The following is a 67434-nucleotide window of genomic DNA, read 5'->3' as shown; positions in this document are numbered from 1 at the left end:
CTGATCGCCATATTTGGGGTCGGGAAGGAATTTTCCTCCAGGGCAGATTGGAAGAGGCCCTGGAGGTTTTTCGCCTTCCTCTGTAGCATGGGGCACGGGTCACTTGCTGGAGGATTCTCTGCTCCTTGAAGTCTTTAAACCACTATTTGAGGAGTTCAATAGCTTAGACATAGGTGAGAGGTTTTTTGCAGGAGTGGGTGGGTGAAGTTCTGTGGCCTGCGTTGTGCAGGAGGTCAGACTAGATGATCATAGTGGTCCCTTCTGACCTAAATATCTATGAATCTATGAATCTATGAATCTCCAGTCGTGATTTAGAGACTTCAAGTGATGGAGAAACCACCGTGTCTCTTTAGAAGATGCCCCAATGGTTCATTACCCTCACTGTCAAGAAATTGCATCTTATTTCCTGTTTGAATTTGTCTAGCTTCAACATCCAGCCATTGGATCTTGCTATGCTTTTGTCTGCTAAAGCAAAAATGACCTCTAGTATCAGACATCTTTTCCCTAGGTAGATACTTATAGACCATGATCAAGTCACCTCTTAACCTAGTTTTGATAAACTAAACAGATTGGACGTCTCAAGTCTTTCAAGCAGGTTTCCCAGTCTTCTAAAAACATCATTCTTGTGTCTCTCTTCTGAACCCTCCCCAATTAAGGTTAATTAAGGGCTTTCGCTCCCCTACACCTCACTTCTCTTTCTATAACATCTGTCTATAGTCACTCGCCAAAACCAAGCCATTGCTAGAATGGTGCTAAATTGACTTCCTGTGTAGATAGGTTTTTACTGATGGTATAAACCTGTCTACCAGTAATGCTATAGACTAAATCATGAATTCTCAACCTCCAGAGGTCTCAAATCGGCTTCAAGGAGGTCATGGCCACCCTCTCTTCCTTTATGACTAGATGGGCAGAGGGGTTGACTGTTTCTGTTGTAATGATGCAAAAAGGTGGTAGCCTTGTTTGCTATGGCTGGTTCTGTTTCATTAAGTTCTCTATAGTTTTTGGGGGGTTCTCTTAGGTTCCTGGAGATTGTTCACGATTGGAAAAATTATTATTAGTTATTTGGATTGCAGTAGCCCTGAGGATCCACAGCCCGGGACCAGGCCCCCATTGTGCTAAGGGCTGTACAAAGCCAGAACCAAAAAGATGATTTGGAGGAGAGACATAGCTTGTTCCATTCCTCCAGGCTTCCTGGCCTGTAGCACAGAATATAGGGCTTAGGAATGTCACAATTGCATAAGCATCTATGCTGAGATTCTGGAAAAAGAAAACAAGGGATGTTGTGAAGACAAAGGCCTCACTTAATACCTTACATTTCAAAGGTTTTTCCTTCTTTTCTGTATCTTTAATACGAGGTTTAAAAGATGCCTATTGGCGGGCGTGCCCTGGTATTCAGCAGGTGTCGTCTCTGGATACCAAACCCCAAACCTCGGTTCAAGCTGTTTAAGGTTGGACAGTTTCAGGGTCACGTTTACATCTTTGGTTCTTTAGGCCCCTGTATCCATTTATATTAATACAACAGTCCCAGTCTAGTGCATTTGCCTCTGGACCATGCTGTCTCCCTAATAAACCAGAGTAAGAATCCAGATCTTTTCACTGTTAATAGAAATGAAGTCACCATAACTTTGGTGACCCACTGACATGAATGATTAAGTTCAGCTTCGTTTCGGTGTAAAAGAACAAGTGAGCCAGATTCCAGGGGATCCGGTTTCAATACACCATCTTGGGCTGTAACAAGGAAACTCGTTTGGATTTAGGACTAATAGCCTTTTGTGCCTTCCTTGGCTACTAAGATCATTTAAAACTTGATCACTGCAGTTCTGTCTATTGCAAAACACAAGCAAATAGATTAGGTAAATTAATAAAATGAGTAAGGCTGAATTTCTCCAGTTCCAGGAACCTTTTGACTTAATGAGCAGAGGGGGACACACCTAATGCCTTCAAACAATAAACTGAGATAAACGGATGAACACAAGACACCTTTGTTTTACAACCCTGAGCCTAATACGCTTGAATTCGTTGTCTGAGTGCTTAGGGGCCTGGATCAGCAAAGCCCATGGTTAAGTACCGCGGGCTTTGTTTGATACAGGCCCATCACTGGCCTGGTTCTGATCTCACATAGCAGCAGTTTCACAGCAGCAAAGTTACTCCTGGTTTACATCAGTGTAATTAACAGCAGAACTCGGCTCCCTGTCTTTGATTCTTAGGGCTTGTCTACACTACCAAGTTAAGTTGACAAAACTTATATCGACACTCAAAAGTCAACAAAACAAAAATCACCAAAGGGTGTTCCCCCGTGCTCCCTCTGTCGACAGATCATGTCCACACTGGGGACACCGTCATCGACAGGGTGAGCAATGCACCGGGAGTATGTATCCCAGAGTGCCGTGTTGCGGGAAGGAAGAGCTGATGACTGCGCATCTTGGGATTCTCTCCGAGTTCGCCCACAGCCTCGAGCAGCATCGTGAGTAGCTCCGCGAGCTCTCCCTGCTGAGGAATGGCAAAGCAGCCCAGCAGTCTGTCCCGCTGCCCCTGCATCGGCTGTCCCTAGCGCAGGGCAGAACAGGAGCATGCCAATGATTTGCTCTTGGTTTGTTCCCCAAAGGAACAGCGCACAGATACTTCCCGGAGCTTTGAAAGGGGAGGGGCGCAAGCCTGCAGGGCGGCGGAGATCAAAACACTGAGCAGAGCACGCAGGGCAGGCATCGTGGGATACCGGCGGAAGCAGCGTCTACACTGGCTCTTTCTCGACAATAAAGGGAGGGAAAAAGACAAAAGTCTCTCGCAGGGGTGGAAGTTTTTTGTTGCCAAAACTGCACGTTTTTCGCGACAAAAGTCCCATTGTAGTGCGTACGCTCTTGCTGTTTCGTCGCCAAAAGGCCGGTTTTGGAGACAAAACTTGCAGTGTAGACAAGCCCTGAGTCTTGATCGACACAGCTTTTCTGTACCCCTGTAGCTATGTGAGTTTGGGCGGGGCAGGGAGGGTTGGTTTTTTTTTACCAACATATACCGATACCGCCCGTAATGTGGCTGCAGTTACACCAGTATGAAGGCTGCTTTGACTAGTACACAGATGCTCCCCAGGTTACGCGAGACCCGACGGACACATATCCGCACTTATGGAAAAAGTTCCGTAAACTAGCAATAGAAGGTGGTTGGGGGTTTTTTGTTTGTTTGTTTTTTGCGTAATGGTCGGGTATACGTTTCCGACCTACGCAAAATGCGAGTTATGCAAGGTGTTCCGGAACTGAACGATTTTGTAAGTCAGGGAGCGTCTGTACCTGATTCCCCTTCCCTTCCAGGAAGTATAAGCGCCATTGTACCAGTATAACGCCACCTACACATAGGGAGTGATACTGCTTTAATCATACCACAGGGGTTAATGTATGACACCTTCTGTGTGTAGACCGGACCTTACGTGGACTGCAGGACACGGCTGATGGTAACAAATGACAAATGGGTTTATCCCAATCTCCTGACTCCCCGCCCAGTGCCTTATCCTATGCTGCCTCTCAGCACGTGTGATTTCCCCATGTCTCAGGGTTTGGGTTTTCCCTCTTCCGTTGTTTTAATAACAGCAGCAATAGTTAATGTGGCAACCAGGCACCAGCCTGCCCTGCAAAATGTCCTCTTCCCTTTCGCGTTTCCATAACAGTGGGATGACGTGCACAGCACGTTTACTGGGTGTCTGAAAAAACCACACGTGGACGTCCCCCCAAGGCGGCGCTCCAGCGTGTGGCCGTGACCCCACCCCTGCCCTCAGGATGGGCAGGTTCCCTTCTCCTCTCACAGCAGGCATCAGAGAAGAGCCGATTTCAAACCACGGCACCTTGTGCTGCTGCCCACTTGCATCCCACCCGGCCAAATGAGACGCATGAGGGAGGAAAGCTATGGACCCAGGCCTGCCCCGGGCTCCAGCCTCTCCCTGCTCCCTCCTCTTCAACCCCTGGCCTTGCCGGCCCTGTTGGCTCAGTGCAGCTGGCAAGAGAAGATCTGCCATGCCGTTGGCTCTGCGCACAGCGCGGTGCCCTCTGGAGCGGGATCTGCCAGCGGATCTCAAAACCGCCCTTTGCTCAGTTCCCCGAGGCGCGGCAAAAGGAAGGCACGCTGTGGTTGGGATCTCAGCTAACTAGCTAAAGCAAGAGCGGACGGCAGCCGCCCGGGAGAGGAGCCCTCAGCCTCCGCGGCAAAGAATCCTCGACGTGGGGTGCCGGGCATGGCGCCCGGCTTGCAAATGGCCCATTGTGGTGCAGGTCGAAAACAGAACCTGGCGGCTCCGGTCAGCGCCGATGACTGTCCGGTTGGTGGCGCCGCACCGCAGGGCAGGCAGGCTCCGTGCTAGCCTCCACACCACGCGGCTCCCAGGAAGCAGCTGGCATGTCCCCGCTCTGGCTCTTAGGCGTAGGGGCAGCCAGGGGGCTCCACATGCTGCCCCCGCCCCAAGCGCTGCCACTGCAGCTCCCATTGGCCGGGAACTGCGGCAGCAGTGCCTGAAGATGGGGCAGCACACAGTGCCACCTGGCCGCACCTCCGTGTAGGAGCCGGAGAGGGGACATGCCTACTGCTTTCAGGAGCTGCTTGAGGCCTGCACCCTTGAGACCCCCCCACACACACCCCAACCCCCTGCCCCAGACCTGATCCCCCTCCTGCCCTCCAAACCCCTCAATCCCAGCCCGGAGCCTCCTCCTGCACCTCAAACCTCTCATACCCATCCCCATCCCCACCCCAGAGCCTGCACCCCCAAACAGAGCCCTCACACACACACCCGCATTGCAACCCCCTGCCTCAGCGCAGAGCTCCCTCCCACACCCTGAACCCCTCATTCTGGCACCCCAAATTCCTCATCCCTGGCCCCACCCCAGAGCCCTCACTCACAGCTGGAGCCCTCACCCCCTCCAATACCCCAGCCCCCTGAGTCAGCCCGGTGACAATGAGCGAGTGAGTGAGGGTGAGGAGAGCGAGCGACGGGGGGGAGGGGACGGAGTGAGCAGGGGCGGTGCCTGAGAGAAGGGGCGGGGCACGGGAGGGGCCTCAGAGGAGGGGGCGGGGCAGGGCAGAGGCGTTCGGTTTTGTGTGAGTAGAAAGTTGGCAACCCTAGGGGCAGGCCAGACAGTCAGATTGCTACTGCTTATAGAGTGCCTGCGGTTTGCTAGCCAAGAAGGCAGGACCCCACCCAGGGAGCTCACAGCCTAGGGAGACAAGGGACCGACAGAAGAGAGGACGCAGTCAAGTCGAGACGGCTGCACAGATGCGTCTCGCGCCCTCCTGGTGAATTCCAGGGGCCGGGCGAGGAAAATCCTCCTTCAGCGGAGGGCAGCGTGGCAGGACAGAGGCGACGCCGGGAGCAGTGGATCCTAGGGGCTGAGTGGGAGAAGGGACCTATGGGAAGGGAAGAAAGACCTGCTTGTGGGCAAAGCCTCGGGAGAGCTGGCTTCAATCCCTGCTCCGCCACAGACCCTTGCGTGACCTGGACCAGTCACTTAGTTCCCCACCTGTAAAATGGGATCATCCTTCCTTTGTCTGCCTGGTCCACCTAGGCCGGGAGCTCTCTGAGGCAGGGGCTGTCTCCTGCCACGTGTCTGTGCAGTCAGGGGAGACGGGCCCCAGCCCACCTGCGACCAGCCTCACTCACCTCTCCAGGTGGGGAGAATGCAGAGCGTGTGACCGGCGCGAAGCCACAGCTGGCTTGAGGAGGGCTTGGATGATAACCCAGCTCCAGGAAGGAGGGCGGGGGTCTCCTGCTTCAATGCTGAGAGAACTATTCAAACCATGGAACTGGTGCTTGAAGGGGCCTGGAAGATCAATGTTTGTAAGGACTAAATAAATTGGATCCTCTTCCCGAAGGGGAATGTTTTAAAATGAGACAGGCTGGGTGAAGTTTTGAAAGATCCCCACAAGCGCGGGGAAACTGAGGCAGGGCCCTGCAGCGCCACCCCAGGCCACAAAGGGGTGCTCAGGAGGCAGCTGATCATTTACAACACCTCTCTCTCCTTCCTGCTTACCCCTTCCAAAGACGTATAGACCATCATCCACCCACTCCTGGGCCTTGTCTACACTAGGGAATTACCAAGCACCCAGCACTTGACACGCACTGACTCCTTTTGGGGTTTCAGGACCTTGCTGCTTCTAAAAACAATGAGGCCTTAATTAGCTCCTTTATCTCCCCTCATTAGGCGATCCCTCGGGTACTTTGCTTCTCTCCCCACTGAGGTGCCGGGATCCAGAGGTCAGCTCCTTCCACCTCCCGTGGGTCTTAATTATTTTTCCCGGCCGGCGGCGTCTGGCTTGGCCCCGGCAACGCTGCAGCCTATTTACGTGAGTTGGGCATTAGGACGCTGGTGATCGCTCCCTGGAGCGGCTACGGAAGCAAAACCCAGAGCCACCCCGCCACACGGAACCAAGGGAGAATCATTTACCCTGCCGGCTAGTGCCGTGGAGCCCGCCAGCTTCTGGGACGCTGTCGGTGCCTCTTCTGGGGGCCCAGAAGCCATGCCCCCACTCGGAGACCGGCAGGGTTCAGAGGGTTACACCGGCCCAACACGGGATGCGACCTGGAGCAAAGAAACCAGTCCCCCCATCAGCCCTAACACACAAGAGCATGTGAATCTCCATCGACCTGGTAAAGGCCAAGCGCACACCGTCCATAGCTTCGCTGCCATCTCGCGGCTTGTCCCGTAAACACACCCCACGGCTAACACAACCCGCTCCCCACACATGCCTGTAGACACGGGGAGCTCGGTCTCCCGCCTGCCACCTGGTGGCACTTCAAGTTGTTGCTCTTCTTTAAATGCAGCAGGCCGGGTTTAATGAATTTCAATAATTCGGCCTGCTTTTTTACACACGGGCCAGGCTGTACGATCCCCCATGCAGCTGTGCTCTGCCTGCAGCGTGGAATCCCTCTCCACTTCAACAAGCATGTCTCCCCCGAAGCCTGTATCCCTCTGAGCCTGCCGTTTCTGAGCCCTGGTTGTGCTGGGGTAGCTGATTTATTGCAGAGAAAGGACGTATTGCAGGTGGTGAGGAGATGGATGGATGGACGCGGGGTGTCTATGGAGGGAGAGAGAGAGATTGCAGGAAGAAGGAAGGATAGATGGATGGATAGATAGATAAGGATCTAGGAGGATGGATGGATAATTTGTTTACAATATTGCCAACCCCAAACATTTAAAATCATGAATGAGGCACTCAAAATATCACACTGGCTTCAAAACCATGAGATTTTAAAAAACAACTTGGGGGGGTGCCTTTGGATTTTGAGCTTTCAAGTGAACTTGGGTCATGTTTTCAGGCTTTTCTCTGAAACAATAAGGACTAGAAACCTCTTTCTTTTTAATTAAATCTGAGGTTCTCATGTAATTAGGCCTGCCTTTTGTGTGGCTCTGAACTCTGGGCACTGAGGAAGAGAGACGAACAGAGCACGAAAGGAAAATGTTAAGAGGGATGCTTGGAGTTACAAGGCTGGACCATGTTCAGAGCAAAAGAATCCAGGGAAGGGGGAAGGTGGCCCCATTTATAGAAAAGCTCCAGGAATCCAGGCTTCGATGGTCTGGGCCTGTGACAAGAAGGGTGGAAAAACATATAGAAAACAGGGTGTTACCCTCCACTTCTAAGTGTAAGAGAAGGGTTGGAAGACCCAAAACTAGATGTGTGGATGTCATATAAAAAAATGTGATTAACTACAGAATTTACGAGGGACCACTTCAAGACCAACTGAAATGGCAAAGAAGGGCCGTATAGTTGGGCTCCCATATAGTTGGGACTAGGGCTAGAAGAAGAAGACGGTTCTCATGTAATCACAGGACTCCAGGAGCTGCTGCTTTAAAAGAAAAACACCAAATATCACAAAACTTGGCAACAGTGTAACATTTTATGGGATGCCGGTTGGGGTTAGCAGAGCTACTGGACCAGATCCTCAGCAACAGCCTAGCTCTATCTCTCTGCCCCAGTGGTGCTTGTCACTTTTGGGGCCAAGTCTCCTGTTTCAGAGGCCCGGCTCTTCAGCTGGGGGGAGCTCCATGGACTTCAGCTGAGGCTCTAGCCGAGAGTACTATGTGTGCATCACTTAAACGCCCGAGTTATCACGCTGGCCTGAGTTAGCGTCAGTGTGTTTCATGCATTCCTACTCCGGTTAGCTGGTCTGACCACGCTGCTCTTCCCTGTGCATGGCGCCGGGTCCGGGAGCAATCGGCTCTGCTGGCCGATTTCAACCCTGGTGTGTGCTGAACGTGTCACTCTGGGATCTCCGACCCTGGCTGGCTGATTGGTAACGCTGAGTGCCTGGAACCCCTGGGTCTGATGTCAGCGAAGGAGGCTTCCCGCTGGAAAAACAATCCCAGAGAGGCCCATTTGGGTCACTGCTGAAGCCCTAACTGTGCAAATGAGTGGTGAGAGAGGCTGAGAACCTGCTTGATCACCGTCCTGGATATTTGGCTGAGGGATTCCAGGGATCATTTAGCAGGGCCCACACCCTCACAAGGAGGACAGTCCTGCAAGAATGCGTGTTGTGCTCTTGGCTTTCATTGCTATGCGGCACATCTGAGCGCGGCAATGCTGGCCTTCTCCTAACCACATCCTGAGATGTTGGCAAGGCTTGGCACAAGGCTGGTTCGCATGGCAACCGGGCATTCACGCAGCGACCTTGAGAATTCGCTGCCAATAGAGCTGCCTTGATTCACACCGGCAGGGCAGCTGGCCCCAGATGTTTAGCGGTCACCTTTGCCATCTTTGCTCTGGTGCCTTTTGTCTGGTAACTCTCTTCACGGGGCAACCGAAAGCTGAATACCACAAACACGCTTATTCCGGCCAGACCACAATGGCAAAAGGCTAGCCCCTTGGCTGGCGTAAACCAGAGCAGCTGCATTGACTTCAGTGGAGCAGAGGATCAGGCCCAAAGAGCTCCAGGGAAGCCCCTGTGGTGTTAAAATTAACTCCTAAGGGGCAATCGAGCAAGTGCATCCCTGCAAAGTTTGACAGCCATCTCTGTAGTGAGCCGGTTTGTCCTCCAGGTGCCGCTGCTGAGTTCTGTTATCTACACCAGCGGCTCAACCTTTCCAGATGACTGTCCCCCTTTCAGAGTCAGACTGGTCCTGTGTACCCCCAAGTTTCACCTCACTTGAAAACGACTTGCTTACAAAATCAGACATAAAATTACAGAAGGGTCATAGCTCACTAGTACTGACAAACTGCTGACTTCCTCCTTGTTACCATCTAATTATCAAATAAATCGATTGGACTATAGATCTTGTACTTACATTTCAGTGTATAGCACCCACAGCCGTCTAAACAAGTCATTGTCTGTATGAAATGTTAGTTTGTACTGACTTCGCTCGGGCTTGTCATGAATCCTGTTGTAAAACTAGGCAAGTATCTAGCTGAGGTGACGTACCCCCTGGAAGATCTCTGTGTACCCCAGGGGTCATAGGTGCTGGAACTGGGGGGGCTGCCACACCCCCTGGCTTGAAGTGGTTTCCATCAAATGCAGGGTTTACAGTTTGGTTCAATGGCTCTCAGCACCCGCACTGCACACATTGTTCCAGCGCCCCTGCCAGGGGTACGCGTGCCCCTGGTTAAAAGAACAGGAGGACTTGTGGCACCTTAGAGACGAACCCATTTATTTGAGCACAAGCTTTTGTGGGCTACAGCTCACTTCATCGGATGCATTCGGTGGCAAATACAGAAGGGAGATTTTATATACACAGAGAACATGAAACAATGGGTGTTCCCATACACACTGTAATGAGAGTGATCAGGTAAGGTGAGCTATTACCAGCAGGAGAGAAAAAAAACCTTTTGTCGTGATAATCAAGGTGGGTCATTTCCAGCAGTTGACAAGAAATACACCCTAGAGTGCTCCTGGAATCTGCGGCCAGGAGCTGAGCCCCGTCCAAGCTATATTGTTCGCCTGGGAGTCCGAGCACAGCTCCAGCCTGCTTTCACCGGCCTGGTGCTGCGGCGCGGGATCAGTCAGAGACAGTCGAGGTCAACCACTGAATGGCCGGAGCAGGGGCGTTCCCCCTAGCGTGTCCCGCAGCCCTTGGTCCAGCGTGGAAAACGGGGCTCCTGGGTTTTACGCCTGGCTCTGCCCCTTGCTCAAGTCTCTGTACCTCCATTTCCTTTTCCACCACCCCACGTCCGTCTTCTCCGTTACACTGGAAGCTCTGTGGGGCAGGACTGGGCCTGCATACACATCAGCAGGCCTGACGGGGCCCTGAGTTTGGTCGGTTCTCCTGCCGTACAAACAAGAGCCATCCATCTCACGAGCAGGAAGCGTTCCCTTGCTGTGCAGCCCTAATATCCCTATATGTAATGACTCCTCTGCCCTGGGTCGAGTGACGTTATGCTGGGACCGCCCCTCTCCCTCTGCGACGTTTGCTCTCTGCCCAGTACAGAAAGCTCCAGCCCAGCCAACAGGGGCTGGATAAATACACAGCCCTAGGGGTCGCTCTGGATTGGCCCAGAGGGCTACAGTGTGGGGCGGGGGGGGGGGGGGCGCAATATTACTCACTAGCTAGATGGGGGTGTCTGGAGGCAGATCAATAGTTTATTTATCACTAGACCGACATTCGCTCTACGCAAGTGCCACGGACAATGGTAGCAGGCGTAGCCTGTCACCACGGCATTCCAGGGAGGAACGAGTCACTCCTTTGTTTGAAGAGCCCGCTGGGGCCAAGCATTGCCAGAGGAGGGCTAGCGTGACACCCATATCTGCCCAGGATGGGACCGCAGCCTGCGCAGTCATGACCCTAGGGCCAAGGGGGCTCAGGGCCCCTTTAAAGGCAGATTTGTCAACGGCCCCCGGTGGCTTTTCTCGCCCTGGGATGTCGCTGGATTTCTCTCTGGCTGGGAGACTCCTGCTGAGACTGCAGCTAGCTCTTCCCGTCACCTGACACGCGCGGACAAGGCTCCAGGCGCGCGAGCCAAGCCCTGCCGCGCAGGTATTGCCATGGCGACACAGCTGCAGCCCCACCCGCTCCCACGCTCACCTGAGCGCTGAGGTGGCTGCGCTGCAGGGGTGCGGCGAGGCAGAAGGCTGGGTCGGCATCTCCCTGTCCTTTGCCAGAAGGGCTGGACAGCTGAGTGACCCACCCCAGAAAATCCCCTGCGTCTCCCAGGCCCGGCTGTGGACACCAGCTCGCTCTGAGGCTCGGGACGTGTGAGCAATTAGACCACGCCGAGCCAGGGCGTGAATCTAGCCTGCCACAGTCAGAGTGTCTGTGTGCGCCCGGCTGGCGTGTGTGAATCGTTTGTTAGCGCATCTGGTCTAGTCCTCGCTCACAGGGCATTAAACCTCAATATGGGTCAGCAGGATGCCCGTAGTCTGCACCAGGCTCGCTCGGGGTGGATTCCCACCCCAGACTGCCAGGCTAGACAAGCCCTTTCTCTCCCTGACTTGGTGCATGCGAGACACAGACCCCTCCTAGTCAGGTGAAGTGATGCAGCATCTCCCTGGTGCTCATCCCCCTCTCCGGACTTTCCGCCCTCACCCACTAAACCGATAAACCCTCCACACCTCGTTCATTTGGCTCGTTCTGTTTGTCCCAGCCCCGCCTGGAGCCCAGCTCCTGAAACCCTCTCAAAATCCAACAACATTTATTGAGCTTTACAAAAACAGACCCCAGCAACAATCGTACAAAACAAAATTTTATTGGATACGCCGTGACCTATCGGGGCCCATTCCCCAGCATGCTGGGCCTGCTGCTTCGGCCTGTCTACTTCTTATATCCCTTCAAAGCATCGTTGTAAATCATGGACAGGGCACCCAGGAAAGTGAGGTACTCCTGGAAGTTGACTTCCTGGTCCTTGTTCCGGTCCAGATCCTCCATGAGCCCAACGATTTCAGCATCGTTCAGTTTCTAGAGCCAGAGGAAAGCACAGAAGCCACTCACAACCCAGGGAGGGGAAGGTTTGGGTTCCAAGGGCCAGGTGCATTGGGGGGGGGGGGGGGGGTGGTCATTGGTGCAGGGTTTAACATTTTCCAGAAGCCTCCTTTCCCAGCCCACAATCGCTGCTATGAGAGGAGAGAGTTTGATGGTTTGGTTTAGCATGCAGGTGCTGGGGCGGGGGGAGGGGGCTGGTGGTGACTTGGGACCCCACATAGTTTCTTCACGTGGTTTTTTGCTGTGTAACGTGCAAAAGATGCCCAAACAACTTTGGGTGTCACCGAGCAGGCAGCCCTGAGAGCTCCGATCCTGGGGGCAGTTACCTATGGCTCCTAGGGGGCACTCTGCCCACACACCCCCCTCTTCCCCTGCTCGTCCCCGGAGCGGGTGGCGCAGGAGCAGACTATGCTGGGGAATTCTTACCGGAGGAGATTTGCCAGCTTTGTAGCTGCCACAGTGATGCAGAGGGGGTGGAACAAGAGCTGGCTCTGGCCCCTGGCTGCAGTATTTCTGCATTCACAGAGAGCTGCAAAGATCTCCAGGATGGGCTGTGGGCAAGGGCTCTGGAATGGGACGTGGGGACGCAGGTTCTGGTCCCAGCTCTGCAACTTTGCACAGCTCACTTCCCGCCTCTCACCCCTCTTACGCTTTGTCTATTTAGGTTGTAAGCATTTGTGGGCAGGGACTCTCCCGTTTGTACGGCACTGGCCGGGGCCTCTCTGCACTAACGTAATGCAGCCAAACCTAACTCGTCTCCTTCACTCACAGCAGAACCAGCTGCAGTCAGGGAGCTGGCCTAGGTCACTAATGTGCTTACGACGATAACAGAGGATGTCCTTTTCTGGGGGCTGACTTTCACCAAGTCCAACTTGCAAATCCTAAAACACCTGTGACCCCCATCTCCAGCCACACTCACCGCCCCGAGGGTCAGCTCCTTCTTGATTAGCTCTTTCAGCTCCTTCTTGCTCAGCGTGTTCTTGTCCCCTTCCTTTCCCGAGTACTTGTGGAAAGTGCAAACCAAGAGCCCGATGGCCTGGTCCAGAGGGCATGCCATCTCTGCAGGTCTGTGGTGGGTAGATCTGAGGGGAGAAGGCAGTTGGTGAGCGAGGCCAGGACACGGAGCCACAGGGGAACAGAGGACCCATTCTGGAAACGGAAGCACTAGAACTGGAAGAGTAAAGCCATCCCCGGAATCCCTGCCCTGGGGGGCAGAGACAAGCCCGAATGAACAGGACAAGCGGGCAAGCCCAAGGAGCTGGGAAGTTTGGGGAACTCCCCCTAACTCAGCCCCAAAGGATTCTGCTCCCCATCCAGGAAGCACTCCAAGGCACCGGGGGCTCTTCCCGCCCAGCATCTCTCAGGAGAGCGGCATAAACTTGGCATTCCCAGAAAATGGAGGAAGAGGAGTTTATGCCCTTCAGTGCCCGGGGAGGGAGCCAACAGACATGGGGCCTGGGGGAAGGGACCTGCACAGAGTGAATGGCCAGATTGAGGGATTGTCTCAAATTTACACAGATCTTGGCCTTGGTCCGCTAGGCACTGAATTCAGCAGACAGATTCCCGAGCTCATCCATGGGCATTGGGTGAGACAGCTGGTTAGGTTCTCTTGTCGTTGTGTCTCACCCCAAAACCACCCCTCCCCACTGGTGCGTTAGCCCCAGGGGCTAGCTCAGCCCAGAGCCGGGGGAAGGTCAGATGCCGGATGGAGAGGAAAGGCTCCAGGGGCTCACAGCAGAGACTGTAGGTGACCAGATCCCAGGGTGAGGGACTCTATGGTACAACCAGAGAGACCAAAGGAGGGCGACCAAGGGCCGAAGTTGGTCTCGGGTCTGTGTCCTTCCTTCCATGGGGGACCAACCTGCCCCACCCGTCAGCCCCCCGTCATTTTCCGGCAGCCCCGAGGCCCAGCAGGGGGCAGAGGGGATTCTTGCAGCCCCCCCCCCCCAGCCTCTTTCCACGCAACGGGGCGCCCAGTTGAACAGCGAGTCTCGGTATAAAGCGGGGGCGGGTCCACGGTTTCCCCCCCGTTTCCACAAGCGGGCGCCAGGTCTTCCAAGAAAACCAGACCCGAGGCACCGGGCTGTTGCGCAAGCGACTTGGCCGCAGACCGGGAGTCGCCCGGCCCCGCCCGGCTCCGGCGGAGATTTCCTCCCTCTGCACCGAGCCGGGCCGGGGGGCGCAGACCCCGGGCCGCAGCCGCTTGCGAGGCGCCCGGCGCGGAGCCGAGCCGGACTCGGGCTGCCCGCAGCGGCGGACCGTGTGAACGCGGATCGGGCGCGGAGCTCCCGGAGCTGCGGGGGTCCAGAGCCCCAGGGAGCGGACCCGGACCCTGGGCTGCGGGGCTCAGCTGCGGGGAGGGGGAGGGAGCCCCGCGCCCCCGCCAGGTCCGGGGCGGGAGGAGAGGACCGAACCGGACTCACCCAAGACGACGGAGCGGGCTGCGAGAGCGAGGGAGGCGCGGGGCTGGGGTGCGGGAGCCGCCCGAGGGCGGTTGTTATATAGCGGGCCGGAGCCCAGCCCCGCCACCCGCCCCACTGCCCCGGGGGGAGGGGGGCTGGGTGTGGCGGGGGAGGCCACGCCCCCTCTGTCCCCGTAGCCCCGCCCACTCATGTGGCTGCCCCCAACGTGCCCTCCCCTGGACATGCCTGGGCCCCTTCTCCCTGTTCCCCGCCCCCAGCTTCGCCCAGCTGGGCTGCAGCAGGCAGGTGCCAAGGCTCTGGTGGGGAAGGCAAGGTGTGGTCTGCAATGCAGGCAGGTTCCCGCCGGGGCAAGAAGCCAGGGGCACGAGTGAGGCAGGATAGCACGGGGGGCTGCCCTCAGTGACCCACAGCACCCCGATGAAGAGCGCTGGGAATTCCCCCAGACACACAGACCCTCCCCAGACCCCAGAGCGCCGCCCGTCCAGCCGCAGGTCGGCCTTCACCTTGGGAGTCACCTCCCAGCCCAGCTCCCTCCCGAGAGCCTGGAAACAGCCTAGGCCCAGGTGTGTTGTTGTTACAGGTACAGGTGCCCCCGGGAGCCATGACTGAGATTAGGGCCCCACCCACATTCTCAAGGGGGTCCATTGGGAGTTAGGCACCTAACTAGCTCGAGGCTCTGGGCCGTTGTGCCAGGGGCTGCAGAGACGCAGAGAAACAGCCCCTGCCCCCGCAGTCTAGACGGCTGGATAGGGGTGCATGGGGAATGTAGGGACAGACAGGCAAAGAGAAAAGAGATCTGTCTGGCACGAGATATTCTAGCCTGGATAGATGGTACAGAACGGTGGATGGAAGGAATGCTGGACAGGAGGAAACACAGAACACTGGGAGACCTGTGGACAGAACTCTTTTTATTGAAAGCAGCCGGACAGTATCCAGAGCCAGGGGCTTTGCATCCTGGTCTCAGCCCCCTTCTTCCCCCCCAGCTACTTGCTCCCTCCCCGGAAGAAGTCATTGTAGGCCATGCACAAGGTGGACAGGAAAACCGAGTATTCCTTGAAGTCGATTTCCTGGTCGCTGTTCCGGTCTAGGCTTTTCATGAGCTGCTCAATGCCTCCCTCCTTCATTCTCTGCAGGAAAGGGTGAGAGAAGCCAAACAGACTAGATAAAACCTCCAGGGATCTGCACTGGCCCCAGGTGCTGGTTTTTCTTTCCCTTTATTGTAATCTGGCTCATTAATGATGCAGTGAAACCTGGAGCCTTGGCTCCTGGGCCGCTGCTAACCATGCTACAGAACAGGGAGGAGACATTAATGTTACTTTCCCTCCCACTCGGGCAGCGGGCTGAATTGGGAGCAAAGCTTCCTCGGGAGGAATACAAACCCCAGGCCTGAAATGAGCACGGTGGGCAAGGATACCAGGCCAAATCCAACCCTGGGGAAGGCATCCATCCCCCAAGCACAGGGACAGGGATCTGCAAATCAGACCTCGGGGGTCTGATTTCACAAGATCAAACTGACCAATTGGTTGGGCCAAAAAACTGGGGGGCAGGGGGGGGACGGGACTTTGAAAAATGTTCATTTTTTCGCCCTAAATTTCCTGTGGATTTTTTTTTCATGTTTTGGATGAAAAAAAACCCCAAAATTTTATTCAGAATTCAGTTTTGCAAAAATCTCAGATCGGATCAGTTTGGGGAGAAACCCAGGAGAGTTTGATCAGAACCAAAATGCTCATTTTCGTCCAAAAAGTTGCTCTTTTTTCAACCCCCAAAATTTTTTCGAAGCACTCACGTCCCCCAGCCCCAGCTCGTTCTTCACCAGCTCCTTCAGTTCCCCCTTGCTCAGGGTCAGCTTGCTGCCTTCCTTCCCCGAATACTTGTGGAAGGTGCAGACTAAGGTTGCCAAGGCCTTTTCCAGAGGCGTTTCCATGGTGCACGTCCACATCAGTCTGAAAGAGAGAACAGGGCCTGGCGCGGTGAAACGGGGCCCGCCACAGGAAGAACTGTGCAGACAAGCCCCCGTGAGCAAGGCTAGGAGCAGACAGGCTGTGACGGTCAGATACCAGCCCTGCAGCTCTAATACTTAGCTTTCAACACAGCACTTTCCTTTTTCAAAGTGCTCTCCAGCCAATAGCTTCATTCTTCAGGGTAGGACAGTGGTACCCACCAAGATCAGGGACCCTGGGGGCTGGGTCTAAACAGACACCAGCCCATGTCACAGGTGGGAGCCGGAGGCCCGGAGAGAGTCAGTGGTTTGCCCCAGGTCACAGGCGGCAGAGCCGGGAATCAAACCCTTCTCCCATGTCCCAGCCCAGTGCCCTGACCACGAGCCCACCCTTCCGCCGATGCCGTTGGGCTGCAGGTGAATGCAGAGTCCGGAGCAGCAGTAACCTTCCACGGCGCTTTGCACGTTTCTAGTGCTCTGTGGCTAATGTTAGTTAACAGGCATCCGTGCCGGTTACGCGGGGAGATTAGCCGATTATTGCTAACAGGCCGCGGTTTGGTCTCTGGAGAGAATTCTCACACACACCCCCAAGTCCCAGATGCTGGCTCAGGAATGTAACCCCACGTACCCCCAACAAGCCAGATGTGCACACCTGTGCCTGCGCACCCAGCCCCTGGAAAGGAGGGTCCCTTTGAGAGTTCCTGGGGGCGCGGATCAGCGTTCACGTCGCACTCCCTGTCAGTAGCCAGCCCAAGCCAGGGATGCTAATGATCCGATCGGACCAAATTTGGTGATGAATCCCAGTCGTGGGCCACCAACAGCACATTGCACGTATGCTAAGAAGAAGCCGTAAAAAGCCATATTGTCCTGTTCAAGAGACAGGCTGCAGGTGGGGAGGGGGAATAGCTTTTCTTGGACCAACATCATGAGAGAGACAAGAAGTTGGTCCAGTAAAAGCTGGGACCTCACGAGTACCCTGGGACAGACAGGGCTACACCACCACTGCGTACTCTCCTGTCATCGAGCCTCCTCCTTTCTGCCCAGTGCTTGCACCGTCTGCCTGGCTGTGCTCGGTACCTGGGCAGAGCAAACCGCCCGCTTCCGGGAGTGTGTGAGCTGCAAGCTGGCACCAGAAGGAGGTCTGAATCATGGCACGGGGAGCCAGGCTGAAGTGGAGCCTCGGCGGCCAGCCACATGCTGCATTTGAGGAAGCGGCCGCGAGGTGGTTAAGCCTGTTGCATCCGGGGCTGCCGGCTGCCTGGGCTGCCATGAACAGAGCCCAGGAAGGAAGAGGCCAGCAGACCTGTTGGATGCAGCTGTGTCTCGTTGCAGGGACAGATGGGAAACGTGGGCCCCTCATTCATATCCCCCCGGGGGATGGCCCTTAGCTGCTCAGGTGGCGCTGTCCATGCCTTGCCGTGGCCCGTTTCTCACCTAGCTCACTGGTTACGGCCCAGGTAAAGCAGGCTTCAATTCCCTGCTCTGTCACTGCCTCCCTGCATGACCCTGGGCACATCCCCTCATCTCTCTGGGTCTCCGTTATAGCCCATCCTTTGCCTGTCTTGTCTATTCAGACTGGAGGCTCTTTGGAGAGGGCTTCTAAGTGCTACCATAACAACAAAATGGGAAGCTGCCTGGCAGACGGGTGGTTAACAATTAAGAGTGAGGATTATGGGGAAGGACCTGTCCAGGGCCACAGGGCAGTTGCACATGCTGGATCATCCATTTCTCTTATCACAGCGCTGGCTCATAGGAAGTCAGGAGCTATAAAATACAGGGCTTAGTGCCTCAGAGCATTGCAAAGCCATTAAGCCATAAAATGAGTAAACACCAGCAGTAGGAGTTAGCCACAGGGAGGGTGCAGCTGGGCATCTTGGGGCTAAGGCCCTGCCCAGAGATGCAGAGCTGTTCTCTTGACTCACACTAGCAACCAGAGAAGGTGGGTCTTACTGGCTGGGAATTTCAAAGGCATTTAAGGGAATTTGGCATCAAATTTTGTTGTTTTCCAATCAAATCTGCGTTCCTCAGTCTCTCAGTCCCCGTCCCCTTCCAATTATAATCCCACTAGCTCAGATGTTGAAAATCTCTCCAGGACAGAGGGAACTAAGGGCACCAGCAAAGATCCTGCAGGGGGAAGCAGCCAAGCTCAGGATGAGTTAACAAGGCAGGAATCTCCAACAAGGGGGGTGAGTCGGGAGCATATCCAAAACCTGACGGGGAGGGGAGGGAAATGCCACCGTGCCCCCAGCCTTCAGTGCCAACCCGGCCTCTGGAAAATGAGCCACAGAGCATCGAGGCAAACAGGAAAACTGCTGCTGTAGCAGGCCAGGAATCCCCTTGGGAATCTCAAGCCAACAGTCCCACGACGAGTTTAAAAAATTCTGGTTCCTCTCAGAAAAGTAGCTTCCCTTAGAGCCGGTTAGGAGTCCAAAGGGGCCACAGGAACCAGGGTCCCGGGTGAGGCCAGTGCTGCTACTGAGCGTGCAAAGGAGGGAGCCAAGCAACCTTCCCTGGGACCCCCAGGTGTTAGCGACATAACCGGTGTGGCACCAGTGTCTCCCAGCTCAGGAGCCGGAGCTGGGCCTGCACCAGCCAGAGAGCAGGTGAGATCAGCCAGCCAGGGGAGAACTGCGCGGAGGACACTGGGCCAATGCCCAGAAGCGTCTCACAGCCAGAGTCCCCTGCAGCTCAGCCCGCGCCTCCTGGAGAGTGACTGCCACAGCTGGAGGGAGCCGCCCTCTGGCTCTGTGAATAACGGCTGGGGGGTGAGGGGGGCGCACATGTGGAGAAAGGTCTGCACAGATGTGGCGTGGGGTTCCCCGGTACTGTGCCTGCAAGGGAGGGGTGTGCACATCTGGAAAGGGACATGCACATCTGGCGAGAGGGACGCTTAACGCTGTGTGCCAGGGAGGGGCATGCGCAGCAGAGCAGAGGCTCTGCTAACCCTGGGCATGCTGCCAAGGGTGTGGCTCATCTGGAGAGGGGAGGGAGACTGCGCTCTGGAGAGTCAGCTTGTTAAAGGCCCCAACAGCCAATGCTATAAAACAAAACAAACTTACCAGACGAGAGCAAAAGGAAAAGCGGAGAGTCCGGGGCATGGTAGGCTGGGTAGCTCCCTCTTATATGCTCTGAGCTCCCTCGGGGAGCCCTGGTTTCTAGCCTGGGAGAGGCGCAATGGAAAGCTGATCTTGTTGCCAGGATCCTGGTTGCCTGCCACCTCCCTGCCCATTGCTCTCCAGATGTTTTCAGGTGTTGCCTGAACTCAGATCTGAATTCTCCTGCACCTTCTCCTGTGATGGACCAGGCATGCAGGTCAGATGGGCAAACCCCACACCCGCTGTCCAGGTGAGCCTCTCACGTGTCCTGTTCTCAGTTACACCGGTGTCAATCCAGAGTGACTCCACTGAAGTCAAAGGAGTGACTCCAGATTCACTCAGCAGAAGCCAGCCCCTTGTGTGCAGTGACTTGGGCAATGCCTCTCGCTAACAGCGCTTGGGGAGATGGTTCCACCCAAGCCCAATTTTATGGGCAGAGGCTGGGCCTAGAGTTAAAGGAAACAACAAGGGCACTATCGCCCACTTCCACAGCAGCAGCAGCTGCTGCCTGGCACCGGCACCTGCGGTGACAGGGGATTCCCAGTGAACACGATGCACAGGAGGGCGGGGGACCTGTTGCTTAGCAGCCGGAGACTGGGGAGGAAGTTTGGGAGAGCTCCTGCGGTGAAGATAGCTGGACGATGCAAAGGGCCATGGCAAGAAGGGAAGAGCAGAGAGAGAATTGAAAGGTCAGGGGAGGAAATAAGGGGGGGCAATAACAGATCTGGAGGGCAGGTGCTCAGTGCAGAGTGGAGCTCAGAGAATTCGTGGTCCTCCGATCGCTAGGGAGGAGCAAGACGTGTTGCATGGGGAAGACCTACTAAAGTGGGGGCTTCTGGGGAGGAGGCTGTTCTGTCACTCACGGTTCCCGTGTCCTCTCTCTGCTCTCGCCACGCTCAGGACAGGTCTCCGCCGCAGAGTCAGCCCGGGTGATCAGCCCCCGGGGACGAGACGCCTCAGTGCCAGGCCCTGCCCCAGTGGCCATGTCCCCACGGGGGCTGCGCTCTCCAGTGTGTGCTGTCAGCCCGGCTGGGACCTCAGGGGCCGTAGCCCGTGCTAAACGGAGCCACTCTGATTCTTTCCCAAGGGATTGTGGGAGAAGTTGTCTGTCCTGCTGGACGCGGTACAGGGGGACTTGTGGAAAGGTATTGGGGGACTATCAGCAGTCCAGTGGCTTAGCCTGCAGTTGCCACCCCGAGTGGAACCCACCCGCAGCCCCCAGCAGGCCAGCTAGTCCAGACTGCAAGCCCCAAGAAAGTGAGGGGCGAGGGGACAGGAGAACAGGGTAAGAGCTTGGGGTAACTCTGCCATGAAGACAGACCCTCAGGGCTCAGTTCACTGCTGTCCTGCAGCTGCCGTCGTTTGCAGCAGTGGGCGTGAGGCTGCCAGGTTGGCACACTGCCTTGCATGCCCACTTGTGTGCACTGGTGCAAATGACAGCTGGAGGCACAGGACAATGGTGAGCCTGCCCTGGGTGTGTAACGGGGTGGGGGGGCTCCCAGCGTGTCCTGACTGCGACAGGACTCAAAGGGGTGCATTGTGATCTGGGAGGTGGGCGGATGGCTCTGGATAGAATAACCAAGCTTTTGTGCTTGGCGTGCATTGCAAATACACAGCAGTCATGAGGGGCGTCTGGCTCAGGCAAGACACATCTGTGCTGCGTTGCCAGTTCCTGCAACCTGACCGGGAGTCTTGTGATTTGGGGCAGGGTTTCGTAAAGCCATGAGCTGCTGGAATCTTCTGATCACCTGCGAATCCCAGCTTCCACCTACAACACAATCAGGTGTCTAGCCCGCATGGCTGCGGAGACCCGCTGGAAATGTGGCTGCTCACGTCTCTGCGACCAGAAGACAAATAAAGATTCCTGCGTTTATTATTTGAACAAAAAATCTCACGACTTTTGAAGCCCCGGCTTGGCCGTGCTGCAAGCACTCCTCCCTCCCCCCGGAACCCTGGGTGCTGAGGTGGGTCGGCCCGTCCCACAGGCTGGCTGTCCCGGCTCCTGGAGCAGCAGAATCCAAAGGGGGGGCCTGCACCCCCATGCACCCTGGGCTGCTGCTCCAGCCTTTGAAGCCGATATGGCTCAGGGTGCTCAGAGAACAGCCGGCCTCACGTTGCACAAAAGCCGGCCCCGGGAGGCTCTGCTGAAAGGGTCCTGGTCGAAAGGCCTGCAGGGGCTGGGGGCGGGAATAGGTGGGGAATGCCCCGTGCTCAGCGCCATTGCAACCCACTGAAAGTGCAGCAAATTCTGTTTTATCCCAGCTCAGCCCTCCCCAGCTCAGCCCATCCCTGCCCATTTGCTGTTCACTCTGCATGGCCAAACCCTGAGGTCCGTCAGCCCCAGGGGCAGCTCTGCCTGGCTACCCACCCGCCACTGGGGTTGTCTGCATCTTCTTGGGGCTTCAGGGCCTGGGTTGCTGCTGCTTATTCCATATTCTCTAAGGTCACCCGGGGGAGAGGCCCATGGACGGCAGTAAGCTTCAGATCACACCCCAATTTAACCCCCCACACCAAATATTCCTGAAAAATGAGGGTTTGCATTTATAATGGGTCACCCAGACGGTTTTAATCCCAGACTTTTAGCAGAGGAGTACCGCAACTTCTACCACACGAGCTAAAGGAGTAATTCTCTTAGCTGGCAGCAGTAGTAGGTTGTTATCCTCTATGTACCCCCCCAGGCTCTAGGACTGTTAGCTCTTTGTGCTGTTAACCCTTTGAGACTCAGCAGGCAAAGCAATGGGGGGAGGGGAAATACCTGGGGTTTTGCAGGATTCATTTTTTGTCATCAGACCAGACCAGACTCAGAGGGCGGGGATCAGTCATGGTTCTATTTTTACCCATGCCTGTGACCCAGGGCAACAAAGAAATTGCCCATCAGCATCTGGGCACCAAGAAAAAAGTCTGCTTACAAAATCCACCAGGGACCTTCTTTAAAGCAACCTTTATTGAAAGAACAAGAGACGCATAATGCAGGGGCTACGGGAGGTGACGGACAATAAGGCAGGGGGCTATCATCAGGGAACGGCAGGGATACAACCCAGATATTGCCCCTGGAGCTGAGTTTCTGGATGTCTGTTCCCCGCTGCCTCCGGGGCCGGGCTTCACATCTTCCATGGCATCTTGTCAGGGCGGTCCTGGACGTCCTCACTGCACATCAGGATGATGCAGCCCAAGAAGGTCGTGTACTCCTGGAACGCCACTTCCCCGTCCCAGTTGCTATCCAGGTTGTTCATGAACCTTTGGAAGCTGGCTTCTTCGGTTTGTTTCTGCCAAGGGGAGGAGAAGATAAAAAGAGAGTTTTGCATTAAAAAGCTTTGTTCCTGAGCTGGTACCCAGAGGGACAAGTCCTCTCGCCCAACACAGCAACCTCCTCCTCTGCAGAGCCACTGCCTGGAGCAGCCTCCCTCTCTCTCTCGGCATCAGCAGCTTCTCATTGTGCATCGCGCACAGAGTAGCTTGGGACGCAGAGAATCCCACATCCAGCCAAAACTAGGAAGGGTATTTAAAGAGGCAGAACATAAATGCCCAATGGCCCAGCCAGCTCACCCCCCGGCCCTTGGGGCAGGTGCCAGGGGACTTTTAATACCAACCCCCTGCAAGTCCATCTGGGTGGGAAGGACCCTGACACACCCCAGTAACAATCCCCAGCTCTCTGAGTGCTGTGCCAAGGAGGTTGGCATCTTTAGCTCCACTCTACAGACAGGGAAACTGAGGCAAAGACAGGTGAAATGACTCGCCCACAGTCTCTGTCCACTAGGCCGCACTGTCATAGAATCATAGACTCTCAGGGTTGGAAGAGTCCTCAGGAGGTCATCTAGTCCAACCCCCAGCTCAAAGCAGGACCAGTCCCCAATTTTTGCCCAGATCCCTAAAAGGGCCTCCTCAGGGATTGAGCTCACAACCCTGAGTTTAGCAGGCTAATGCTTAAACCACTGAGATATCCCTCCCCCTCATCAGTGCCTCCCCGCAAGGAGCCACCCACGTGGGCCCAATGGCATGATCAGGGCCTCCGTTTTCCCAGCGTATCTGAAAGATACGGTAGCACGCACCCTGGGCCACAGCAGTGGGCCAGGACGGACTGGCCGAGAACATGGCACCGACTGACTCCCCCAGTCCAGCTGCTGTGTCCTGTGAACATCGCTAGCCAGCTGGTCGCCCAGCTGGGGCTTGAGAAATGTGTCTGCAGCCTGGCCCAGGCTGGTCCCATCCCACCACAGGTGACTGTCACTACCGCGCCCAGACCGGATTCCCAAGTCGCTGCTCGGCCCGGCGGGGATGGTCCCAGACTCCCAGCCGAGCCTCCATTGCCCTTACGCTGAGGTAGCAGGGCAGCTCCTTCCTGACCAGCTCCTTGAGCTCAGCCCTCTTGAGCTTGAATTTATCGCCTTCTTTCCCACCGTACTTGTGGAACGTGGAGACCATCATGTCCAGAGTCCACTCCAGTGGCCGGGCCATCGTGCTCTGCTAGCAAATCTGACAGGCAGACAAGGGATGCTGGTTAGAGGGCGGGTCCACCCCACCTGGGAGCACAAACCAGCCAGGCCAGGACAAAGAAGTTACATTTTAGGAAGGAATGAGCTCTGCTGAGCATGGCCTGCGTGGGTTTACTTGTGCATTGCCAGCGAGGAAAGAGCCACCAAGACAGATAATGGGGCGAGGGGCTTCTGTTTTCATAACTGGGAGCCTCTTGGATCCAGTGGTAACGGGGTGCAGAAAGACAAGGTAGCTAGACACAGGGATCTGTTACCCCGTCGCACAGCTAGGGTCTTGCCTTTCCAATGACTTTTCAAAGTCCACATATACAACTTCGGCCTGGCCAAGAGGTGTTTATGGCCAATCAGACCTTCAGAAGCCCCATATGAATGGTAACCCTCTTCCTGCACACCACAAGCATCATGCCTCACAGACAATCACTGGTCAGGAATGATCTAGATAACACTTAGTCCTGGCATGAGTGCAGGGACTAGATGACCTCTCGAGGTCCCTTCCAGTCCTACGAGTCTATGATCACTTAAACAACAGCAGCCCATGCAGTGATCTGAGAGCTCAGCCCACAAAGGTGCAGAAACGTGGCTAATTATACGTCCATGTGGGTGCCATCTGCCTCCATTAGCTGGCCAGTGCAGTGTCCCACAGGTCCCAGCAGAGAGAGTCACGCCCTCCTTCGGAGCATGGGCTAGAACTAACTCAGGAGCATGTCAGCCAGCTCCTGACCTCCATCACACTGGACTCGATCCAGAGTGACTCCACCGACCATCCCAGGGTCTGCCCCAGAGCAGGCTCCGTCCTGCGTCAGACCCCGCCAGCCTGGTGATGCACCCCCCGGGCAGGGCGCACGGATGTGTCACTCCTTCCGGCCTTCCGATGCCTCCAGCCTCCACTGCTCTCCTACTGACAGCACAGGTCGGGTGTGGGCTTCTGGCACGGGGGCCGAATACCAGCCCTGAGGCGAGGAGGGGAAAAACTTGGAGCGGTGGCAGCAGGGGATGGAGGGAAAAAACCCCACTGAGAAGAAGGGACTCTCCAGCCGCACCATGTGCATTGGCTGAGTTCAGCTGCAAGAACTGATTCCTGGCTCCTGCCTGGAACGAAGGGGACGGTTAGTGGCCGTTGCTAGAGCCCGCACAGAGCTGGGCCTGGAGTGGCTCTGCCTCCCCACAGACGGGAGCAGCGCAGAGGTCTCAGAAGAAGCCAGATGCAAAGAGCAGTAAAGTCTGACGGCTCGGCAGCTGCAGAAAGTTAGTGACTGACTTTCCCTGCGGACTCACAGAAACCGTTGGCTCGGCTGCCCTCAAAGCCAGACCCCCCCGATTGCCCCGGGGAGCCCCCCTCCCCCCCGCCAACATCGAGGCAGACCCGAAATGCAAACTGCTGGCATCAAAGAATAAAAGTAGCCACCAGAACATCTTAGAAGAAAACAAACTTACCCAGGCAACCAAACAGGAAGAAAAGCAAGGGAAGGCAGGGCCGGCGTGGAGTCTGAGTAACAGGGCTCAGTATTCATAGCCCTAGTGAGAGCTTTAAGGGATACCCGCTTGGGGGGTTAGAAGTAAAAAGAGGCCAACGAAAGTGTGCGTCTCTTTGCAGACAGCTGGCAGGAGAACACGGGTACCCCCAGGCCATCACACACACACACCCGCCCCTGCCCTTTGATGATGCTCCCCAGCTGTTTGGCAAGGAGGGACTTTCATCCTTGGTTAGGAGAGAGGAAGGCTGGGGGGGTAGGGGGAGCCGCCAGCCACACAGGCCATGAAATCCTGATTCCTGGCCTTAGCTAGACCAGGGAGTGGCAGTAGGGGGAAGAGTTGCCTAGATGGGATGGAGAATCAGTAGGACTGGACAAAGGGTGCATGGGGGAATTCGGGAGACTAGCATCTTCAAAGCCCTTTCCACACTACGCCTCTGCGTGGTGACAGAGATGTCGGAGACCTGCATGACTTTGCAGCTTCGAGCTAAATGCACCTGCCAGCTCTCTGCCTAAGCATTTATATAGGCCTCCTTCACCCTAGCGTCACAGCGCCCAGCATGCCAGGTCTGTCTTGTCGTCCCACACGTTCATTCTGGGGGGACCTGGCCAGCCATGTATTGAACAGTCACCACGCCCGGGTTCATACGAAGTCTTTATTCATATTTCAAACCAGCCAGTCTGACAGGACAAGCGAAGAAAATCCACAATCAGGAGAGAAAACCCAGAGACGTCTCGACCACGGCTGCAGTGGAGATGACCCTCCCGCAGCGGAAGGAACTGGTCCTGACTAAGCAGTTAGCCCTGGACACGTTCCGTGCTCATGGCAGTCAATTTTGAACAGGGCAAATATGGCCAAAAATACCCTCTGAGATTGGAAACACTGGTGCATCTCCGGATATTATTTAACTAAAATGAGATGCAAATTATTAATATTTCATAACTGCAAGGACTGTGCAGTGGAATTCAGGGTTGTGTAACTTAATCCTGTTTGGGAATTTCTTGTCATGAACTGGTATGGGGGTTGGAGTGCAGCTGCCCTCTGCTGGATGCAATCAGCTCAGTTCAACCGTGTGTCATAAACCCCGTACTGCAGCGTTGCTCAACCTTTTCAGGCTGGCAATCCCTCATTCGGTCAGAAATGTATGTGACGCCCCCCTCCCCAGCACACAACACATTCACTATGGATGCAAGAGTACAATAGTGTATAAGTTAAGCCAATAACTGATTCATGTGGGTGTGTATCGAGAGGTTGACAGAGTGCACTTCACTGGATGGACCAGGGCCTGCTGGGAGTGGGGAAAGGAGATTTGCTTTGTTTTAGACTGTAATAAATTTTTCAAAGCCTCACAAACCCCCTGGTTGACTTTCGTGACCCTCCTCTCCAGGATTGAGAAACAGTGCTCTTCTGCTGCCAGTTGATGGAAACTCTCCTTTAGCTCAAGGGAGTGGCTCTGTGCTATTTGGGTCAGGGAGACGTGAGTTCAATCCCTGACACACCACGACCTTTCCCAGCATGAGGTTCCTAGGTAGCTGCATGGTTGCTGCCAGACCTATAATTTTGCTCTCCTGCTTTGTATTCATGCCCTGTACAGAGCCAGCTGGGTGGGTTTATTGTCCACGTGGCAGAACTACAGGGGAGTCCAAGAAAAACTCATGGCATAAGGTGCAGGCCACCGCCACGAAGCGAATGTACTCCTGGAAGTCAACTTCCCCGTCTCTGTTCACATCCAGGATGCTCAGCAGTTCCTCAAAGGCGCCTTCCTTCACTTGTACCTAGGGGCAAGAGTGAAGGTCAGTAACGGGGCAAGTGAAACCCCGGCAGGAGTCTTCCAAGCTCGGTGATGGCCAGACAGGACAGATCGCCTAGTGGTTAGAACAATAGGCTAGGGTTCAGGAGACCCGCCTTCAAGTCCTGTCTTTGCCACAAATTCTGTGGCAGACCATGGGCAAACCGCTCCGAGCTTTACTCCCCAGGGGTAATAAGGGACCAATAATTAGTCTATTTAGGTTCTAAGCTCTTCGGGACAGGAACTGTCTCTCCCGATGCATTTGTACAGCACTGGTTCAATGGGCCTGGATCGCACATGGGGCCACGCGTTGCTACCAGAACCTAGGTAATAATGAGCTGAGGAAGAAATGTCTGTCCCGAGCATGTTGCGGAAGTTCGACACCTTTCCCTGGTTATCATTCCTCTGCCCTGCGATGAAATGCTGGGATAGTTGGCTGGTACCCCTCTCTCCCCGCCTGGTTTTCACAGGCCAGGCCAGATTCTGAAGGGGCTGATCACATCCCGCAAACTTGGCTCATAAGACATTGAAATCAGACCAAACTATCCTCAGAGCTGGTGTAACCCCGGGTGACAGCCTGGCGCTGGCGCATGGCCGCTGGGCAGCATTTATACAGCGAGGCACAGGGTCTGCTTCCAGTCCAAGCCAGAACCCCGGGGAGCAGGTGTGAATCATCATGTCCCATTCCAGAGCCTGGTCCTCACAGAGGATAACAGCCTACTACTGTCATCTGCTACCAGGGCTACTCTTCTCTCTCAAATGGCAGATAGTCCAGGCTTTTGTCCTGGAGACCCGGGGCTCAGACGGAGCTGGTGGGGATTCGTACAGGTGACAAGGAAAGAGATGTTGAAAACAAATAAAAAAGTCAAGAGGCAGCATGACCTAGTGGATAGGGCTCTGGCTAGAAAACTGGGCTCTTTCCCGGCTCTGGCACTGACTTGCTGGGTGACCTTGGTCACCTCACTTCCCCTCTCCATGCCTGTTTCCCCTCCCACCCTGGGTCTATTAGTCTGTAAGCTCCAGGACTGTCTCTCCTGCTGGATCTGTGCAGTTGAGGCCTCTAGGTGCTGGGAATTATTGTCATTCATGGTTTGGAACCAGCTCGGGGTGGAGACTGCTCTCGTCTCATCCCAACTGCTCCGTTCCAGCCTGCCTCGGCACCCTCTTCCTCCACATGCTTACTCACATCTCCCAGGCTGGGCAGCTCTTTCTCCAGCAGCTCCTTCAGCTCCCCTCTGCTGAGCATGAATCTGTCACCTTCCCGTTTGGAATAGCGCTGGAAAGTGCAAACCAGCACAGCCAGCGCCTCCTGCAGGGTCTGCAGAGCTGCCATAGCTGACGCCTGGTGGGGCTGAAAGGCAGGAGCAGAGCAGTAGGCTTAGCAGAGACCACGCCCGCACTGGGGAGACAGAGAACGCGGGGGGGCCCTTTGGGAGGGGCGTGTAGAGGAACCAACCTGGGGAGCTCAGGGTGATAAGGTGTCTGGTTTTCGACAGGAACACCCAGTTGAAAAGGGACCCTGGCGGCTCTAGTCAGCACCGCCAACCAGGCCATTAAAAGTCCAGTCAGCAGTGCTGCAGGGCTAAGGCAGGCTAGTCCCTACCTGCCCTGGCACCGCGCTGCGCCCCGGAAGTGGCCAGCAGGTCTGGCTCCTAGGTGGGGGCGGGGCCAGGGGGTTCCTCAAGCTGCTCCCACCCTGAGCACCAGCTCCACACTCCCATTGGCTGGGAACCACGGCCAATAGGAGCTGCGGGGGCGGTGCCTGCAGGTGAGAGGAGTGCGCAGAGCCACCTGCCATGCCTCTGCCTAGGAGACGGACCTGCTGGCCGCTTCAGGGGCACAGTGCAGAGTCAGGATAGGCAGGAACCCTGCCTTAGCCCCCCCGCTGCGCCACTGACTGGGAGCCGCCAAAGATAAGCCCACACCCCAACCCCCTGCCCCAGCCTCCTGCCCCAGCCCTGAGCCCCCCCAAACCTAGACCCCACTCCTGCACCCCAAACCGCTCATCCCCAGCCCCACTCCAGAGCCTGCACCCCCAGCCGGAGCCGTCACCCCATCCCGCACCCCAACCCCCTGCCCCAGCCCTGAGCCCCACCCAAACCAGGAGCCCTAGGGAAGGCCCAGCCCCTCCCAGCTTTGGACAACTCATGCCCAGGCTGGTTATTGTTCCGCCAAACCCTGATGGGGCCTTCTAGCGTCCCCAGCCCTAGAGGGCTGCTGCCACAGCAGAGATGTGAGCCGCGGAGGGGAACAGAAGCCGCAACGGCTAGGGAACGCCGCGCTGGAGAGGAGACAGAGGCTCGGAGGAGCTTGCCCTGTGACCGCGGGGGAGCCTTTTGACAGCCAAGCCAGCGCTAAGCCGGGCTGTGTGGCGGGGGCATTACCAGCACCTCAGAGGAGGCTCGCGCACTCGCTCTCACTCGGCACCTCTGTTTTCAGAGGTCTCTAAATCGGACGCCCACTGTCCAAGTCGTTTCAAGCTCAGCAGAAACATTCAGCATTGTCCCCCAGGCCAGCCTACCGGTTCTGAGGCCAATCCGTCTCTCTTTGTGGAGTCTAGAGGGGAACCCAGCACTGGCCTTTGAATGGAAACCCAGCCGCAAGCTCAGCTCGGAGGTGGCTCAGATGGGCCAGCGTGGCTCCAGAGTCCACTGCAGTCTTCCCCTTGGTTTCAACGGGCTTTGGACCAGGCCCTGGAGTGTTTAGGCTCCCTTCCCCCTGTGACACAGAAACACGGGAGAGGCGCCACGTTCTACAGCTGATACGTCCCCTGGGGGATAGTCTGGGGACCGAGGCACGAACCGAGACACACACACCCAGGAAGGAATTTCCGCTGGGAATATCGAGCCGCGTACGGCCCCTGGGTCCCACATCGGCTGCAAAACCAAACCTGGTAGCCCAGGAGATGCCTGGCTTTGGAAAGGGATTTGAATCATAGGGAGCTGAATCACAGAGGCGTGTTTCCTTCCCCTCCGCACACCCACACGCTGAGTCACTCCGGCCTGTGGCAGGAGCACCTGGTTTTCCGCCAGCTCCTCCAGCGTCCCTGCTCTGGCCCGCCCAGCTCGGAGGAGGCAAACGAGCTGAACTGTGAAGGGCCAGGGCCGGGGGGTGTCCTGCAGGGAAAATCCCCTCAGGTAGCTTTGGGCAGTTTGGTGGTCAGTAGAATACATGAGAGAGAGAGAAAGAGACATTGTGCAAGGAAGGATAGATAGATAGATAGATAGATAGATAGATAGATAATCTTCATGGTGAGGATGGCCAAGCAGCATTGGCCAAGGCCAGGATATTTTCCTGGCAGTGTTTCCTGACTGCTCCAAAGGGGACATGGGTTGATGGGGTCCTGCAGGAGTGAGGGGCCCTCTTGCCAGTTCTCCCCTCCTGTGCAGAGAGCCAGACCCCAGTCCTCCCCGGGCAGGTGGATAAACACACCCACCCTGGCAGGGCAAAGGCAGGAAAATGCCCAGCTCAGCCCGGCCCGCCTCGGGGGGAGCCACCAGCTGGTTGCTCTGAGCAGCCGGGGGAATGGCAGAGGTCACGGGAGACAAGATGGAGGCTGCAGGGATCAAAGGGATGAGGCTGGCCACAGACACCACCCTGCTCTTTCCAAAGCTCTTCTCATCTCCCACCCCCAGGGGCAGGTGGGTCCGAGCTGCCCACCCGCGGGTTAAAATACACCGCTCCTAGAGTGGTCCCGGGCCAGGCCAGTCAGTGCTTTGGCAGGGCGGCTGCTGAGTAAATCCCCATTTGCCTTGAAAATGACGCGCCCGGCGCTGGGAGCCAGCCGGAGAGACAGACTGAGCGACCACCCAAAGGCACATGGCAAGGGGTGCGGCGGCTCCCTGCCCTCCTTCCCCTCCTCTGCCAGGGCTTCCCCATTCCCCCTCTCCCCTGCAGTCTATGCACCACCCTCTGCTGCTGCACACGTGGGCAGACGCGGAGGCCCATCGCGCCAGAAACCTCCACCATCATCGCTTCCTGGGAGCCACAGCCCCACAGCTGGAACATCGGAGCAACCTCTGGAGCCAAGCCCAACCCCTCTGGGAAAGATGGCAGCATTTAGGATCAAAACTCACCAACACGAACAAAGAGGTTCAGGGTCCAGGAGAGCCAAGCGTGAGCAGGCGTGTAGGGTGGGTAGGAGCCAGCCTGTATTTACAGCCGTCCTGAAGCCACCAGCTTTACCAGCTCCCGGTTCAGACTCAGATGGGCTCTCCCAGGCATCGGTGTTAATATCGCAGGCAGGTCTGGGAAATGGCCCCGAGCCAGATCCACCCAAGAGTTGCATCAAATTGCCTTCAAATCCATGCCCTGAGCCGCACTTGTTGGAGCAGCGTCCCGGACAGTTTTGAAATCCAGGCTGGGCGTCTGTCTAAACGCTCTGCTCTGGGAATTATGGGGGGGCAGCCCTCCATCCCGTGTTATCCCAGAGGTCAGACAAGATCTCCACAATGGTCCCCTCTGGCCATCTGTGACTCCATGAATCCCTCGGCCCAAGGAGCTCCCGAGAGGGTCCTGGACTCCTTTATTTACTGTGTAAAAGCTCTTCTCTCCCTTCCCCTCCATTCAAATCCTTTCTCTCCCTCTAGCGGGGAGGAGGGAATCGAACCTGTGTCTCCCATATCCCACTTGAGTGCTCTTGCCACAGGGCAAAAAGTTATAAGATGGGCCCAGGCTGCTGCGCCTCCAGCCCACTTCTGAACAGGACCTGACCGAGGCGGTGCGCCCGGAGCCCGCCTACCAGCTCAGGCCCCGCACACAACTGGGACAGCCAACCACCTGTCTGCTCCCGGTCCATGGGCCTTTCTGGGCGTGGGCGCCCAGACTCCTAGACAGAGGCGGTGGGGCTGGGGTCCAGAGGCAGTAACGTAGGTGCCCGGGTAGATTTAGGTGCCTACAAGGCTCAGCGGGAGTTTTGTGGATCACAGTGGAGCCAAGACTTGGATTTAGGCCCCTAAACCTGAAACTTGCATGCCTAAGCACCTTCCTGACCCCACTTTCTGTGCCTCGTTTCGGGGGTGACCAGCACTTCCCTGCTGCCCAGGGGGGTGCGGATAAACACATCGACCACTGTGAGATACAACAAACGGCCTGTTCCAAGTGTCGTATGCCACTCATTCTGCAACAGGGCAACGGAAGAGCCCACGACTATATTCCTGTATAACAAAGCTCACCGGGGCAGTGATGGTTTTGTTTCTGGTGTTTACCCCCAAGGATTTGTAAACTTGTTAAAACTTCCCAGATAAATAGTTTCAAAAACTTGTGAGATGTTCAGCTACTCTGGTAACAGCAGGCAGACACTGGGAAGCTAAGAGAGACATTATCGCGATACGGAAAAAGCTCATTGGCGATTTCTGAGCTTTCTACATCTTTTGAGGCCGGTTCAGGGCTGCATAATGAAGTGTCATTAAACCTTCAGAGGCTTGGTGTAATACCGGGAGAACGCAGGGCCATGAAACTACCCCCTCCCTTGGCAAACAAAAAATAACATCAAATAAAATCCCTAGCTCTTTAAATAATGCATCATAAATAAACAGAAAACCAGCACAAATTCCTGCCGCTGTGTACAGCCCTCTCTGGAAACGTAGCTGCTTCTCGCACTAGGAGAGGATCTTGTCTGCAGTTTTACCTTTAAATAATTGATTTAAAGATCACTTTAGCAGAGCAACTCTCTCCCCCCCTCCCCCCCCCCCCAGTTTGAATCTGGTCTCCCAATTAAGAAGTATGTTAAATCTGTTGTCAATTTCCTTCCCTGATGTGGGAAGCTGATTGGTCCCCCCAGGGGAGTGGACAGGCCAGCTGTGTTATAAAAGACCAGCTCAGGGGGTAGGGAAAGGCAGGGAGAAATCTGAGTATTTTCAGAGCTGGGGAAGTTGTGGCAAAAGTGAGAAGGGCTGGCTTTGTTTGTGGTTTAGGCCTTTATTAATAGCCTGGGCGGATGTCTCTGGGGTGCAGCATTTCAATGAAGGACTTTAAAGCTGGTTCTCTCACTGCATGCAGGATCTTGCTCGAGGTAGATGAGTGAATTTACCATGGACCTAGGACCATGGTAAATTACTCTGGTTTTCAGCTGAGGCTGGGCATTGGCAGGTGGGGACAGGGGAGCTTGGCTAATTCAGAGCAGGCAGCCCCATAGGGCAGGACTGAAGGAAGGGGGGTGGTCAGTTTCCCATCTTGTAGGAGATTTAAATGATCAACTGACTTATGGGGGGGGCCTCCTTTTTCCTTTGTGGGGGGGTTGCTAATGTTGGAAGAGGAGGTCCTAGGCACCGGGTGGAGCCTGTAACTTAGCCCCTTTGCAATCAGGGCACCTGACGCTGCGCAGGGCCTTAACCAGGACTCAATTTGCAATGAAAGAGGCACCGGGGCTCTGACCCGCCAGGCCCAGAGGCGCCGGGGCTTAGGTCTGGCACAAATTAAGCACCAGACTTAACTGTTTTGAAGGCTCTTCTCCTGAAATAAAAGCCCCTCTCGGCAGCTCTGCGGAGCCGGACTTTCTCTCTGCTTCTGCTTTTCTTGTTCTCGCTGGGCACCCATACGCACGGGGGCTGCAGGGAGTGTGCAGGCTGAGCCCTGAGTAGCTCGTGAGCTGAATGATGGGCTGGATAGACAAGGCTGTAACAGATCCCAGGGGGGAGGGGAAGGCGATGGGTTATGGCTATACAGTGAGGCAGATGTTTGCCAGGGGCAGCTTATCCCTGGAGCTCCGTTCCCTACATGTCATCTTCACCTTCCATCCCTAGATTCCGCCCCCCATGTCCTCTTCCCATCCTCGGGTTCCCGGCAGGTTTCAGCAGCAGGTGCATGTCCCCTCCCCTAAAAGGCCCTTGGCACTTCTTCCCAGCTTTCTCGCCTTCTCGCCCCTCCTCAGTGCAGCGCGGCTCCGGTCCCAGCTCTGATGCTGCGGAAGGGGGGGCGTGTTTGGAGAACTCGGATCCATTCCAGCACTCGGAGAGAGTAGGGTCTAGTGGTTATTACAGCAAGGGACCAGTGGTCAAGAAAACTAAGTTCCTGGCTCTGTATAATAATAACTCCACCAAGCCAGAGAGGGGGGCTCGTGGTCTGAAGTCTGGAACCCTCGCTCTCTGTGCAGGCTCCCCCTGCTGAGATCAATCAGCGAGTCCCACCTAGCACAATCAGGAAAATGCTCTGCCTGTTCGCCATGGCTCGTAAAAGCCCAGGCTCAATTGTGCGGCGCGGGGGGGTTGCTGCCAGTGGCGCTGTGTGTCCTGCAGCACTCAGAGCTCCCCGGGGGGTGAAGGGTGTTGTGTAGAGCAATAGGTTCCCTACCCCTGGCTGGGGCGGGTCGGAATTGGGCAGTGTCCCTCCAGCGCTGCTCACCATGTTCTGCAAACGGCCCCAGCACCCAACAGAGCAGCCGGGGGGACGCGGAGCTCGGCCTTGTGAGTTCCTGGGCCCGGCTGCATCCCCGGGGCAGCAAAGACGCAGGGAAGGTCCAACGCCAGCCCGGGGCTGGAGTCTGAAGCTGGCCGCATTCAGAGTGGGAATAAGGGGTACGTTTTTCAGAGAGAGAGTAATTACCCAGAGGGGCGATTTCCTAAGGGGCGGAGGCCGGGGCTGGGGGGGTGATTCTCCATCACTGGCAATTTAAGAATCCTGAGGGGATGTTTTCCAAACCGCTCTGCTCTAGGAGTTCTGTGGGGACGTTCTGTGGCTGGAGCTACGCAGGAAGTGGTTTCACAGACCAGAGGATCACAGCCGTCCCTTCTGGCCTTGGCATCAATGAATCTATGGCCCCCGCCAAGCAAAGCCCCAGCCTAACCCCAGGCAAGCAGGCGCCTACTCCCCCCACGTGTCTGCGAAACCAAGCCAGTCGCCCATTCGTGGGGCCGGGCTCAGGTTCCCAGCGGGGCTGGGGGAGGCGGGTTCAGGGGGGTTGGCACCGGCTGTTCTAGCCAGGTCCCAATACCCTGCCCGTCACTGGGGTATCTGAGTGCCTGCTGGGAAGGGAGGGAGTGTGAGGATCCCTGGCGTGTGAGATCCCTGTGAGTCGGATCAGACTTGGATTTTCTGCCCAGCACATGGTTTAACCCCCTCCTTTTTCCTCCTGCCACGCAGGTTTCATGGGCATGGCGGGCTGTTTGCCGGAAGGCCCTGGGTTGCATCTCTGTGTCAGCAGCCTCTGGGTCAGGCGGGAAGCCAGGGGCGTCATGAGGGGGAAAGGGAAGCCTACTGGGGCCCGATCCCAGCCCCTGCTCACAAGACACAAGGGAAACCTCTGGCTGAAGCATCTTTACTGTGCACTGACCCCAACACGCGCGTACACACACAGCGGCCAGGCAGGCAGCTCCAGGTTCAGATCTTCCGGTTCCTCTCGTCGGCACACTCCCGGAAGAACTCATTGCACAGCTCGGCGGTGAGGGCCAGGAACACCGCGTACTCCTGGAAATCCAGCTCCTCGTCCCCGTTGGCATCCAGATTCCCCATCAGCTTCTTCAGGTCACTTTCGTCCACCTGGTCCTGCAGCAGGGGGAGGAGAGAAACACGGGCGCCGAATGCAAAACCTGAGCAGCTAGGCCTCCGGACCCTGGTCAAATATGAAGCCGGGCTCCATGGGCTGATAGATGGGGAGGAGGAAGGATCGTGTCGAGGTTACAGCACAGAGCTGGGAGCCAGGACTCCTGGGTTCTATTCCAGGCTCTATCTCTGACCTGCTGCATGCTCTTAAGGAAGTCACTGCCCCAACTCAGTTTCCCCATATCATACTTCCTTTGTGAAGAGCTATGGATCTACATGCCACATCAGCTGTGACTGTTGTTACCTGGGAGCCACATTGGCTGCTTGACGCCTGTCAGCTCTGAGAGCGTCAGGCGGAGCCTCCGTGGTCCAGCCCTGGAGTCCCCCCACCTGCATTTCTCTCAACTTACCCCGACAAAGCTGGGCAGCTCCGTGAGGAGCAACTCCTTCATCTCCGCCTTGCTGAGCTTGTACCTGTCCCCCTCCTTGCCGGAATACTTGTGAAAGGTGCCCACCAGCACCGCGAGGGCCTGTTCCAGCGGGGACGCCATCCCGCCGCCGGCAGATCTGAAAGGGGGCAGAAAAGAGCTACCGGAATGATGTAAAACCCGCCTTGTAGTGCGAGCTGAATGGCCCTCCGTCCCTTTAGCCAAGAGCTGGTTCGGAGGTGAGGTGATCCCGCTCTGCGAGTACACGCGTGGGGAAGAGATTTCTGAGAGCAGGCGGGCACTGCTTTAATACAACAAGGCATCACAGGATCCAATGGCTGGAGCCGAAGCTCGATACATTCAGCCTAGAAATACGGCACAAACTTTTAACCCACTATGATGGGGTCTCTGTCCCCTGGAGTCACTGAATCAAGACTGGGTGCCTGTCTCAAACCGCAGCTGAAGCTCAGCCAGCAGTGCTGGGCTGGATGCCGAAATCCCTGTGCGAGGTTGTGGGGCCGCGTGATCCAGGACTAGCTGGTCCCTTCTGGCCAGAGAATCTATGACTCTACGGACCGCAGAGTGCAGGGCTTGGGGGAGAGGCCGTGGCGCTGCATGGGGGGGGGGCTGACTCTCCAGCCTCCCCCCACAAGGTCTCACCTTGCAGCACCCCCACTGTGCTCTGGGGCACGTTGATGGAGCAAAAGCTACATTATCTGGTGACCTTGCCGTGACTGGTTTTTTTCCCTACCCCTCTGCCGGGAAATCGACTAAAAATGTGGCATGCCAGGATCGTAGCCTCCGGAACGAGACAGACAGAGGGAGGCAAAGCCCAGCCCCTCATGTACAACCCTGTCCTGGGGGGCCGGGCCTGCGACTGACGGATACCAGAGCAGATCTGGCTTTTCCTAGTGCTCTGACAGCGTTTGTCCTGCCCGTCGAGTCTCATTGAACTGAATTCTCTGGGGCTGGCTCCGTGGTTATGGGTTCTTCCCACTGCGGTGGTGCCTAGCAGCTTGGGCCCTGCACGGGTTTAATCTCACTCCTGCTATTACGGCAGTGGGTCCTGCACAACCCGCGGGATCCCAGTCCTGCGCAGGGCTCTGCCTGGCAGTCAGGGCCCCATGGCTGAGCTAGGGCCCCATGGCAAGGCTCGGCGCTCAGTCCCTGCTCCGCACAGGGAGAGCGCAAAGTAGCAATGGGACTGGAAAAATCTGTGTAATTCCCCGGCCTGCTTCATGCCTTCATTAGCAGAGCGGCGTCCCCCAGCGCCCCTGGGAAGGAGAGGCCCGTGGGGAAGCAGAATGGTGAAAGACAGGCTCTGGGTTACGCAACAAGTCAGTGGCAAAGCAGGGATTAGAACCCAGGCCTCCTGGTTCAGGCTGCCCCACTGTGCCTCTTTCTACGGGCCAGCGCCGGGTGTGAGAGATGCAGGCGTGGCTTTCTGCTGCACACACACAAGGAAGCAGAGCTTGAGCTGATGGGTCAGAACCATCCCCAGCCCAATGGCCACACCCCTCCCCCTTTGAACTCCGCCACGGGCTCCGGGGCGCGGCTGTGTAGCCCCTGTCTGCAGCTCTGGGCCCAGCCCCGGTGTCCCGTCCGGAGTGGGTTTTGCACAGTTGGACCCAGCCTTCTCACTCTGCACCTGCCAGGGAGTCCCAACGCCTCTCAAAGTGCCATCTGCAGCCGACTACGAAGCAAGGCTGTGCAATGAAACCAAATAATCCCCAGAAAACTTACCAAGCCAAGCGGAAAGGGGATCCAAGCAGCGAGGGAGGGGAATGAAGGCAGGGGAAATGCGGCTCTATACCCAATAGGATGCAGCCTGCTTTCTCCAGCAGCTCTGGGAAGAGCCGACCTGTAAGAACCTGAATTCCCCTTCGAAGACACCCTCCCCCCCGGCCAGCCTGCAGCCTCCCTGCTCTCATGCCTCCTGCTGGCTCTGCCAGCTGCATTTCAATCTTCAGCACCCAGCGTCTCTATTTCAATTGTGTCCTGTCCCTGGGAAGGGAAGCTGGGTGGCTTGGACGGGGTTAATTAATGTCCATCGGGTGCTTTGGAGCTGGATAAATGCTGCAAGTCATTTGTGGTTTGGATCGAGAATTGTCAGCGGAAAATGCAGGGATAAAGCCTCACTCGGGGGTGGATCCTCCCCCCCCAACTGACTCCCAGGCCTAGCAAGACCCCCGGGTATCACCCCACAAAATTAAAGGCATTTTCCCCTTTGGGCTCTGTGGCTGTTGTTTAAACCATGAATATTAACAGCAGCTTTTCCTGTTAACCTGCACAGACCTGCCGCCCACTAACGAGACCCTGGGCGTGCGAGCTGAGACCTGTCTAGCAGGTATTGCAGAGCTGAGGCGCACCTGGGTAACTGCAGCCACACTCACACACCTGAGCACAGACCCAGCCATGTGAGCGCGGCTGCTCCATGTGCCAGGAGCTCGGGCGCAAAACGTTACGGGGCAGGAATTCAGACCAACCCCAGAATCGATTCCCAGAATAATCAGTTGCACAAATACAGAATGGGAAATGGACTGCCGAGCCAGGGGTATTGCAGAAAAGGATCTGGGGGTTATAGTGGGTCTCAGGCTATGAATCCACATGATACCATTGCAAAGAAAGTGCGCGTCACTCCGGGCTGGACCAGCAGGAGTGTTATAAGCGGGACATAGGAAGTAATTCTTCCGCTCTTCTGAGCGCTGATCGGGCCTCACCCGGAGCGGTGTCCAGTTCTGAACACAGCTTCAGGGAAGGTGAGGGCACGCTGGAGAAAGCCCAGAGGAGAGTGTCTAGAAAACACGGCCTACAAGGAACATTGGGTTTGTTTCGTGTAGAGAAGAGAAGACTGAGTGGGGAACAGAACGGTCTTCACACATGTAAAGGGTTGTTATAAAGAGGAGGGTGATAAATTGTTCTCCTGAACCACTAGGGCCAGGACTAGAAGTAACGGGTTGAAATTGAAGCAAGGGAGACTTAGATCAGACATTAGGAAAAACAGCCTGTCAGGGTCGTTAAGCGCTGGAACTAATTACTGAAGGAGGCTGTGGAATCTCTGTCACTGGAGGGTTTTAGGAGCAGGTTGGACAAACTCCTGTCAGGGATGGTCTAGATAACACTTAGTCCTGCCTGAGTGCAGGGGACTGGACTAGACGACCTCACGAGGCCCCTTCCAGCCCGACATTTCTATGATTCCCGCCTCTTCAGCCTCTGAGATTCTCCCGGGGGGTCTAGTCCCTCTAGTGGCTTAGGGGACGCCTCCTCTCCAAGCCTTCATCTGCTTCCCTGCTGCAAACAGCCCTGGCCTTGGGTCCCACATCAGCCCTCAGAGTTTCAGCATCTTGGAAATGGCAGATCCAGGGGTCACTCTGGTCACTTCAGTCACTCACCCTCTCAGCATGGCCCGGATGCCCGCCTTATGGGCAGGGTTGCCCCATGGGTTCATGTCCGCCTGCCTTGGGCCCCCTGCTCTAAATCGTGGCTCCGGGAGGGGTCAATGTGTGTATTAACCGACCCTCGGTGTGAGCGAAGCTACGGGTGAATGAAGAAACTCAAAGCCCTGCATGAGCCTGCCGCTTCTGCTCTCTCGATACAGATCATGTGGAAGCGAAACGACCCGGCTTGTCGGTGGAAGGCGACCTCCAAACATTAGTCCCGAGGCTTACTGCACAGCGGGAAAGTGCTCGGCTTCTCCACGGGAGAGGGCGGCACAGGAACCTACAGGGAACTGACCAGTGCAGGGAGGCTTTAGCCACATGGCTATGCGGCTGACCGGGGCCTCAGGACCCACCGAGAATGCAGCCCAGCTTGGGGGATTCGAGATTATCCTTCCAAGCTGGCCTTGTACAGCCCTTCACTGCTCGTGCGCGTGGGCCACCAAAGCTCAGGCCCCGCGAGCTTTGCAAGCCGAGTCGGCCCCAGATTGGGCCATATGGTTCGAGTTACCGGCGTGCCGAGGCTCCACTCAGAGCACGCAGAGCCAAGCGTGTGGGGTCCTTTTTTTTTTCCTTTTCTGCTTGCGTCACTCGGAAACGGCTCAAAGTTTCCAAAACAATCGCCCCCGGGCTGGGATGCAGCATGGGAAATCCTAGCCCGAAAGGAATTGGCAGGGGGAATTGATGAGTAATTTTAAAAGGCTAATTAGCCAGGAGGTTAGACCTGAACCTTCTCTACCATGGCCACTGCTCCCTTCCCTCGTTATCAGATGGATTCTGAAAGGCTCAGATGAGACTCTGGGATCACAGAGCCCTGGAGACCAGCACAGAAAATCTTGGCGTAAGCATCTTTAGAAAGACTTTTATTGAAAGCCCGGGTGACTACACTGGAAACAAGGGGGCCACGGGGGGGGCTAAGGCACGGGAATCCCGGCCCCGCAGGCGTCTGGGGTCATTTCTTATGCAGCTGCTTCTGGCAATGATCCTTGAAGAAGGAAGCCCATGGCCACGCAGGCTAAGAAGCAGGCGAACTCCTGGAAATCCACCTCGTTGTCCTTGTTGACATCCAGGTCATTCATGATCTTCTGGAATTCAGCGTCGTCCATTTGCTTCTGTGAGAAGCAGGGGGAGAGACGCCGGGTGAGCTCAGCGGCCTGCTTCGACGTGGAGTCCCTGCCACCGCCAGGCTGCCCATCGGATGCTCAGCCGGTCAGTGGTAGAGCATCCCAATATCCTGGCTATCTCCCTCCCTCCCCCTAACCACTCGCTTGGGTGGGTCAGCTGCTGGGCATGTCTTGTCTAGGAGCATGGCAGCCTGGATCAGACCGGCCAGTATCCCGCCTCCGACGGTGGCTGGCACCAGCAGCTTCACAAGAGGGTGCAGGAAACCCCCAGCTGGCCGATCTGGGACAATCCACCCAAAAGGCTACGTTTTACAGTCTAACTAGTGTAAGTCCGGAAGCACATGGTTCGCTAGCCCTTCCAAAATATTCACCATCATGAATTGATTGTAGTCTAGTTAAACTAGGAGCACGTTGGCTCTGGGACCATCACTCATGTCTGGGCAGCACCCAACACAACGAGCCCCTGATCTGGTGGAGACCTTGGGGTGTTATCACCCTCCAAACATTAAATCATGGTACATCTTCACGTAACCCGTGCTAACCGTGTTTGGCTCTTTGTCCCCCTTTAGTGGTGCACCACACCTGGAAGGCTGAGTCTGCTACTGCCTCTGGGTTAATGGCCTTAGTCTGAATCTGGGAGCATGAGCTGAAAGTCCCCAGGCTCTGTTCCCACACATGACCAGTGCGGGGGCCTTGTTAATCGCAGACTAGGGGGCCCAGCTCTTCACGTGGGAGTGCGTCTGGCATTTCTGGAGATCTCACTGAATAGTTCTGCTTGCGGGAAAAGACCAACCTTTATGGCAATTTGGAAAGCATCGTAATTTGATTAGTCCTTGAAACAGGCGGATTTTGTGTATTGAATGTCTTCCCATGGAGCTTTCTTATTATTATTATTATTGAAATTTTCTTTTTGTTTTTTAAATTTGGTCATTTTTGAAAATGCAAATTGTTTTATTTCCAAAATCAAGGGGATTTCTTTTGGGGGGGAGGGATTTCCAAAAATTAACATTTTGACAATGAAAAAAAGTCCTTTTATAATAAAAAAAAAACCATTGTTTAAACTGACCAATCAGAGTTGGAAAGGAAGGAAGGAAGGAAGGAAGATCAGTACATTTTTGTGAAAATGTCGGGTTCTGAAAGATGGTCAGGTTTCACCATAAATACTAGTTCAACCAAAAACTTGTGACCATTTTGATTCTTTCCCCTAATATTCACCCTGACTATTTCTTCTCTTAATTTCTTCCTGCTGCAATTGTCTGTCGATCTCCCTGAGGGCTTTGTAGTGGCAGTATCTGGGCACTTTGCACATGAAATAGGACAATAGCATGGTCCTTCGTGGCATCTGCGGCTTCTCTTCCCATTCAAGTTACTCTTCTATGTGCCACGCTAAGGGCAGACGGGACTATGACCATCTGGCCTGGCCTCCTGCATAACCACAGACCTCTACGCAGAGGAGAGTGGACCAGAGCCCACCTCTCCATCTGGAGACTAGAGCACAAGGCAGATGGAGCCTTGAGCCTTAGATCAACCCACCACTGGTAAATAATTCCTCCCTGCTCCTTGATTGACACCCTTCATGGACAGGTGGCACATTCCCCCGGCCCCTTTGAGACATCACCCAACACGTCTCAGCTTTTCAGTCTTTCCCTGCACTGCGGCACTTATCCTCTCGAAGCTCGGAAGCTCCTTGGTCAGCAGCTCCTTGAGCTCAGCCTTGCTGAGTTTGAATTTGTCGCCTTGCTTTGCCGAGTACTTGTGGAAGGTCGAGACCATCACGGCCAGAGACTGCTCCAGGGGACCTGCCATCATGCGCGTGAACCTGAGAAGCAGAAGCAGGAGGCGAGGCTTAGAGCCGGGGAGGGGAGCGAAGGGAAGGTGGTGACAATGGGAACAGAGTTGTCCTCATGTGCTGACTGCCCCTTGCCCAGGCTCACAGAATAGGAGGGAAGATGGTGCCGGGGGTGTCTCAAACTAGCTCCAGCATCTTGGAAAGGGATTTGCACCACTGGATGCAATGTCCTCCATGACAGAGAGGAATGGCCACAGCTGGAGCCCGTCTCCGACTCAGTGCTGGGGAAGGGCCTTTGCAGCTGGCGAGGGATTGGCCCAGCTGAGCACAGCTGTACGTTCTGGAGCGAGATCTCCACAGCTGACGAGGGGCCTGGCAGCACAGCTGGAGACAACATCTGGGTGAAGGCTGCAGCAGGGAGTAACACGCAGCTCTGGCCTAAATCTAGAGCCCTCTGCCCAAGTGGCCATCGATAGGGAGCCCCGGGGGGAGCAGCTTACTGAGATCAGTGCAGGGGCTGGCCACCAAGGAGCAGAGATGCTGGTGCACAGCGGGAACTTGCCATTTATACTCTCCGAGCCCTGCCACCCAAATCCCCTGCAGCTTTCACAACAGCCAGTAACACGGGATCTCATCCCACGGCAACCTCCTCCCAACCAGCCCTGATCTGCAGCTAGTGAGTAAAGGAGATTCGCTCCCTGCCAGTGTCACCCACGCCCCGGTTTTGCCTAACGAGCCATGTGATCTCATTACCAGGGGTGGCTGGCTTTTCACTCAGGTCATTGGGCCCCTGTGCTGACAGGTGAGGATGTGGAATTGACCGGGCTGAGACTCAAGCTGACACTTGGGCACAGTCTCCGGGAAGGCCGAGGTCAGCTTGGGCCAGCCAGTGCCTTCCTTACCCTCCCTCCCTCGCTAGTCACCGACCCGCCACGGGGGCAGGGGAAGGAGGGTCTAGCAGACGGGGTCTAACCTGGGACGTGGGACACCCGGGCTCAGTTCCCTGGGCTGCCACAGACTCTGTGGGTGACCTTGGACCAGTCTCTGCTCCTCCCTGTGCCTTAATTCCCCGTCTGCAAAATAGTGGGGGAGGGGGGTTTCTCTACATCAGAGAGTAAAATCCCCGGGTGACTGTGAGGGGCCCGGCTGGCGTGGCGGGAAGGGGCCGGGAGAGTCGATTAGCCACAAAGTGACCTTCCCTCCCCCATCGCTCTGGCTGCGGTTTCCCCTTTAGGCCCGTAGAAGGCTGCGGGGGAGCAAGAGCCCAGCTTGTCTCCGATCACAGCTTCGGTTCAGGCCCGGCTTGCCAGCTCGCTGGGGTCAGAAACGGGTCGAGCTGCCATGCTGCAGGAGACCACGTGGTTTGCCCAGTGTGGCTTCTTCCGGCAAGCGCAGCCCCGGCTCCGAAGGCCTCCTGGAGCGTCTGCAGACAGGGCAGGATGTGCAGCTGGTGTCCCTGGGCCTGACTAGAACAGGACTCGCCCCAGCGTTTCGCGGCAGGCCAGGTGATCCCCCGCCGGCGCTGAGGCCTGCAGGGAGCTCGTTAGCTGCGGCTGACAGACGAGGCCGTGGTTACAGGCAAAGGAGCCGGATCCCACTGGCCCGGGGGACTCTCCCCAGCACAGAGAGCTCCCAGCAGCCCAGACAGGCAGGCAAGGTCTCCACCATCAGTGCGCTGGGGCTGTCGGATCGGACGTGGGGACCCCCCGCTCAAATATCGCACCCGGGGCAGATGGGGGGCGCTACCGCCCCAGTCTCCTGGTCGCAGCCCCTCTTGTCACCTGTCACCAGGGAGGAACGTGGCCCGACATGTGAGCAGCACTTCAAACAGCCCCTCTCAAATGTCACGGGCTCCGCAGAATGGGGCTAATTCTGCTTGCTCTTAAAGGCGCAGCTAGCCCCCAGTTCCCGGGCCCCTGGCAGGCTGGGTGACAGGGCTGGGGTGCCCTGGGGCAGCTGTGCCCTGTTTGCTGCTGATTCCAGTCGCTTGGATCCGGGAGCAGCAGTGTTTGCTGGGCTGGGTGGCTGTATTGTCAGCCGAGCTCCCATTCCTGTTTACCCAGCCCCACAATAGCAAGAGGCTGTTTGATTAGAAGGTGGCAGCCGCCTGGATCCTGAAACGTGAGCTGGCGCTCCACAGTTCTGCCACAGGGCAGGGCTTGGGGGCTGAGTCATGGCCGGGGCGTCTCTGGGGCAGGTCAGGTGATGGTTCGAGGGCTGGGCCCACGGTCGCTTTCTTTCTCACCTCTCTGACACTGGTTTGAAGCCAACTTATGCTGGGTAGCGAGCTGAGCTAATTCCTCGTGGTGTCCTGTCAGAGCCTGGGAAACCCCTTCAAGGATCAGTGTTTCCTAGATTTTCAGAGCAGAAGGAACCATGAGCCCATCTAACGCACCGCCCCAGCCAGAGCATTTCACCCGCTCGCCCAGGTACTCAACTCCGATCTCTGCCAGAGAGGCCAACAGCCTGGATCTGGCCTCAAGCAATGGAAACTCTCCATCCCTGCCCACGGGAGCTAGTTCCAGCCGTGAATCCCCCCGGCTGTTAAAACCTGGTGCCTTGTTCCGAAATGACATTTAGGAACCTTTGTGCCACCTTCTCCACTTGGCTCATGGGCCCTTTAGTACCTGGCGTTTTCTTTAGATCCTGTGGTCAGCTAAACAGCTGGAACTCCTCCCGTCTCTCACTTCCAGGCATTTTTTCCAAGCTCTCAACTCAGGGGGCTTGGCGCTGGACAAAGCAGACAGCCCTTGCTCCAGAGAGCTGACGAGCTCGGTTTCACCCCAGGCCGGTTCTGAGCGACACGGGCCCGGGTAACAAAAGCCACCCTCGCGGTCGGGGCATCTCACGAAGAGTTGGTGGTTTTCCCCAGAAAGACCCGGCTCCCGCAGTCCGATCACTACAGCAGCAGCTCGTGTCTCGCTGTAAAACGATCCATAACTTTCTAGCTTGAGTCATTTGCAGCGAACGGGTGGGAAACGCGACCCTGAAAGGCGCAGAAGCCCCCAGGCGAATAAACAGAGCCCGAGCTTATTATTTTGTGAAATCTCACGAGCGCAGGGTGGACGACTGGCCTTCAGAGAGAGAGGCCACCAGACAGACGGTCTGGCCTGGGGCTGGGGAGAGCTAGCCAGGGCATCGCACTCGTGTTAAAGAGAGGGCTTGGGACGGCAGCGGTGATGTGCAGCAGCCATCAGCCCTGAAATTCACTAGACGTGAAATCCCCCCTTAATGCAAAGGCTTAGGCATGGCTTCCGCCCAAGCTGCTCCTGACTCCAGGCCCTTGTACGGGGGCAAGGGGGGGGGCGGGGCGGTGCAATCATCTTCACCTCACCGTGACTCTGGAGGCCGGGGGCACGGAGTGGGCAGGAATTTGCATGCTTGGTTTGTATGCTCCAGTGGTGGTTTGATTTCACAGGGATGGGGCGGGAAGCCACAAAAATTGCAATTTGCATCCAAGCTGGGTGTGCTCGGGGCGGGTTATGCTGTCGGTGTGCTGGGTGAAATTCACCCCTGGACATGGGCAGTGGGGGCGGGGTGGGGGCCAGGAGTACCACAGGGGCCCTGTTTCAGCCCTTCCTGGGGGGTCTGCTTGGCAGAGAGGCGGAAGCTGGGATCCGCACAGCACCTTGGCTTTGCAGCTACGTGAGGGGGCTGGAATCTCACGCTGCTCTGCAGGGAGCCTGGCGCTTACACCGGGGACGTGGGGCCAGATGGCATCGTAGGGACTGACCCAGTGCAGTAAGTTCTCCTCCAGACGTCCAGTCCCGACAGCAAACACTGCCTCTGTGCCCAACGGCACCCCCCTCCACTCTCACACAGCACTGGGAAGGGGACGGGGGACCGGGACATCAGAAATGGCCTCCGCTGGGGAGTTCCCAGCAGGATCTGCACCTTCCCAAGGCGCAGGGGTGGCTGGGTCACAGGTCCTGGTTCTGCCAATTGCAAAGTGTGGGGAGCCCTTCTCTAGCTTACATGTAAACGGGAGGTGCCCCTGGCAGCCCGGCCATGCCCCGCCCTCCTCCCCCCAGCCTTCCTCTCTGATGCTGATCCCCGCACCAGTGCTGCCGAGCTGCACAAATAGCTCCCAGATGCTTTGCATGACAGGCTCTGGGTCTGGGTGTGGTGCCCCCTGCCCCCAGCTGCTCCCGCATGCCACCTGGGCCCTGGCGCCCCCATGCAGTCTCCTTCCCTTTCATCCTGGGGGTAACAACCGACTCCCGCCCAATGGGACCCAGAGATCCCATCGCTAGAGCTGCGTTCCCTCGCACGCACACGGCGCTGGGGGCTTTTCGTTCAAATCCAGGCGGAGACGCTTCCTCCCAGAGCCTCGGCAATCTCTGCTCCCCACCCAGGGGATGCGCTTGTGTGGCTGGGACAAATCCTGCGGTTTAAATCGGCCCCCGGACACATGACCAGCTGCCCCCCACACACACTGCGTTCCGCATGCAGCCAGGGTCGGCCACCGGCCCCCAGCACCTGCCCCTGCCTTCTGCACACCCAGCATTCACAGGGGACGGAGCAGGGGGCCTAGCTTCGAGCCCCTGCACTTCTCAACCCTGCTGAGCCCTGCGGCAAGGCAACTGACGGCCCTCAGGACCGAGGCCGCTAGCCACAGGACACAAACCACCCCTGCCATAATGGGGCCGGCTAAGTGAGAGGGGAGCCTGGGAGCACGGCAGACGAGGTGCCCAGGGGTTATGGCTCTGGACAGGACGCTCCCCCTGTGGCTGGTGTATTGAGAGTGTGAGCGCTATGGGGCAGGGCCTGTCTCCCTCTAGACCCCAGCACAACAGGGCCTCAGGCTCTAGCCGCCATGAGACTGCGACCAAGAGGGTCAGTTCCAACCTGTCCCCCATAGGGCTCAATTCCCACTCTTCCCTTCCCTGCCCAGACCCATTTCATTCAGGCCACCAAACTGGCAACAAAGCCCCGGCCCGGGCCCCCCAACCCAGGAGCAAAGTCGAGAGAGCTCCGAGGAGCGGAGACTCAGGCTCGTGGTCGTTACCGCCCTGGGCTGGATTTGAACCCGTGGCCTAGAGGCAACTGGCTCTTCTCTGCTGTAAGCAGCAGCACTGGGAGCCTCTGTGCCCCTCAGCGAGCACGGCTGCTCTGAGAGCAAACAGGAAGGGCACGGCGGTACCCCGCAGGGGGCTGAGAAAAGCCAGCCAGGTTATCCTAGCTGCACAGACCTGGCCTCCGGGCCGTGCCCTGCACCGCGGGACTCCACGAACACAGCTGCCCGCAGCATGTGCCAGTGAGCTCCTGGCCTCTGCGGCCACGACGTGGGCTCCTGGCCTCTGCCCGGGCCAGGGCGGCTGGGAAGGAAACGCCGGGAGGTCAGGACTCGTGAATTCCCCTGGCGCGGACGGAGGGGCTCGCAGGGGGGAAGGGCTGTGGGAGCCCGGAGTCCGGGGCAGGAGCGAACGAGGGTGACCTGCAGCAGGCACATCACCGAGGCAGGTCAACTGCGGTGCAGCCACGGCGTGATGAGCCGTGCGACTGGGGTGCGATGAGCCGTGCGACTGCCGTGCTTACACATTGTGCTCTCCTAAGCGCTTTAAGCCACGCTAGCTGGCCCAGCCCGAGCCTGCCAGCTCCTGCCCCCCACCCCACGCACACCTCCTTTTGCCCGGTGCACTGAGGTTCCCACGGCAGGCGGGTGAGCGACACTACTTTGCACTAGGGCGTGGGAAGCAGCGAGCGCCCTGGCTTCCGCTGCATCCTACCCATCCTCCCCCTGGGCTGTTGGGGTGCAGGGTGGCTCCAGCTCAGCCCAAAAGCAGGCACAAGAGGGGGGCCCCAATCAACAAGACCCCAGGTTAACCTCCCCGGGCCCTGTCCATGAGCCGTGTCCCCACTCAGAGCTGCTCCAGGCAGCAGAAACTGCGTCGGGGAAGGCTCTCGCTTTTACAGGGGCCAGAGGGGGACGGAGGGTGCTGGATGGGCAGAGAGAGGAGGACGCAGGGCATGAGCCAGCTGGCAGGAGCGGTCCTTGCAGCCGCGGCAGGGAGGTGGTGCCGGGATGGAGAGGGAGGCTGGAGAAGACAGAAGGGGGCTCCCCTAAAGGAGGGGACTGCAGAGACGCAGACTCTTGCGCCAAGCACAGCCAGAGAAGTGGTGGGGTGCTGGAGGGGTTTGAAAACCCAGGGCCTTCCAGGGCCAAAGCGCCGACCCAATATTAGCTGTGTGGGTCTCTCCGGGGGCTCCCCCATTGCAAACGCCTCCCCCTCAGCCAACACCCAGCTCCCAGCCTCTCTGGCATCTCCCCCCATGTGCCAGGACGCGGTGCCCCGGGGGGGCGGGGGACTCTCACTCCCTGGGCTCCCAGCAGCTCTGAGCCGCTGAGGCTGTCTGCCCCCCTAGGGTGCCCCTGCCCTAGTGCTGGGTGAGAGAGCAAGTGCTTGTGTGTGTGTGCACACGTGTGCACCGATCTGGCAGGACTATAGCAGGCTCCATTCTCCTGTATGCAACCCCCCCCCCCGCCCCTGCCCCCGCCACGCACAACACCACATCACCTAGCTCCTGCACGCAACACACGGGGGATCCACAACACACGCCCCACAAAGAGCCTGCGGTGCGGACACACAGAGAGCCACACGCATGAAACACGCCACGGCCACGCAACCCCGTCTGCCCTTTGTCTCCCACCGCCGGGTCCCGTGCCGGCCGGGGGCTCTGGCGCTGTCTCGTGGCTCCGGGCGCTTTGTGCTGAGCGATGGTCCCTGGGGCGTGGGGTGATAAACCCAGCTCGGGAGCACATTGCTCACAGCACCGGCCCGGATGCCTGGGTCCCACTGAGAAGGCAGGGGGAGGTGTCTCCTGCGACTCTTACAAATGGTGTCTCACAACCGTGGGGGCTGGTTGGTGGAACCCGTCACCCAGCAGGGGGAGCAGTTCCCCCTTCATTGCCCCCCCCCCCGAAAAAGGGGTGGGTTGGTAGGGAAAGGTAGCCCACCCTGCCCGATGTATCACGTACTGCGTAGGATCCTGGCAAGGTGCAGCTGGATGGGACCTGGAGAGGTCACCAGCCCCCAGTGCTGAGACAGGGCCAGGTGAGCCCAGCCCAGCCCTCACGGTGGCTTGTCTGGCCCAGTCTCGGAAACCTCCAGGGCCGGGGCCCCTCGGCCGCCTGCTCCATAGCGAAATGGAGCTTTTCCGAGGTCTGACCTCCGTCCCCCGGGCTGCAGGTGCAGCCCCTGCCCCTGGTGCTACCTGCAGGGCACGGGCCCGGCTCACTGGAGCAGCCCTGCCCGGGCTTAGACTGGTCTCAGGTCCCCCCCAGCCTGCCGAGGACTTTTACCTCCTCTCCGAGGTCAGGTGTGAGCATTTCTGGGGTCTGGGGGGCCACCCGCCCCCCTTGGCACCAGCCCCAGCAGTGTCACCGTCCAAGCTGCCCCCACGGCTCAGACCCTCCGTCCCGCCTGGTGTGTGCTGGATCCCCTGCCCCTCCTCCCTGGTCTGCTGGACCCCCCGCATCCCCCCCCCACCCCCAGAGCCCGCCATGAGTACTGGATCCCCCCGCCATCACGCTGGATCCCCTGCCCCTCCTCCCTGGTCTGCCCTCCCCATGCCGTGTGCCCTGGGTCCCCTGCCCTGCCCTCCCCCTCTGCTGTGTGCTCAATTTCCCCCCGCCCCCCCAGTGCTGTGTGCTGGATTTCCCCCCCCCCCGTGCTGTATCCCCCCCCAGTGCTGTGTGCTGGATTTCCCCCCCCATGCTAGATTCCCCGCCCCCAGTGCTGTGTGCTGGATTTCCCCCCCCCCCCCCCGGTGCTGTATCCCCCCCAGTGCTGTGTGCTGGATTTCCGCCCCCCGTGCTGTATTCCCCCCCCAAGTGCTGTGTGCTGGATTTCCCCGCCCCCTGTGCTGTGTGCTGGATTTCCCCGCCCCCTGTGCTGGATTCCCACCCCTTGCTGTGCTGGATTCCCCCCCCCCAGTGCTGCTCCCCCCCCCAGTGCTGTGTGCCTGATTTCCCCCCCCCCCGCTGTATTCCCCCCCCCCCCAGTGCTGTGTGCTGGATTCCCCCTCCCAGTGCTGTGTGCTGGATTTCCCCCCCCCCGTGCTGTATTCCCCCCCCAGTGCTGTGTGCTGCTCCCCCCCTCACAAGTGCTGTGTGTCTGATTCTCCCCCCCTTGCTGTATGCTGGATTCCACCCCCCGGTGCTAGATTCCCCCCCCCCATTGCTGTGTGCCTGATTTCACCCCCCCAGTGCTGTATCCCCCCCCAGCGCTGGATTCCCCCTCCCCCCCCCAGCGCCCAGCCAGGCCGCTGGGCTCAGTTAGCAGCAGAAGTCGTGGCCCCTGCCCCGGCCTTGTGGTTTCCCAGGCAGATTCCAGGGCAGTGACTCAGCCGCCCTGGCCCCGCTGCCAGGAGAGGGGCCGTGCCGTGCCCAGCCCCCTCGCTCTCTGCACGGCCAGCCCCGCCCCCCCCCCCCAGCTCATGAGTGCCCACGGGGCATCGGGGCTGGGGGCGAGCGGGTGCCCACGGACGCGCCTGGAGGGTAGCGGGTGCAGCTGTGCCAGGGCCCTGTGGGGAGGGCTGGGGGCTGCTGCTCTGTGCAAGGGCCCTGTGGCGGGGGGGATAGGGGACAACTGGGGGGGCAGCGTCTGCACCCCAGGGGCAGCTCAGGCCCTGGCTCTAGCCCAGGCAGCCTGCGATCTGCTCCCCCCACACCTCCCCCACCAGTGGAAAATCCCCAGCAGGAGAGCCAGGCTCGCCCAGGCCCCCGGCCAGCACCGCGGGCGGGGCCCCAACCCGGGCCGGAAGCCGGGGCTGCTGCTCTCCCCGCTGGGCTCTGAGACAGGAGATCCGGGAACCCCCCCACCCAGGGAGGGCCCAATCCCCCCAGCCAGATCCAGGATCGGCTTCCTGCACACACACACACACACACACACCCCGGGCCCGATTTCTGGCAGCCTCAGACACACACACACACACACACACCGGGCCTGATTTCTGGCAGCCTCACACACACACACACGCACGCACCCCCGGGCCCGATTTCTGGCAGCCTCACACACACACACACACCCCGGGCCCGATTTCTGGCAGCCTCACACACACACACACACCCCGGGCCCGATTTCTGGCAGCCTCACACACACACACACACACACACACACCCCGGGCCTGATTTCTGCCAGCCTCACACACACACACACACACACACACCGGGCCTGATTTCTGGCAGCCTCACACACACACCCACACCCCTGGGCCCAATTTCTGGCAGCCTCAGCACAGAGACCGAGGGCTGCCTTGGGTCCCCTCTTGCTGCCAGAGAGAGGGGCCCTGCAGGGCTGGGCCGAGGTGCACGGGTCGTACTTATGGGGGGCACAGCTAGACTCACAGGTCGGGCTGGAGGGGCACTGGCCGAGCTGGGGGGAGCGCAGGGCTGGGCTAGCAGGAGGCTGTGGGTCAGGATGGAGGGGCACGGCAGAGCTGGGGGAGTGCAGGGCTGGGCTAGCAGGAGGCTGTGGGTCAGGATGGAGGGGCACGGCAGAGCTGGGGGAGCCCAGGGCTGGGCTAGCAGGGGGTGCAGGGCGATTAGCATGTATCCCGCCCCATGCAGCCAACTCGCGCTCCTGGGGGGAGGAACCATTGTAGTGCTGAGGCCTGGGGTCCAGGCAGGCACCTGGGGCTGGGGAGACAAAGGCCCCGCTGTCCCTCCGAGCCGCCTTTCGGGGAGGATTTTCCCCCAAGGAGGGAAGTGCGATGGCAGGAAAAGCCCTTGGATTTGGGTCTCTGGGGAGCCAGACACGCAGGACGGGAGGGGGCCCCGGCTGGATCCGGGCAGGGCCACCGGGCCAGATCCAGGAGCACGGGGCAGATTTTCCTGCCCCAGAGCCTCTGGCAGCGAGAGGCCAAGTCGGGTTCTCCACGTGCGCCAATGGGATGCAAAGGGAAATCCATCCCCCTGCCAGGGCACCCCCTGTGGGCAGGGCACCAGCACTGGGGGCCGCCGCAGACCCCCGTCCCTGTGTGCGTATGAATCCCCCCACGGGTCCGCGCTGCAGTGGGCTGCAGACACATGAGGCACCGAATTAGGGGCTCAGTCGGGGGCGCCGCGCTGCGGGAGGCATCGTCTTTCAGATGAGCTTTACAATGGACGTCCTGCCCCCTCCTGCTCATCCCCGGTCTTTGGCTCTGTTCCCAAGAGCTGGGTTCTGAACCCCGGTGTCCTGGCCACGTCCCAGCTCCGCTCAGTCCATTCTGCCCCGCAGCCCTGCCTGCAGCGTCAGCTGGACGCCATCCCCTGCGCTGAGCCCTGGCCTGGACTCTCGCGCGGTGTTGCTCTGGGCCTGTCAAACAGCTGCCCCTGCCCTGCCCTCCCCAGAGGTGGCTGCATTGCAGCAGTGAAGAGTAAAACTGATTAACGACATAGATGTGGCTGCCCCTTTGCAAAGCCCTTTGTGTTCTCGCTGGGCCTGGGGGGCTGCAGAATCAGCCGACCGGTGCCCCCCGTCTGCGGCAGGGCTCACACGTCACCCCTTGCCTCAGCACCTCGCTCGCACCGAAAGTCTCTGTGTCACTTAGCCGGTGCTTTTCCCAGCTCTGGTTTCACACGCAGACAATTTGGGGCGGATCCTCCAGCCGCTGAAGTCAGGGGAAGCTGGGACGCTGCCGTCACTGGCAGCAGGGTGGGGCCCATTCCCCCAGGGGAATGTAAGAAAAGAAAATGGGGGTGTCCCACCCATACCTCTGGAGCTCTGGCCCCTGATACACCCCCCCCAAACACACCCACCCAAACACCCCCCAAGATCTTTGCCCTCCACACCCCTGGTGCTTTGACCCCACTACAGGCCCCCCACACACACACACGCACCTGGGGCGCTGCCCAGCAGCCAGGAGTTCCCATTTGCACTGGGCTTTCGTGTCTTTTTTCTCTCAAAGACGCCCCGGAGTAGCCAGATGAGTCACCTGGCCCCGCCCTGGGCACCTGCCTTCACTTGGCTCTGAGCCGGTTTGCAGTGTGTGGGAGGAGGCAAGCAGGAGGGAGGGTGTGGCTGTGTCATCTGCCCCCTGTCTGGGGGGCAGCTTCCCAGGCACCGGACGGAGGGGGGCACAGGGGAGGTGCCCATCAGGCTCTGGTTATCCAGGGTGAAATTGGGGGTGTCGTGCAAGTGCTGGGGGGGTGAGCCCACTGGGTGGGGTTTGCAACAAAGGAACTGTCAACCCCAGATGGGATTAAAGCAACAACGGAGCCTGCAAACAGACCCTCCCCTGTGTTGCCCCTCAATCCTTCCCCGTAGCCCCCCACGATCCCAAGGGATTAAAGCTTTTCAGCCAGTTTTTCCACTGAGGCCTGAGGGGACAACTGCAGGGACACCCCGCTCTGCTCTCGGGGTGAGATCCTGGCACCCCAGCTGGGGGCAGGTGGGCTATGTGGGACCAACCGAGATTTGAACTCAGCTTGCTGGAGTCCACCGCGCCGTACACCACGGGGACAGACAAACACCCGGGAACAGCCAGCCCCCCCAGAGCTAGGCGTTCGCCCACCTCCCACCCTGAGCATCCCTCGCCCCAGCCCAGCAGATGAAGAGCAAACAGAGACGTTTAATGCCCAGTGCTTGGGGAGAAGGACGAGAAGCCGGATACGAGTCAGCGGTGTGCCCTCGCTGCCAAGAAGGCCAACGGCATATTGGGCCGCATTAGTAGGAGCATTGCCAGCAGATCGAGGGAAGTGATTATTCCCCTCTATTCGGCACTGGTAAGGCCACACCTGGAGTGTTGTTGTCACGGAGTCCCCGGGCGATGCTCTGGACCTGCTCCCTACGAAGCCAGTCAGGACTCTAGGGGAGTCTCCTCTCTGGGAGCAGCCTGTCTGCAGGACACACAGCTCACCCGGCTCCACCTCCCTGGGTCTGACCTCGGAGCATTCAGCATCCTCTGCCCCTCCGTGCGCTTCCCACAGCGAGTCCGCCCAGGTGGGGTCCTGGGGAAGCCAGAGGGTCCTGCCCCCCAACTCCGCAGTCAGACGGGACTCTCAGCCAGCCAGTAAAACAGAAGGTTTATTAGACAACAGGGACATGGTCTAACACAGAGCTTATAGCTGCAGAGAACAGGACCCTCAGCCGGGTCCATTTTGGGGGGCAGTGAGCCAGACAACCCCGTCTGCCCTTCACTCCATGTCTCCAGCCAGCCCCAAACTGAAAAACCCTCCAGCCCCTCCTCCTCTGAGCTTTGTCCCTTTCCCGGGCCAGGAGGTCACCGGATTCCTTTGTTCTCCAACCCTTTAGCTCTCACCTTGCAGGGGGGAAGGGCCCAGGCCATCAGCTGCCAGGAAAGAAGGTGTCGGCCATTCTCTGTGTCCAGACCCCTGCACACCCCTGCCCTCTAGGGCTCTGCAATGATCATACACCCTTATCCCACCCCCTAGATACTTAAGAACTGCCTAGGGGAAACTGAGGCACCCCCACACTATTCAGAGGAAACATTAAGAACAGTCCCACTTCGTCACATCTCTCCCCCCTTCAAGATCAAACTGAGCGGGGTCGCTTTAGCCAGTGACCTGGGGAAGTTCGAATCCACCAACGTTCCCATGGATGCCCCAGCACCTCTCCCATTCCTTGGTCGGAGTTACACCAGGCCCTTCCAGTTTCACGCCCTCCCTTAGGTCGGGGGTGATCGATAGCACTCACAGGCCGCATGCGGGAAGGTTTATGCGGCCCGTGCCCTTTGGCCACCCCAAAACCCCAGGGGGTCAAACTGGGATCGGGTCTTCTCCCAGCGCTCCAGTCTGGAGGGCTGCAATTCGGGCTCTCTTGGTTAAGGGCCCCCATCTTGACCTGGGCCACATACTGTTCACTTCCAGAACTAGCATGGAGACATTCCTTTCTCAACAACCTTGTCTCCCCAACAAGCTGGCCAAACACAGCCACTTGGTTATAGGACGGTTTAACTTTCTTAACAGCTTTCACTCCGAGACCTTCTCAAAGCTATCCACTCTGGATCTTTCAACAGGAAAGTCAGTGGATCCATTCACAACAGAAATGTTCTGGCTGTTAGGAACTGAAACTTTCTTGATTAAATCACTTTCACGCCCTTCAGTTGCAGTAAACTGCTTGCAAAGACCACCATGAGGATTCCTTTCCCTAGGGGCTTTTCTATGCAACAATTCACCCCTCCCAGAAATTCTGCTCTTACCCTCTTTACCTAGAGCTTGCTCTAGAGGAACACTTTCCTGAGCAACAACAGACTCTTTCTGGGTCTCCCTTACATCCAGAATTACCTCTGGCCCATCAGGCAGATTCCTACACAATCCCCTTTCAGGCAAACTGACAGACTTCCTAGATAAAAGGTCAGAAGCATTCTCCTTCCCTTTGCCACCCACAAGTTCAGGAATCTTTTCCTTCTTGCTTCAGGTTTCCACACCCTCAGTAGGTAACACGATCACATCACCTTCATGCTCTCCTTGTGCCCTGGCTAGGATCTCACCCTGATTAGACAGAGTTGCTGCACCCTTTCCCAACAACACACTAGCAACAGGCAAAATACAAGCCCCAGAATTGTCTGGTCTCTGGGATTTTACATAGACACTGACTGGATGCGACCTAGTTACAGGGCCATTCTCCCGAGCAGACACAAACTTAGGACCCTTCCCTTCCTGGGCTTTAGCTGAATCCAGAACCAGCTCTGAGACAACTGACTACCCTCAACCATCACAGGCTGAAAGGCCTCTTCTGTCTGCTCCACAAAGAAGAGCTGGACACACTTTCTCCTTTACCAGACCCACAGCTTGGGATCTCATTCCCCTTGCCCCAGCACACAAGGCTGGTCACAGACAGCTGCTTGGAGATGAGGGTAGCTCCCTCCATAGGCAAGTCAATACCCCTGACAGACACAGGCACGTTTCCTTCACTGTCCCAATTCTCCACCCAGCTAACAGGTAAGGGCCAGGGACACTCGTCTTCCACTCTCCTCGCCTTCCCACACTGCTGACTAGACACAGCCGTTAGCTCACAAGGCTGCCTAGGGTCATCCAAACTTTCCTTACCAAGCACCTTGCCACTCCCCACAGATACCCTGCCCTGCCTGTGTCTCCCCCAACTCAGCTGGGGTCTCAGCTCCCACTGTGCTCAGCGCTGCCCTTGCTGTCCCAGTGGGGGCAGGCCACTGCTTTCCTCACTGCATCAGAGCCAGCGAGAGTCGAGAGTCGTCCGGTGTGCAAGGGGGCGGGGAGCATCTCTCTGTCCCACCCAGCCCCAGGGGTCTGGTTACAGGCAGGCAGGTAGCCTGAGCCTAGCAGCTCCTTCCTGCTGCCAGCCAGGTCATCTGCATTTTCGCTGACCATTTCCCTCTCCGCCGATTGGTTCCCTGGATTCAAATTCAAACCCTTGGTAGTTACAGGAGCAGGGCCTGGATCCTGTCCCAAAGAGACACAGTCACCCCACAACAGGGTCTTGCAGCTGGTATCCTGGAGCACCCCAACGACCAGCCAGCCCCATCCCTCCTGGGTCTGCACAGGGATCTGGGCCATAGGCAGGGCCAGGGGCTTCGTCCCTGGGACCCTCACCCAGCTCACCCAGCCCCTCAGCATCTGAGGCTGCACCACCCAGGGCCTGACACGAGTTCTCTCTGACCCAGGATCTCGCCACCCCAGGAATGTCTCCCCATTGACCATCACCTTCCGCTCCCACTGGAGGTCTGAGGGGCCTGGCCCCAGGAAACTCCACACAGGCATATAGGTTGGGGTCAGGAGTGGGAGCCTGTCCACCGCCCCACCCATCTGGCTGACGGAGTCTATGGCCTTGGGAACCAGCAAGGGAGCTAGACACCGGGGCTTTTCCGCAGGGTCCCCCTGGTTCAAATCTCCAGCCTGCTCAAAGGCAGTGAGGTGGGCATCCACATCCCCCCCTCCTTAACCAGGGGCAGCAATTTAGTCTCGAGGTTCCCTGTGGAACTGGCCCCCCAGGGTCTATCCCCACTCACCCCTGGGAGGTCCCCTATGCCTCTCTGCTCCCCCACCGCCAGTTCATGCTGCTGCTGCTTCTGCAGCTCTTTCTCGGGCTCTCGCTGTCTCTCACAGTCCTCTTGCTCTCTCGGACTCCGCTCCAATCCCGTCTGTCTCCGATCCCTGGATGGGGAACCCGATCGTGAAGACCCTCGTCTGGTAGGGGACAGGAATCTTGGGGATGCCTGGCTACCACTCCAGCTGCTCCCAGATCCTGCTATAGCCCCATTTGGGTCAGGAATCTGTTCCTTAGAGTGATCATCCTCCTCCAGCTGCACGATTAACTGTGCCTTGGTGAACTTACCAAGGCTCAACCCTCTCTTTCTGCACAGGGTTACAATGTCCTTCTTAAGGAGACGGTGACAGGCCGTCACTCCGCTCTTCCCAAGTTGTTGTGGACTCACAGGCCTGTGTGCTCTCAGCTCCCCACGGTTTCCAGGGAGAACCCCTAGGGTGCCAGTCCTTCTTGAGGTCACCTCCTCTTTGCCAGGGTTGAGCTGCAGACTCCTCCGCCCCTGGGACCGCTCACTGCAATCCCCCGGAGAACCCTGTTACTGCAAAAGTCCTTCTCTCTCCCAGGGCCAAGCCGCAGGCTCCTCCGCCCCTGAAACTGCTCCCCGCAGTCCCCAGGGGGACCCCATTACTGCACAGTCCTTCTCGCTGGTCACACACTCCCAGGGGTTAACCGCCCCCCGAAACCGCTCCTCTCTGAGCCTTCCGCACGCCTGGTCCTCGTCAATCCCCCTTCGTTTTACTGCTCCCCCGTCACTTACTGCAGGAAGTGCCATCCACGGGGTGCAGTAGATCCCACCCCTGCCACCAGTTGTCACGGAGTCCCCGGGCGATGCTCTGGACCTGCTCCCTGCGAAGCCAGTCAGGACTCTGGGGAAGTCTCCTTCCTGTGAGCAGCCTGTCTGCAGGACACACAGCTCACACAGCTTCCACCTTCCTGGGTCTGGTCTCGGAGCATTCAGCATCCTCTGCCCCTCTGTGCGCTTCCCACAGCGAGTCTGCTCAGGCGGGGTCCTGGGGAAGCCAGAGGGTCCTGCACCCCAACTCCGCAGTCAGACGGGACTCTCAGCCAGCCAGGAAAACAGAAGGTTTATTAGACGACAGGAACATGGTCTAACACAGAGCTTATAGCTGCAGAGAACCGGACCCCTCAGCTGGGTCCGTTTTGGGGGCAGTGAGCCAGAAAACCCCGTCTGCACTTCACTCCATGTCTCCAGCCAGCCCCAACTGACTCCCCCTCCAGCCCCTCCTCCTCTGGGCTTTGTCCCTTTCCCGGGCCAGGAGGGCACCTGATTCCTTTGTTCTCCAACCCTTTAGCTCTCACCTTGCAGGGGGGAAGGGCCCAGGCCATCAGTTGCCAGGAAACAGGGTGTCGGCCATTCTCTGGGTCCAGACCTCTGCACATACCTGCCCTCTAGGGCTCTGCAATGATCATACACCCTTATCCCACCCCCTAGATACTTAAGAACTGCCTAGGGGAAACTGAGGCACCCCCACACTATTCAGAGGACACATTAAGAACAGTCCCGCTTCGTCACAGTTGTGTCCAGTTTTGGGCCCCCCACTACAGAAGGGATGTGGACAAATTGGAGAGAGTCCAGTGGAGGGGAAAGAAAATGATTAGAGGGCTGGGGCACGTGACTTACGAGGAGAGGCTGCGGGAACTGGGGTTATTTAGTCTGTGGAAGAGAAGACTGAGGGGGGATTTGAGAGCAGCCTTCAACTACCTGAAGGGGGTTCCAGAGAGGATGGAGCTCAGCTGTTCTCAGTGGTGGCAGATGACAGAACAAGGAGCAATGGTCTCAAGTTGCAGTGGGGGAGGTCTAGGTTGGATATTAGGAAACACTATTTCACTCAGAGGGTGGTGAAGCCCTGGAATGGGTCCCCTAGGGAGGTGGTGGAATCTCCATCCTTAGAAGTTTTTAAGGCCCAGCTTGGCAAAGCCCTGGCTGGGATGATTTATTTGGGGTTGGTCCTGCTTTGAGCAGGGGGTTGGACTAGATGCCTCCTGAGGTCCCTTCCAACCCTGATATTCTGTGATTCTAAGGACCCGCAGCTGCCTATGTCCTGGGGGACACACTGCAGCCCGGCTGGTGCTGCCCGTTCCCAGGGACCCATGCGTGGCAGCTGGCATCAGGGCAGCATCTCCTCCCTGTGCAGCAGATTCCTCTGTGTTGTTTGCTCCTAAAACACACTGGGAAATGATCCCACTGGACCCCCCCTGAGACATCGCAACCCCAGAGCCACGGAGAATGCTGCCTGTCAGCCACTGGGCCCAAAGCAGTGAGCCTCCGGGCCTCTGCTCCCACTGCAGCCAAGCGGTGGCTTGTTTGTCGGTATCTCGCCCCCACGCAACCTGAGGGGCTTAGCTCCAGCACCAGGCTCAGCAGGAATATCCTTGGGGCTGCCCCATACCGGGACAGGAGAGGCCACGGGGCCCCAACCCTAATGCCAGCTCTGCCACTCATGTGCTCCCTCTGAGCCTCAGTTTCCCCATCTGGACAAAAGGGGGTGACAATACTGTGTGGACAGGGGGAGGTTGTGAAGATGAATTAGCAGAGAGAGGCAGACCCCGGGCCTGCCTTGCAACACTTCCCCCCACCCCCACAGGTCCAGACTGCCCCAGCTCGGCCTCTCCCTATTAGCCAAAGCCCACAGGCCTGGGCGTCTCTCTGTTGACTCCAGTTGGCATCAGGGGGCCCGGGGTTTATTACAGGTGCTCGGAGCGGGGGGGTCAGTGCACAGGGCCTAGGGGGGCAGCTGCACCCGCTCTGAGCCCCTACGTGTGATGGGGACTGGCCTGCCGAGCTCACGGCTGGTGCTAGTGTTTGCTGACACCTAGTGGAGGCACTAGAGCATGGCAGGAGCTCCATTTAATAGTGCATCAGGTGTGTGTGTGTGTGTGAGAGAGAGACCCACTGCTGCCTTCTGCTGGATGGGATCACAACTGCCCATCCCTGTGTCATAGCCCCTATGTTGCAAACAACAGATGGAGATTCTCCATTAGCTCACGCGGCAGGGCCCTGGCTTTTAGAGCTGGGGCTGTGGGCTCGGTTCCCGTGGTGCCCCATGTGCACCGCGCAGCGACAGCCCAGCGGACTGCGGCGTCTCCGTGGCTTCGCGAGGCCCCGGAGGGCTGAGTCCTGCCGACAGAGAGGCGCCGGGGCCACGCCTGCAGAGCGCCCCCTGGAGGTGTAGAGCTACAGTACGGCTGGAATAGCTGAGTCCAGGCCAGGAGTCAGGTCACGGGTCACACCTCAGGCACTGCAGGCTGGGGGGCGGAGGGGATCACAGGCCCTGCCTGCGCCCAGCCTCCCCCAGCTCCCAACTCAGCCCCATGGGCCAGGCCAATAGAAAGCTCCAAGACCAGGCCCGTCTCTCCTGGCAGGAGATATTTAGGCCCTGGCTGTCCCTGGCCTGGTTGTGACCCCCCCCCCCCACACACACACACACACACACACCTCTTGGGGTCTCCCTCTGTGCTGGAGACCCCACATCCTTCCCTGGGGGGACAGAGCACAAGCCCCCCTGAATCAGACGCTCCTGTTCAGATCCCTCCCCCAGGCACCAGGTCCCGACCATCCCAGCCCCCCTCTGCTGGTGGGAGCCAGGGGGCGTGCTGCACCCTGGGGATCCAGCCCCCTAAGACTCTGCATTTCCACCTGTCCAGAAGGGAAATGACCCATCGCTCATCAGGCCCCCCATGAAGGGACCGGAGCCTTTATTACCGTTAGTGAGGGGGTGGGGAGGGGCTGGGAGCCAGGACTCCTGGGTTCCGTTCCCAGTTCTGGGAGGGCAGTGTGGTTGAGTGGGTTAGAGCAGGGGAGCTATGAGCCAGGACTTGTGGGGTCTGTGTGGGGAGGGGGATGGACTAATAGCTAGAGGGAATGGGAGTCAGGACTGAAGGGTTCTGTGCCCAGCCCTGGGAAGGAGCTGGTGTCTAGCAGTTAGAGTGGAGGGCTGGGGAACCAGGACTCCTGGGTTCCATCCCCAGCTGTGCCCCTGACTCACTGTGTGACACTCAGGAAATCGCGTCCCATATTGCCTCAGTGTCCCCCTCTGTACAATGGGGGTAACACATGATAATGACCGGGGCTACAGTGTGTGTGTGTGCGTGCACACGTGTGTTCACCGCTGCCTCCTGCTGCATGGGGTGGGAACTGCTTACCTGTGTGTCAAAGGGCAGGTGTGTACATTGGGGAAGGTTCAGTGACGTGCCAGGGGAATAATGAAAGGATCAGAAAACCGGCCCTACAGTGACAGACTCAAGGAGCTCAGTGTATTTCGCTGCACGCAGGGAAGGGCCAGGGTGACTTGCTCACAAGTACCCACAGAGGGAACAAATATTTGACCAAGGCCTCTTCAGTCCAGGAGAGGAAGGTCTAAGCCGACCCAGTGGCTGGAAGTGGAAGCGAGACAACTCCAGACTGGAAACAAGACGTACGGTTTTAGGAGGGAGGTGGTTACAATTTACGGACGTTGATGGTCAATTCTCCGTCGCTGCCTGTGTTTCAATCGAGATGGGCTGGTTTTTAGCAGCTCTGCACTGGGAATTGGCGTCCGGCCGTTCTCGGGCCTGGCCTATGCAGCTGGTCAGACGAGCCAGTCCCAATGGCCCCGTGGGGCAGGCCATGGAGGCCCTTTTGGAGCAGGGGACTCTGGGGTCTCACCCTGCTACCAGCTGAGGGGGTTCTCCGGCACAGCATGGTCAGGGACACGGGCCCCGGGCTGACGGTGATATTCTCCGACCTCGCGGGCTCAGCTAACGAGCCCTGGCACGGCGCTATGAGCTCCTCGCCCGCTCGGGGGAAGGCAGACACAGACACCGATCCCACTCCAAACTTTATTGTTATGAATTTCACAGTCTGGGTCAAGCGCCAGCCCCTGGAGGGCATTAGGGAAGGTCAGGCGAGCCGCATGGGCCCCACAGAACTGTTGCAATGGTCAGCAAAGGGGAAGGACAGATTTCTTACCAGCTCGGACGGGTTGCTTTCTAACCAGCATGGGGGTTGGAATCCCGAGCCAGACAGAGGTCTGAGAACGGGAACCATTCAAGTCATAGATGGGGGACAATGCCCTGGAACCCCCACCTGGGGGGCAGCCGGGGGGGGGCTGCAGGAAAGGCACTGAGGGCAGAGTTTGGCACAATAGGTCCAAGAAGGAGAGTCACCAAGGGGCTGCATCCCTCCCTCGCCCCGGTCTGGGCCTAGACCCCCAGCCAGTCCCGCGGGGCCTCTACACAGAGTGACACGGCAGGAGACAGGCATGGCTGGGAACTTGGATTGTCCCACTCGGGGCCTTGGCGGGGGGCTCGGGGGAGGATTTTACCCCTCCCTGCCAGCACAGATCTCTCCAGCCTGGAGCCAGGCAAGGCTCAGCACTAGCTGCAGACCAGGAAGGGTTAAAACCAGCACAGCCTCCAAAGAGCGAGAGAACAAAAGGGCCCCATCCCAGGCCTGCAGGACCCACCAGCACCCTGAATCCTGCAGGTGGCTGTGCCCTCCCCCCGAGGGGCTGGCCCAGCCCCAGAGCCACCCCAGGGCGTTTGGCGGGAGGGCTGCAAAGGTCAATACAGCATCAGCGAGCTACAGGGGGAGCCTGGGAAAAGCAGCGACCAGGCTGTAACTGACTGGCGTGTGCGTGTCTGCATGTGCGTGTCTGTGTGTCTGCGTGTGTCCCTGCTGCCCCACTCCTTTCTGGGACAATGCGAATCTGCTTTCTTGGCACGTCAGACCCACTGCAGCGTGTGTCACATAAGCCCTGTACTGCAGAGAGCCACAGGCGATTCTCCTCCATTAACTACGGCTCTGTGACTGCCAGCACCATGGGCCCTGGCTCAGGGATGAGGGTCCAGGAGGCCACGGATCTGCCACATGATGCAGCAGGTGGCTTGCTAACAAGGCCAGGAGGATGGTATCTCTGCTGCCCTGTAGGCCAGCCCAGCAGTGGGGGGAGGGAATAATGAGCCCCTCGAAGGCAGCTGCCCTCAGTGCTGGCTATTTCCCAGAGCATCGGTGTTAGCCAGGGCAGCGCTGGCTAAGGGGGGTGGCTGATGGAGTGGGGGCTGAGCCCCAGCTGGCAGGAGATCCGCTCTCCCCGGGAGGAGCCGGCCTCAGAGGCGCCGTGGGGGGCAGGGGATCACTCATGGCCTCGGGAGAAGCAGCAAAGGAGGAGCTCCGAGCTGGGATCTGGGGGGCTGCCGGCGCCCTCGGGCCGCGCTACTTGGTGATCTTGGTGCCGTGTTCCTGCTGGCGGATGAGGCAGGCGATGGGGCCGGCGATGCCGCCAATCAGGGTCCAGTACTCCTCGAAGCTGATCAGCCCATCCTTGTTCTCGTCCAGGTCACAGATGAGCTTGTCGGCCGCGCGCTTGTTCCCGGTGTCCTGGGAAGAGAGCACAGAGCCGTTCGAATGCCGGGAGGGGCTGGGGAGCCCGGGGGGCGGCACTCGCCAGCCTGGCGCCTAGGTCAGCCGCTGCCGGGGCACCCCCCTCCCGAGGGGCAGGGAGCTCAGCACTGGAGCTGGGGGTGGGGGTCACCGAGGTCCCTCCTCAGGCTGCCAGCAAGGAGGCTGGTTGGGGACAGCGTGAGGTAGTGTTGGGCTCACACTCGCACACTAGGGTTCCCCGTGACGGGACCGGGCGCTGCCCGTGGGCTCACACTCGCACACTAGGGTTCCCCGTGACGAGACCGGGCCCTGCCCGTGGGCTCACACTCACACACTAGGGTTCCCATGGCAGGGCTGGGTGCTGCCCATGGGTTCACACTCACACACTAGGGTTCCCCGTGACGGGACCGGGCGCTGCCCGTGGGCTCACACTCGCACACTAGGGTTCCCTGTGACGGGACCAGGCGCCACCTGTGGGCTCACACTCGCACACTAGGGTTCCCCGTGGCAGGGCCTCGTGCTGCCCGTGGGCTCACACTCACACACTAGGGTTCCCATGGCAGGGCTGGGTGCCATCCGTGGGCTCACACTCACACACTAGGGTTCCCTGTGACGGGACTAGGCGCCACCTGTGGGCTCACACTCGCACACTAGGGTTCCCCGTGGCAGGGCCTCGTGCTGCCCGTGGGCTCACACTCACACACTAGGGTTCCCATGGCAGGGCTGGGTGCCATCCGTGGGCTCACACTCACACACTAGGGTTCCCCGTGGCAGGGCCTCGTGCTGCCCGTGGGCTCACACTCACACACTAGGGTTCCCCGTGGCAGGGCCTCGTGCTGCCCGTGGGCTCACACTCACACACTAGTGTCCCCCTGGTCTCACCGTCAGCATGTGGTTGAGCTCCCGGCTCAGCATCTTGCGGAAATCCTTCTTGCTGATGCGCCGGGGTTTCTTGCAGCACCCGCTGGCGTATTTGTCAAAGTTCTTCACCAGCACCTGGAGGGCCCATTCCAGCTCCGACGAGTTGCCCGACATCTCTGTCTCCTTGGTCCCTGCAACGGTAATGGAGCCGATGCCTGAGCAGGGCAGTGGGGGCTCATTGTCCCAGCACCGGTGCAGCCGGGCATTAGCACCAGTCCGCACTGCCTGGTGGGCATCGGTCACCTGCTGGGAAAGGCCGAGTGCCGCAGACGCTGGCAGTGACCCCAGTTCTACGGAGCAATGGACGCAGGGCTCTCATTTCCAGGGTGTCCCCGTGAGAGTTCACCTGATCTGGGCCGTCTCTGATCTTGGTTCACCCTGGCCCATCCCTGGTCAATATCCCTCTGTATACGGCCCATAGTATAACCTGCCTGCACCTCTCAGTGCTGCAGGGCTCGTTATTCTATGGGCCGTATACAGGATGTGTGCCCAGAAGCTGGGCAGCAGGGCGCTGTGCCAAGCACGCCTGGCAGTAGGAGCTGGTCCCCTTAAAGCAGGACAAGCCCAGTGTGTGACCCGGTCATTACAGGTGGAATACGGACTCGGGGATTTCAAAAGGGGGTGCAGGGATGGACTGTACAGATGTTAGTGGGGAGGCTGCTGGAGGCGCTGGTGGGGAGCGATCAGGGGACATGGGAGACGCTCGGAGGGAGCAGGGGGTGGGAGGCGCTGAGCCAGGTGGAGGTTTGAAGGGGAGAATGGGGCAGGGAGAGGGAAGCAGAGAAGCCGGGTCCAAGCAGCAGGAGAAAGTGCTGGCCCCCATGGTCATGCTGCTGCTCCCAGTGAAACCCCGGTAAATCCGGCATCGCCAGTGTCAGGACAGCTGCTTGGCCTGGGAGCAGAGCCTCTCTCGGGTCACTGCCTTTGTCTCCCGCTGCGCCACCCGGCAGATGCAGCCACTGCACCCCTGGATGGCTCAAATGGGAGCAACAAGAGGGGGTCCTTTCACCCCCGTACCGTCCCCTTGCCTTATGTCCATCCAGCCCCATGCCGGAGGCTAGCATGCGAGCCCCTCCCCAAACCAGGGGGCAGCAAGAGCAGAGGGGGCTTGTCCCCTTTCCCAGTGAGTCTGGTTCTCCTTAAGGGAGAGATCCCAGCCTGACAGCCCCCCCACCCCAGCTGCTGCCCTCTCCCTGGGAGCGGGTGGGGAGCGCCGTCTGGCTCCCGTGCGTTGATCTCTTCACCCTGGAGCAGCCCGGGGCTCAGCCAAAGGGGAAAGGGACAAGACGGGGCACATCCGGGAGTCGGGCCTGGAGGATCATTTCCATGGTGCGGAGCACAAAGAAACACCCAGGGAGAAACGGAGTTGGGGGCGGCTCCAGCCTGGGAACTTGGCAACAAGGCTGGGCTGACAACAGGGCCCCAAGCGAGCCGCTGGGGACAGAGCCAGCAGCCCAGGGTGAAATCCCTGCTGCCAACACTTGCAAGTTTATCGCGGGTCCTTGGTCCTGCCTCGGGGTGGAGGGCCGGACTAGTGGCCTCGCGGGGGCCCGGCCAACCCTGCATTGCCAGGAGTCTATAATCAGTGACAATTCCAGCCGTTTTTAGCTCTTGGGGCTGTACGGGAGAGTGGGACAATGTGCCCCGGGGGTGCCCCAAAGGCTCCAACACTGGACAGTGAAGAAATGTTGGGGGGGGGATTTTAATCTCAGCATTTTTAAGGCAATCCCATGGTTTTGGGATGTTTCCAGTTGGCAGGCCGGGGGAATTCTCCGGCCTGGGTTACACAGGCGCTCTGGCTGGATTTTGTTAGCCGTCCCTTTGGGGTTTAGCATTTGATGCCGGGATCTGTGACTGGGGTTCTCTGGCCAGGGTCGTGCAGGTCACACGGGATAATCAAATACCCCCCTCTGGCCTCACCCTTGTGCATGAATCTATGAACTCCTCTGTGCTACAGCACCTCCTCGGGCTGCGATGGGAACAACACCCTGACCCCTTTGGAGCGAACGTACAGCTCCCAACCCCTGCCGCTGACTGGATCCTCCCCTTTCCTGCCACTCCCGCCTCCTTTCCCCCAGGGTCCTGCCTGCTCCTAGCTACCGATGACAACAATAATTACCCGGCTGGCGTCACCTGCTGCCCAGCGCTCATCTGAAAGGAATGAGGCTGGTTCCCAGCGGATCAGAGAGGGCGGCGAAGGAGGAGGAGGGGAAGATGCAATGGGCTGTAATTACCCACCAGTCCTTGTCTTGCCTCACCGCCCTGGGTGACATCCCACCGGAGACGCTTCATGCCAAAACCCTCCCGCCTGGAACCCCCAGCCCGGCCCGGCCCAGCCCAGCGGCATGGCACAAGGCAGGGCAGGGGATGAGGCAACCCTGATTGCACGGGGGAAGAGGGAGCCGCCCGGGGAATTGCAGCCCTGGCACGGCCCCATTGCAGCCAGCGGAGCCGCCCCTGCGTGTGCAGGGCGAGGGGCACAAGGCCACCGGAGCCCCAGCTCCTCTCTAGACACTGGCTCACCCAGGGGGAGCAGATCATGCAGGCAGGGGGAAGCTCGCCCTGCCCCTAGTTGGCTGTGCTGGTTTGCCCTGCTATGCGGGAAGTGCAGGGGGGCGGTGCACCGGCCAGGCAGCGTGGCCTCTGTCCCCAGCAGTACCAGCGCCTTGGGCAGGACGCAGAGTCTAGTACGCGAGGGTCTTTACCTGCTGCGCCAGGCGGCTCTCAGCTAGTCCTTTCGCCTGCAGCCGAGCCAGCGCCTGCAAAACCCCAGCCTCAGATTGGATCCCTCTGGGGGGAAAGACAAGCCCCCTGGGGA

The 67434-nt window shown here is 58.1% G+C and overlaps 6 protein-coding genes across 10 annotated transcripts in view; all 6 read right to left on the bottom strand.

The window, feature by feature from the left end:
- Positions 1–11627: 11627 nt before the first annotated feature.
- On the bottom strand, positions 11628–14446 carry S100A6 (S100 calcium binding protein A6). The gene is made up of 3 exons (XM_037883414.2): positions 14300–14446; positions 12796–12958; positions 11628–11852 (listed from the first exon to the last, which is right to left on the bottom strand). The coding sequence occupies exons 2-3, from the start codon at positions 12931–12933 to the stop codon at positions 11709–11711; spliced, it is 282 nt and encodes a 93-aa protein (XP_037739342.1). The 5' UTR covers positions 12934–12958; positions 14300–14446; the 3' UTR covers positions 11628–11708.
- An 813-nt stretch (positions 14447–15259) lies between these two features.
- On the bottom strand, positions 15260–16447 carry LOC102936983 (protein S100-A5). Its single transcript, XM_007067806.4, has 2 exons — positions 16086–16447; positions 15260–15426 (listed from the first exon to the last, which is right to left on the bottom strand). The coding sequence occupies exons 1-2, from the start codon at positions 16236–16238 to the stop codon at positions 15283–15285; spliced, it is 297 nt and encodes a 98-aa protein (XP_007067868.2). The 5' UTR covers positions 16239–16447; the 3' UTR covers positions 15260–15282.
- Positions 16448–22379: 5932 nt separating this feature from the next.
- Positions 22380–23788, bottom strand: LOC102936750 (protein S100-A4). The gene is made up of 2 exons (XM_007067805.4): positions 23648–23788; positions 22380–22599 (listed from the first exon to the last, which is right to left on the bottom strand). The coding sequence occupies exons 1-2, from the start codon at positions 23786–23788 to the stop codon at positions 22435–22437; spliced, it is 306 nt and encodes a 101-aa protein (XP_007067867.2). The 3' UTR covers positions 22380–22434.
- Positions 23789–26027: 2239 nt separating this feature from the next.
- On the bottom strand, positions 26028–29991 carry LOC102944176 (protein S100-A2). The gene is made up of 3 exons (XM_027830040.3): positions 29610–29991; positions 28275–28439; positions 26028–27074 (listed from the first exon to the last, which is right to left on the bottom strand). The coding sequence occupies exons 2-3, from the start codon at positions 28419–28421 to the stop codon at positions 26910–26912; spliced, it is 312 nt and encodes a 103-aa protein (XP_027685841.2). The 5' UTR covers positions 28422–28439; positions 29610–29991; the 3' UTR covers positions 26028–26909.
- Positions 29992–35326: 5335 nt separating this feature from the next.
- On the bottom strand, positions 35327–53265 carry LOC102937211 (protein S100-A2). Of its 4 annotated transcripts, none has more exons than XM_043535465.1 (3): positions 53170–53265; positions 35977–36133; positions 35327–35569 (listed from the first exon to the last, which is right to left on the bottom strand). In XM_043535465.1, exons 2-3 carry the CDS (start codon positions 36115–36117, stop codon positions 35405–35407), a joined length of 306 nt encoding a protein of 101 aa, XP_043391400.1. In that variant the 5' UTR covers positions 36118–36133; positions 53170–53265; the 3' UTR covers positions 35327–35404. The 4 variants fall into 4 exon arrangements, with proteins under 4 accessions (XP_043391400.1, XP_007067869.2, XP_027685840.2 ...); XM_007067807.4 differs by lacking the exon at positions 53170–53265 and adding an exon at positions 37738–37896; XM_027830039.3 differs by lacking the exon at positions 53170–53265 and adding an exon at positions 37643–37702.
- Positions 53266–62138: 8873 nt separating this feature from the next.
- S100A16 (S100 calcium binding protein A16) overlaps positions 62139–67434 on the bottom strand; it is a 9942-nt gene continuing 4646 nt past the window's right edge. The window contains exons 1-3 of one of the 2 annotated variants that reach the window (XM_043535445.1): positions 67322–67434; positions 64578–64747; positions 62139–63692 (exon numbers count right to left, since the gene is read on the bottom strand). The exon at positions 67322–67434 is cut by the window's right edge and continues 95 nt beyond it. In XM_043535445.1, the coding sequence (XP_043391380.1) occupies positions 63528–63692; positions 64578–64730 (318 nt within the window). In that variant the 5' untranslated portion in view covers positions 64731–64747; positions 67322–67434 and the 3' untranslated portion in view covers positions 62139–63527. The remainder of the gene's footprint in view (positions 63693–64577; positions 64748–67321) is intronic. The other variant, XM_027830004.3, reaches the window with a different exon arrangement.

This window comes from Chelonia mydas, chromosome 24, assembly GCF_015237465.2.
Source record: "Chelonia mydas isolate rCheMyd1 chromosome 24, rCheMyd1.pri.v2, whole genome shotgun sequence".
NCBI lineage: Eukaryota > Metazoa > Chordata > Testudines > Cheloniidae > Chelonia > Chelonia mydas.
Note: the sequence above shows the minus strand (reverse complement) of the source record. Positions and strands in the feature narration are given on the sequence as shown.

Coding starts and splice junctions, on each gene's coding strand:
- LOC102944176 (XM_027830040.3), bottom strand. CDS start 28,421: ATGGCAGCTCTGCAGACCCTGCAGGAGGCGCTGGCTGTGCTGGTTTGC. Junction 27,075..28,274: donor AGCTGCCCAGCCTGGGAGAT/GTGAGTAAGCAT, acceptor TCTTGCCCCTAG/GTACAAGTGAAGGAAGGCGC.
- LOC102937211 (XM_043535465.1), bottom strand. CDS start 36,117: ATGGCGTCCCCGCTGGAACAGGCCCTCGCGGTGCTGGTGGGCACCTTT. Junction 35,570..35,976: donor AGCTGCCCAGCTTTGTCGGG/GTAAGTTGAGAG, acceptor CCCCTGCTGCAG/GACCAGGTGGACGAAAGTGA.
- LOC102936750 (XM_007067805.4), bottom strand. CDS start 23,788: ATGGCCCGGCCACTGGAGTGGACTCTGGACATGATGGTCTCCACGTTC. Junction 22,600..23,647: donor AGCTGCCCTGCTACCTCAGC/GTAAGGGCAATG, acceptor TCCCCTTGGCAG/AAACAAACCGAAGAAGCCAG.
- LOC102936983 (XM_007067806.4), bottom strand. CDS start 16,238: ATGTGGACGTGCACCATGGAAACGCCTCTGGAAAAGGCCTTGGCAACC. Junction 15,427..16,085: donor ACGAGCTGGGGCTGGGGGAC/GTGAGTGCTTCG, acceptor CCTTTCCTGCAG/AGAATGAAGGAGGGAGGCAT.
- S100A6 (XM_037883414.2), bottom strand. CDS start 12,933: ATGGCATGCCCTCTGGACCAGGCCATCGGGCTCTTGGTTTGCACTTTC. Junction 11,853..12,795: donor AGGAGCTGACCCTCGGGGCG/GTGAGTGTGGCT, acceptor CTCTGGCTCTAG/AAACTGAACGATGCTGAAAT.